Below are 71,834 nucleotides of genomic sequence, written 5' to 3' on the forward strand. Positions count from 1 at the left end.
TCTGTATGATACTGTAATGTTGAATGTATTCTATACATGTAATGGTGGATACATTATACATTTGCCAAAACTCACAGAGTGTACAATACAAAGTATACTCTAATGTAAACTATGGATTTTAGTTAATAATAATGTATCATTAGTGGCTTATAAATTGTAACAAATGTTTAATACTAATGTCAAGTATTAATAGTAGGAGAAACCGTTTGTGTATTTGTGCAGGATGGGGGGTGGCGAGGGTATATGGGAACTTGCAATTTCCAATCAATTTTTCTGTAAACCTGAAACCGCTTTAAAAAATAAATTCTGTTAATTAAAAATAAAACTAACAAAACTGCTGTTTGAGGGGAGGGACCAGTGAAGCAAGGACTTGGAGAGCTAAGGTTCTAGAGAGAAATTAGTAATGGATTGGGGCAAATGCCAAATTCTCACTGTTTTTTCCCTTCACACTGCCAATTCTTTTTTTTTTTTTTTAGATTATTTATTTATTTATTTGACAGAGAGCTAGAGTACAAGCAAGCAGAGAAGCAAGCAGAGAGAGAGGAGGGGAAGCAGGCTCCCCGATGAGCAGAGAGCCCGATGTGGGGCTCGATCCCAGGATCCTGGGATCATGACCCGAGCCGAAGGCAGAGGCTTCAACCCACTGAGCCACCCAGGTGCCCCCACACTGCCAATTCTTAATGACATGTTTAGAAGCTTAGCAGAAAGCAATGGCCTAGAGCTTTCATTGGTCTGTTGGAGTTGGGGAAACAAACTTTGGAGTTCTTTGCTACCAAAATACTCAGAACTGGAAGGGACAAAATCCTAGGTAAAAGGGAACTGCTAGGAAGAGAGCCCAAACTTTTATTTATTTTTTTTATTTTTTAAAGATTTTATTTATTTATTTGACAGAGAGAGATCACAAGTAGGCAGAGAGGCTGGCAGAGAGAGAGAGAGAGGGAAGCAGGTTCCCTGCTGAACAGAGAACCCAATGCGGGGCTCAATCCCAGGACCCCAGGATCATGACCTGAGCCAAAGGCAGAGGCTTTAACCCACTGAGCCACCCAGGCACCCGAGCCCAACCTTTTCTACCACATTTTCCCTCCAGATGTTTTCTGATTTTTAATATGTACTTAAAGGTGATGACCCCAATAGAAAATGGATATGAAGAACCTAAAGAATCTAAATTGAACCTTTGAAGTCTCATGGTATCCCAGAGAAACAACAATTGGAGTTTCAGTGTCTGCCATGGTGGAAGGATCCTGACTGATACCCTAGGTTTTCATTTGAGAGCCTCCCCACCTCCCACACCAAGGGACAGTTCAAACCAAAAATACACCAGATCTTATAAGAATTGAAATCTGGCCTCTAATTACCTCAATCCCTAATTGGACAAAAGTGAATTTCCCCCTATTTAACTACCTGTCTGAATAAAATTAAATTTATTTTTAGGAAGATAATAGAATCTAGAGCCTCTATAATTTTTTTTCATACACAGTACAAAATAATCAATAAAAAATTAACAGGTATGTCAGAGTCAACCAAGTGAGACAAAAAGGGTAATAGACCCCAGATCCATATGTGCTCTGGATACTAGAATTATTAAATATGGACTTTAAAATATTTGCAAATAGTATCATTAAAGAAGCAGGTGAAAAATGCAAATATCACCAAGACCTGAAATCTATAAGAAGAACTATAAAGATGATCTCTAAATAACAAAAATTAACTAAGTCAATAGATAATTTAGCAGTAAATTGTACAAGTTTAAAAAAAACACAAAAATTCGATGAGCAGATTAGGGAATTGAAAGATAGTTCAAATAGAAAATATCTGGATTAAAGCATGAAGAGGAAAAGGGAAAACAGATGGACAATACAGAAAAGGCTGTAAGGGATGTTGCGAAAAGGTCTTACACACATGTAATTAGCATCCCAGAAAATAAGAAGAGAAAACAAACAAACAAACAAACAGGGCCAGTACATACCTGAAGAAATAAAATGAAAGGAAATCAATAAAACCAGAAGTTGATTCTTAAAGAGAGTAATAAAATAAAGAAGCTTCTGACCAGGCTAACTGAAAAGAAGAGAAAGGACACAAATTACTAATATCAAAATGAAAGAAGAGACATCACTACAATTCCATATACATTAAAAGATTAATAAAGGAGTACTATGGACAGTTTTATGCCTACACATTTAACAATGTAGATAGAATGGACCTATTCCACAAAAGACGCACTGTGGCCAAAATTCATGGAAGAGGAAATAGACAATCTGAATAAATCTATATCTCTTAAAGAAATGGAATTGATAACTAATAACCTCTCAAAGCAGGAAGCACAAGGCCCAGATGGATTCATTGCTGATTTCTGCCAAACATTAAAGGAAGAAATCATACCAATTATCTATATTTTTCAGAATATTGAAGCAGAGGGTATATGTCTTAACTGATTCTGTAAGCCCAGAATTACCCTAATACAAAAATCAGGCAAAGAGATTATAAAAGAAGAAAACTATAGACTAATATCATGAATATAGATGTAAAAATCCTCAACAAAATATTAGCAAATTGAATCCAGTTTTGTATAAAAATAATTATATACACAACCAATTATATACACAACCATTTAGCCCTAGGTATGCAAGACTGGTTCAACATTTGGAAGTCACTTAATGTAACCCATCACATCAATAGGCTACAGAAGAAAAATTGCATGTTCATTTCAATAGGTGCAGAAAAAGCATCTGACACCCATTTATAACAACTTCCAGTAAAAGAGCAACTTCTTACCTTGATAAAGAACACTGTCCAAAAAACCCCTAAAGCTAACATCATAATTAATGGCAACAAACTGAAATTTGCCCACTAAGATCAAGAACAAGGCAAAGATATCTTATTATTATGTTTCAGCATCATACTGGAAGTCCTATAAAATGCAGTAAGGCATGAAAAGGAAATAAAAAGTATACAGATTGGGAAGGAAGAAATAAAACCATCTTTGTTCATAGATGACATGATAGTTTCTATAGAAAATCTTAAAGAATCAACAACCAAACTCCTGGAACTACTACGCAGTTGTAGCAAAGTTACAGGATACAAGGTCAATATACAAAAGTCAATTGCTTTCCTACACACCAGCAATTAACAAGTAGAATTTGAAATTAAAAACACAATACCATTTACAGTATAACCAAAAAACGAAATGCAAAGATATAAGCTAAAAAAAAATACATCAAATATATGGGGAAAACAAAAATGTTATAAATGAAATTGAAGATCTAGATAAATGGAGAGATATTTCATGTTCATGGATAGGAAGACTCAATATTATAAGTGTGCAGTTTTTCCCAAGATGCCAGATTTTCTGTTGAGCTATAGGATCAATGCAATCTCAGTAAAAACTAGCGAGTTATTTTATGGATATCAAAAAACTAACACTTAAGTTTATACAGAGAAGGAAAGATCCAGAAGAGCCAATGATACTGAAAAAGAAGGACAAAGTTGGAAGATTGACACTATCTAGCTTCAAGACCTACTATAACTCTTTAGTAATCAAGATAGTGTGTTACTGGAGAAAGAAAGGACAAATAGACCAATAGAACAAAATAGAGAGCCTAGAAATAGATTTAAAAATGTATAGTCAACCAATCTCTGATAAAGAGCAAAGGCAATACAATGGACAAAATACAGTCCTTTCTCAAATGGTGCTGGAACAATTGGATGTCCAGTTGTTAAAAAAATTAGGTGCAGAACTTACACATTTCACATAGATTAACTCAACATGGATCACAGACTTAAATGTAAATTGTAAAACTATAAAATCCCTGGAAGATAGCATAGGAGAAAATCCAGATAATTTTGGATTTGGTGGTGGTGTTTTAGATACAACATCAAAGGTATGAACTAGGGAAGAAATAATTGATAGGTTGAATTTATTCAACATTAAAAAATTCTGCTCTGCAGAAGATATTGTCAAGAGGATGAAAAGGTTAGTCACAGACTGGAAGAAAATATTTGCAAAAAGCATGTTTGATGAGGGACTGTTATCCAAAATACACAAGAATTCTTAAAACTCAACAATAAGAAAATAATCTTAAAAATGAGCCAAGATCTTAATAGACACTTAACTAAAGAGGATAGATAGATGGCAAAAAGCACATGAGATATTCCACATCATATGTTAACATGGAGATGTAAATTAAACAACAATGGGAAGCTACTCCATACCTATTAAAATAGCCAAATTCAAGAGTCTTGAAATCACCAAATGTTGGCAAGGATATGGAATAACCGGAATTCTTATTGCTCTTGGGAATGCACAATGGTACAGACACTTTGGAAGATGGTTTGGCAGTGTCATACAAAACTAAACATACTCTTATCATATGATCCAGGAATTACACTCCTTGGTTTTTACCTAAAGGAGAAAAAAACTTATGTCCACAAAAACCTGCACACAAATGTTTACAGCATCTACATTCATAATTGCCAAAATGTGGAGGCAACCACAATGTCCTTTAGTAGGTGAGTGGATAAACTGTGGTACACCCAGACAATGGAAACTTCCTCAGTGCTAAAAAAAAAAAATAAAAGGATGATCTAGCAGACCATGAAAAGAGATGGAAGACCTGTAAATGCATTTTACTATGTAAATGGCAATCTGAAAGGCATTTTACCATGTAATTCCAACTATGTGACATTCTGGAAAGGCAGAACTATGGAGACAGTAAAAAGACCAGTAGTTGTTAAGGATTAGGGAAGAGAGGGAGGGATAAAGAGGTGGCACACTCAAGATTTTTAGAGCAGTAAGACTATTCTGTATGATAGCCTAATAGTGGATACATGCCATTATACCTTTGTCCAAATTCATAGAATGTACACCAAGAGTGAGCTCTAATGCAAACTATGAACTTGGGATGATAATGCTATGGTTGGCTTTGAGCCTCTGATTTCATTATGTTTTCTGCTTTTTGTTTCCTTTGTTTTTGTTGTTCTCTTTATTTTTTTCCCCTATCTTTTTTGGGTTATTTGTTTTTTTCTTAGTATTCCATTTATATTTCTTTGTTGCAGTTTTGACCTTTTCTTTGTATATTCTTGGTTATTATGGGGATTAAAATAGACATAGCTAACTTTTCACTGTTTAGTGGGAATCAATGCTTTACCATTTAGAGTATAGAAACGTTACCACTGTAGTGGTCCCTTTATCCTCTCCTCTTCATGTTGCCATTATCCTATATATCACATCTACACACATAGAGAACCTCCTAAAAATGTCCTATTTTGTTTTCAACTGTCAAGCATATCTCCCAGAACTCAACAGGAGAATGAGAGTCTATCATATTAAGCACCTCTCAATATCATTCTCCCGTAAGGGGCTTTCCCACATCACTCTGGACCCCTGTTTCTTCTTGCAGCCTCTCTCCTGGCATCACATACCAGGAAGCCTGGATTTCACATTGCTATGACACAGGCGCTACTCTTGGACCTTTTACTAAACTGTTAGGACCTCTGGCTTGGAGTTATTAAAGGTGTGATTCCTGCTTGTGAAACAATCATAAGCTGTGTTAAAGGGTTTTTTTCCCCCTTTGGAGACAGCAATAATCAGATCAGACACAAATGTTCACAAGTGGCTCCATGTGGATATCTACATTGTGTTGTCCCCACAGGATGCTTGCACCTGAAAATCATCCTGGTCTTTGGAAAGGAGAAAGTGAGAAACCAATATTAGAGTGACTTCCTCTCATATATATGCCTACTTCTATTAATAGTACCCTGTGAAGCTCTGATATGCTACAGACCTTCCTGTCTTAGAAACGTCTCTCTTTGTACACACACATGCATAGATGAACACACATATCCATTTCATTACTGAACAATACAGATGACATGCATGTTTTCTCTTGGCCTTGTAGGTAGTAGAGTGTATGCTTATCATGTGAGCACTAATTAAAGTGACCAAACCATTTATCATGGGAAGCAGGATATTTTTGAAAGTGAAAGGGGATGCTATTACTAATGCCAAGACCACTGAACCTCATGACGTGCATCATAAACACCACTGCAGCTGGGGTAAGTGACCAACCATGATCTGAACCACAGCAAGGAGAAATCCGTGACAATAGTCTTAATCTCAGAGGATCCTAAGAGTGTAAGAGCAATCCCCAGAGATGAAGTAATTCAGTCATTCAGAACCTTGTCCCTGAACTAGAAGAGGTTTCCTTGAGCACGTCTCATCTTATTCACAATCACCCTGCAAAGGAGATATTATTATTCCCACAACATAGATAAAGGAATGGAGGCTTGCAGAGGGAATACAAAATGTCCAAGATCTCCACAGCCAGAACTTCATAGAACTAATATAATACTAGGACTTCGCCTTTCCTGATTCCAGACACAGCCTGGAAGCTATACGAAGTTGTAGGTCGCATGCAAACATCAGTGGCCTTGGATCAGGGCTCAAGTTCCAGCTCCTGGTACTCTACCAGTTGTGCGACCTTAGCTGACCTGTGTGATTACTTAGAGTAGCATTGTGAGAATAGTAGCTTCTGACAAGCAGTGCTTGCCATGTGCCTGGCTCTAAGGGGCTTTCCTGTTGTTATCACATTCCCACCTCACACTAACCCCATCGCATTTTGCGAATGAGGGAAATAGTCTGAAAGATCCTGGAAAAGTGCCCACTGCATGGGAAACAATAAATGTAAGTTTCCCTTCACTCCTTACTACAGGTCAGAGCACAGTTCAGGTCCTGAACTATTTTGGGTTTCATTATATTGCTCTGGGAGATTTTTAAAAGTGATCTCTTCTAATGAATAGGTCTCCTTCTTCTGTTTTTCTAAAGGCTCAAGGGTTACTTACTATATGGTTATTATTATTATAATGTCCAGAATCCCTCCCACTTTCTTGAAACCAATTTTGTGCCATGCCCTGGTTGTGGCCATGCATGAGAAACAGCAGGTGGTGCCAGATGACAGATGGTGTGGGAGCCCGTTCCCCGGTGGGAGGGGGCGCGAGCGAGGGAGCAGGCAGGCAGCTGCCAGGAGCTCTTCCCCTCTCGCTTGCGCCTCGCTCTCAGAAACTCCCAATCCAGACACAGGCAAGGCGCTGTCCTTTCAGCACCACAAGCTCGGGCTGAGGAGGGAGGACTCCTGGCCGTCCTCCTCCTCTTCAAATTGGCTTGAATCTGCTCTGACCCCCCAAGAGTGCATCACAGTAAGTAGGCATTTGTTTTTGTTATAACCACTCCTCAATATCCTCCGACCCTTTACCATCCCTTTCATCTCCACAACAATCCTATTCTGTCTAATAATTTTCCACCAGCAAGATTGACAAGAGAAATTCAGTGGTCTGGTTTTCTAGGGGTGGGGTGGGAGCACCGTTTGACTTCCAAGGAAGCTTGAGAGAAATAAATGTGATTTGTTTATTTAGTTGGCAATCTTGCAATACGGGGGTTGCTAACTTTCCATGGAAGCAAAAAAAAAAAAAAAAAAAAATGGCCCTTTGCTATTGAGGAAATGGAGGCATTCCATGGCTGAATAACAGGAGCATGTTCAAGCCAGCCTTTTTTTGTTTTAGGAACTTGTATCTCCTGTACAACCTATGTATCATGTGAAATGGTACAGTACACATGGAGACACTGAATGTATTTATTGTGGTGTAGGGAGATTGCTGAAGAAAAGCCAACATAATAAAAAAGCAAAGTGGTAAGGTGTGGTGGTAAGGTGAAATTTATCATACTGCAGGGTGACCCAGAATAATAGGATTTAATTTTGGAGTAAGAGTAAGCTTTTCACTGAGATTATATGACTGTATTAGTTCTAGTGTCTTGGATTTTTTTTTTTAAAGCTTGCATATTGTTTGTATAAGTCTGGGATTTCCTTGAGTTTTCCTGAATTTGGGGGCTGTTGAACCTCATGGGCAGGTGGGATATTTTGATGATTAGAGAAGTTTTTCTGGATAATGAGAATCATGTCATGAAATCTAGCAGAAGATAGATAGATTACTGATCTCTACACTGAAAGCCGAGTGGGCCTGTTTAGGACACTGCTGTTTTCTCTGTCGTCAGCCAGCCCTCTCTTTCCCTGCTTCACCTCCCACTATAACTAGAACCCCACTGTTTTCCTTAGGTCTGGGAAGAAAGGCATAAGGATGGTGAAGCTGAACAGTAACCCCAGTGAGAAGGGAACGAAGCCGCCTTCGGTTGAGGATGGCTTCCAGACCGTCCCTCTCATCACTCCCTTGGAGGTTAACCACTTACAGCTGCCTGCTCCGGAAAAGGTAAAGCAGTTGCTCTTCTCCCCATCAGTCCCTCATGTTTCCCCCATCTCAGGAAATAAAGCAGCAAAAAATTCCACCTCTCCAAACCCTTTCATTCCCTCAGCCAAATATGTCTCCTTTCTTGTAAAATGTATTCATTCCTTTCAGACACATGACATCTCTTGTGTTATTTCAGGTTTGTGGTGTTTACTCATTTTTTTGTTCACATATATATATTTTGAAGTTTTATCACAGCATATGAATATTAACAAGCTTGTGGATGGTGACAGAGAACATTGTCTTGATTATCAGGTGGAGGTATTTCAAAAATTCACTGGTATAGATTTGAGGACAGAGAATTGGATACAGTCCAACAAGCATTTAGTCTGCACCTGCTAAGCCCTATCTCTGTGCTACAAGTTGGTTATGAAAAGGCAAATTACAAAATCCCTATCTAGTGCAATGCTTAATATAATGCATCAGGATAAATGCTATACCTGAGAATTTCACAGGTTATGAGAGCGCAGGGGTGGAAACAATTAAATTCTCTAGGGGTAGGAGGGGACTAGAAGGACAGGTTAGGTAAACTGCAGAAGAGAACATTTGAATTTGGCTTGTAAAGGTGAGTAAAAAGCTTCCAGATAGACCATAGGAGGAAAAGACATTTAAGACATATGCAAAGCATGGAGAGCTTTTGAGAAATAGCATGACTAGTGTAGAACGTCTTTGGGGAGGCGTGGCTGGCAATGAATGAGTGGCTGATGGCACATCTCCTGACATGGGAGTAGTCCATGAAGAATGGAGGTGGGCACTGATACAAAGGTGGGCACTGATACAAAAGTTATCCCATGGGCAGAGCTGGGAGAAACATTATTGTTTAAGATCCAGTTGAAAGAACTTGGGGTTTTATATGTGAGCTTTTGCACACTGTAAGAGATAGATTTGGAGGTAAATGATGGAGTTCCCTGGCTGAAGAGCAAACAATGGATCATTCCATCGGTTTGATTTTCTCATTGGCATCTCCAGGAGGGCATTGTGTGTCTTAACCAATTGGATCTATCCAATGAACAGAAGAGGAGCCAAAGCTAGATAAAGGGACTGGCTGATTGGCTGGGGGTTGAGTCATCTGTTTTGAAAGTGCAGAGGCTGTCAATATGAGAATGTGCATGGGGGTGGCAGAAATAAAGAATCCTTGAGCCATCCTGTGAGACTGATAGGGCTTTTAAAAATAAAATGTGAACAGACACTTAACACTAAAGAAATGTGAAAGAACAGTATTAATTAGGTATCTGCTACATGGTAGCAGAGCCTCAGTTTGAGGCTGCATATTAGAAATCACCTGGGGAAGGCTTTGAAAATCTTGAAATCTAAGCTGCACCCCAGAAAAATTATATGAGAAGCTCTGGGGGCGAGGACCAGGCATCAGTATTAATTAATTTCCCCCAGGTGACTCATGCCTACAGCCAAAGTTGAGAACTGCTGCCCTAGGTGCACATTTCCCTATGGAGTCAGGGATCATGCACTCCAATTTATAGGTGAAAAGGTGAAGGATCAGAGAAATTTGGTTAGTTACTCCAGCTGACAGAAGGAGTAAGGGGCAATGCTAGAATTTGAACCTAGATATAATGGAAATTGGAAAGGAACAAGGGGATATTTTCTTGAAGTCTTGTGAGGCTTTAGGAAGATTCTTCACCCTTCTGCCAACTGCTACCACCTGGAAGATCTGCATGTCCCTAAAATGGATGCAAGGAAAAGGGATTGTGGTGAGATCACCCTTCTCACCATCCCTAGACACAAGGCAAGTCATCCTCATACCATGGCCTCTGTCTCTCTTCATTCTCCCATTCCACCTTTTTGCCTTCAAGGGCTTCCTTCTCTTCTTTAGAGAGGAAAAGACACAATAACCATGGGGTTCTTAGTCCAGATGAACAAAAAGTGTGTCCCAAAACCTGAAAGACAAACAAACGGGGGACCTGCATGCATGGCAAGGGGAAGCAATGCATCCCAAAAGATGCAATTCCCTACAGTGGCACATCCTCACAGGGGCACATTACAGGCTCTTTCTGATGTTCATGACCAAGTCTTCCTACCAGGCACCTCCATTTCCTCCTTTGTGAAGGGGGGATCATCCTTACCTCACAATGGTCAGAACAAAGTTAGATACAGGCTCATATGTAAAGTGCCTGGCACAAAAATAAGCATAAAAGAATAATAATGACCATTTTCAAGTGCTTCCTAAATACTAGATTCTGTTCTAAGACAAATGTACATGCGTGCATGTACCCCCAAAGGGTGTGCATGTGTACACACACACACACACACACACACACACTTTTCTTTCACCCTGTCAATAGTTAATAGGACTCAATAAAGAAGTTGCTATTTTAATCCAATTTTTAAAGATGACAAAAGTCAGAAATGGAATGGTAACTTCCCAAAGCATATAGTAAGCATTCTGGCGATGTCTAGAGAACCCAGAACCCAGGCAGTGTTGTTCCAGAGACTTCCACTTCAGCAGGAGCAAGGAAGCCAGCTGGCCTGGGCGTCCACAGACTTGGGCTTTAGCTCAAATTCAGTTGTCAGCCCACAGTGTGACTCGTGTAACTTGTTTTTCCTCCCTCAGGCCTCTGTCTACTCTTCTCTGAGTAGGAAACGGTAGTAGCAGTTTTCTGTGCTAGTATTTTGATTTTCTAATATTTACAAGAGTAGACAAGTTTTCCCCTGACATTAGAACAGATGTGTTAGAAGTGAATTGTACTCAAGAAGCCAAACGGGTCCTCCAAATGTTTAGCTAACAACACAGACTCTGAAGCTACCTCTCTGGGAGGGCGCCCATCTCGGCCCCCCTCTTACTATTTTACCTTGGCTGATGACTTGAAGCAAGTTTCCTATACGGCCTCAGCCTCCTCGTTGTGAAGTGGGGATGATAATATTGGGACGCAGGTCACAGGACTGTATGGAAGGGTTTGTGAGTCCTGACACACTCTTTGGTTAGGTTCCAGTCAGATGGTAAATGTTTGAAGCCGAAATGTTCATTAGAAAGAAGCATATTTGACCCCACTATTAAATCATGTGAAGTTTTTTTGAAAATGTAAAATACAGAGTGTGCTTGGTGTGTGATACTGGTAATAATCTTTGGATTTGCACACTAAATGCACTTTAGTATAGAGTCTGTGAGTTTCAGGGTTGGGGGGGAAGCTTTTGGAGGCCAAATGGAGAAATGAGCATGTCTGAAGCCCTTGCGCTGGGCTTGGAGTGGACCACACAAGGCATTCATATCTGTTGCTTCACTTAATCTTCTCAATGGTCCTATGAGGGGGATTTTTGTGCTCCCATTTCACTGGTGGAGAAATTGAGGCTCACATCAATAGAGTGGCTTGCCCAAGTGCACCTGAAACCCTAATTTTCCCTCTGCACTGTGCTGCCCTCAATGACAAGAAGCCTCCCATCTCCAAGAGTGCTTCCTTCAGCTTAACATCCCTCATCCATGGCCATGTTCCTCCTTAGTCTTCCTGGGCCAGCTGGTGGGGGTTGGGTGTGACCCTCCAGAGAGAACATCCTAGCCTCCAATGCTTCCGCCCTGCCTAGTACCGGAAGGATTGCTGCCTGTGTCAGGAGAGAGATGGGCTAGCTTCCCACCTTGTCTAGCACTCTGATCAAATCCTCCACACTGCACAATGCCAAGGTTGAGAAACCCTGCCTTAGAGTTTCTTACACCTGGTTCATGCTTCTTCCTCCTTGCACATGCCATTCCCTATACCCAGAATGGCCTTTTCACCTCTTGCCTGTCTGTTAAGTCAGTACTCATCTTCCTAAACCCAGCTGAGAAGGCAGCTCTCCTGGGCGCCTTCAGTAGCTACCCATAATTATAGCTATGGTTTTACTTATCCCCATGGAAGGTATCTATTTACCCTCTCACTCACTCACTCATCCGGCACAACTTGTGAGGCATCTTCTATGTGCCAGGCACTGTGCCAGGCTATGGATACCCAGGCATAAAAAGCCAGGCCTCGCCACTGCTTTCATGGGCCAGTCCAGTGGGGAAGAGGGACTCCAAACAAGCCATCATACAAACAGACGCACAGAGACACAAGCTAAAAGAAGGGCTATTAGGGAAAGATTACAGAGTGGTGATGTGAGAGAGGATAGGACTCGAGAGACCTAACTGTGATGGAGGCTGATCAGCGATGTCGTCCTGAGGAAGGAGCCTCGCCTGACACCTGGAGGTTGGGTGGTCAAAGGAGTAAGGGCCGAGTGTATAGTATGTGGCCAGGCATTGGGGGAGTTGGAGGAATAGGCAGAGCTGGGCACACTGAGTGAGGGGGAGAGATTTGGGAGGGGAGGGGAGGTGAGCAGCAGTTCAGGGGGGCTAAGTGTATTTTTTTTTTTTTGGAGGGGTTTAAAGCAGGAGAGTAATGGGATCAGATTTGTATTTAAGGAAGATTCTTCTGGCTGCTGTGGGCCACCCTAGGGATGAGGGACTCACGCTGGGTCTCCTCTTCCTCATTCTTCCTAAGGTACCCCCCTCACAGCACCAGTGTAGTTTCCCTAAGACAGAGGTGACTGGTTCCTTGTAGCATGCGACCATGAGAGAAAAGAGTGGGAGGCAGGAGGTCAGCTGGAAGGCCACTGCCATGTTCATGAAGGAGGGTGGGGGAAGCTAGGGTAATGGCAGTGGGAATGAGGAGGTGGTGCATTTAGGCTGATTTGGTGTCCGGTTGGCACTGAGGAGAATTGCCCACTAGGCTTGAGGGCCCTGCTCGGCCTCATTGTGCATCCTGGAATGCAATGAGCAGTGGGAAGTACTGACTGAGCGAGACCCCCCATCCCTTACCTAGCCTAAAGCAGGCTTGGTTTCTCCACTTGACAGATGCAGGAAGAGACTTGAACCTAAGCAGTTGGGCGACTCTTTCAAACCATGAATGCAAGCTCTTGAGAAGCTGAAACATCAGTCAGCAGATACCAAATTCTGGGACATGCCCATGGGGCCCCGTTGCCTTTGGTGTGTCTAAGTGAGCACATTTAACCCGGATGTCCTCACAACCGACCTGTGAGGTTGCAACCATTATTGCCATTTTATGGATGCAGAGACTAATGCAGAGAGGTGAAATGCTGTCTTAGGACGCCAAAAAGAAAACGGTGCATCCCAGATCTACACACAGGTGTGCTGGGAGATGCCAACTTATGGGTGGCAGGTCTGCAGAAAGCAAGCCGCAAACGGACACAGCCCCACCTGGGCAACCCCCAGATGAATCATGTATTCGACAAGCCAGCAACCTTAGTAATCTACTGATTCCTAAGTCTTTGCATGTCCTGGATGAGGTTGGCCCACCAGCTTGTGGGAGGAAAAAAATGCAGTTATTTGGAGATCCAGTAATGAGGTTTGATACACTCTGTATTTTGCATGGTAAGATACATGAGCTTTGCCATCCTTGAGGCCCAGGTTCAGATGTCAGCTAAGCTATTTTCTTACTGTGTGGCTTTAGGCAAGTCACTTAGCATCTCTGGTTTTTGTTTTTGTTTTGTTTTTTTTTACAACTGTAAAATGAGTGTAATATCTACATACTAGGCTTATTGTGAGGAAAAAGTATGAAAATTGTCTAATGGCACACAAATGGTGCTTTAAAAAAAAAAAGATTTTATTTATTTATTTGACAGACAGAGATCACAAGTAGGCAGAGCAGCATGCAGAGAGAGAGGAGGAAGCAGGCTCCATGCTGAGCAGAGAGAGCGATGTGGGGCTTAATCCCAGGACCCTGGGGTCATGACCTAAGCTGAAGGCAGAGGCTTTAACCCACTGAGCAACCCAGAAGCCCCACAAATGGTACTTTATTGATATAATTTTTTATCTTTCACTGGATATCCAGAATATATGTCCTAAAGTTCATGTTTTCAAAAGATGACTGTAAAAATGAAACATGCTATAAATGGGGTTTCCAAGGTGATGGCACATGGGATCCAGCAATGTGGACCTGGACATATGTGGCCAAAGGAGATGCCTCTTCTGTCACTGAGTCTGTCCTGCGTGTCTTCTTGGCTTCTCTGGTGGCTTTATCAGGGGGTTCTTTTTCTCCCTGAAGCACAGGATCAGAGAATCATCAGCCATTCCCTAGGGAGCAGCAAAAATGCTTGTCTCTGCACATTTGAGGTTCACAGAGCCCCCTTGTTCCACTCTTCAGACACTGTCAAGAGACAAATTATAAACCACCATGAACTGGAGCAAAGGTTCCAACCAGGCAATTCCAACGAATAGGTATAAAAATGACCACGAAGCATATTTAAAATTCTTTCTAATTTTAGAAATATAATTTTAAACAAAACATAACTTTTTACCTATTAGATTGGCAAACAAAAAAGCCCACCCTGAAAACCAAAAAATGAAACAAAAAACCCCGACTCCACAACATTTGATAACGCCCAGTGTTGCCAGCACTGAGGCAGAGCAGATCTAATACACTGTTGTTGGTTATATAATTTGGTGCAATGTTTTGCAGAGGGTGTTTTGACATTGTTTATAAAATTTAAACTATATGTACCATTTGATTGGGAAGTTATCTTATGGGTATATTCTTTCAAGTATGCAAAGGCTTATGAATAAAAAAGAAAACCTGTGAACAACTGGAATGTTCCATGCGACTGGGCCGGTTAGATGAACCCTAGCACATGGGTGTGGAATACTAAGTGGTTGCTAGGAGAACGAAGCGTTCCTGCTTGTGCTAATGTGGGAGGAGCCACAGACACAACAGCTCCGTTAAAACAGCTCTAAAGAACATGGCACGGAGTCATCCCATTTGTGGAAACACATCTGTGTGTATGTTTTGTTCTTATCATTCATAAAACAATTTTGGACAGACATACAAGAAACCATTAAACGTTGAGGGAGTAGGGATAGAGGTTGGAGGGTGCACTGTTTGAAGACTTCCATTCCATATTTTTCATACTTTATTTTTATCATGAGCATGTATCAAATTTTCTACTTTAAAAAAACCATCCCCCTCCCCATTCTCACAGATGGTGAGACAGGCTTGGAGCACGGAAGGGACTTGCTCACACTCACACACGGAGCAAACTGGTATCCTTGCACATAGAGGAAGGCATTATAGCAGTGCACTTTGAATTTGAACACGAACTCTACCACCTACTTGCTGTGTGACCCTGGGAAGGTTTATTAAGCCCCCTGTTCCTCTGTTTCCTCGCTGCTAAAATGAAAACAATAATCTCTTCCTGTAAGAACTGTTTTATGGGTGAAATGAGAAAATACATGTCGAGTTGCTCACCCCAGTGTCCAGCACAAAGTAGATGCCAGAGCAAGGCTGTTGTTATTACTGTTGTTGCTTGTTACCATTGTCAGCAGTTTGGTCCCAGAATCAGGATCACTTTGCAGAGCACAGGGCTGGCCCTAGGCCTCGAGGAGTGCTGAGCAGTGTAGTGGGCTGAGCCTTTGGACCACAGAGGACAGGCCCAGAGACAGATCTGCAGATCTCTACTCTAAAGATGCCAGCCCCGGTGGCTAGTTTCCTTTCACGGCAGGAGCTGGAGCCCGCCCCATACCCCCAACCCTAGAGAGGACCATATGGAGAGTCCCTCATCTCCCCGGGTGCTATACCCTGCCATCGGGTCGGACAGTCATGGACATAGTGGACTGACTGGTGCATTTGAGGCCATATCGGCCCACCTTCTCTTCTGCCTCTGAAAAAATAAAAGTCCAGCAAGGAAAAGAAACCTGATCCTGTGGAAAGAGCCCCAGACTGGGAGTGAGCAGGCCCTTACTAGAGTCTTGCTTCTGATCCAGGCTTGCTCTGTGACCTGTAGCAAATTCCTTCCCCTCTCTAGGCTCCGTTTTCCCCATCTGAGGGTTGATCGGGTTGGACAACTCTACCACTAACGTCTTCTGAGCCCTGTGTTCTGGGCCCTTGCCAAGCTTTGAGGGCCCAAAGAAAGAGACTCAAACCCAAAAAGATGGAGCATGGGTTGAGTGGTGAGCAGGGGAAACGGGAGAATTTCTCAACTAAGTATTCAAGCCCCATCTGGTCAATTTCACCTTGTCTCTTTACAGATAGGATTTATTCATTCAACAGGATGTATGGATTCCCTCTTATGTACCAAGTGCCACAAGATCAGAGTTTGAGTGTGGTGATTCTTGAATGGTGACGTTCCTAGTGGGTGGCACTTGGATCTGAACCAGAAGCTTCAATTCAAGATTTGGCTTTGTTTCTTAGTGGCCTTGTGAGGTTATGAGGTCTTTTCTGCTCTCCAAGCTCAGGTTCCCCATCTGTAGAATGGGGATAATCATTCCTAATTCAGAGTGATTGAGAGGGTTTCCTGTGATATAGGATGTAAAGCTTTTGGCACAATGGTAGTGGGTACCTATTTTATTTTAAATTTTTTATTTGGGGGGACAGAGAGAGAGAGAGAGGAGGGGCAGAGGGAGAGAATCTCAGGAAGACTCCCTGCTGAGACAGAGCCCAACTCAGGACTGGATCCCAGGACCCTCAGATCATGACCTGAATGGAAATCAAGAGTCAGATGCTTACCCGATTGAGCCACCTAAGCTTTCCTGGGTACCCATTTTAAAACAATGATAAGAAAGAGCAGGGTAATCTTGACTTTGAACCATCAGTTGAGCTACTTCGCAGTCATTTGGCCATCGGCAAGGGATTGAATTCTCTGAGGCTAAGTTGTCTCATTTGAAAAATGGGAATCATAATGATTTTAAAGGAGAAACATGAAGATCAGAGAGAAGGTTGTGAGGAGAGTTATGAGAAGTAACAGTATACTCTCAGTAGGGCCCTTAGAACAGTGCCTGGTACATAGTAGGTGCTCATCAGATTCACTGTCCTGCTCTGAACTTCTCCCTTCGCAGCAGGGATGAGCCGCATGGTACAGCTTAGATCTATTTTTGGCCTGCGCAAGTCCAGCTCATAAAAATACAATCTTGCTCCTTGTCAGCACTTCTGCACTTTTATTTATTGTTCTTGCCAATCCCAGGGCCTCTCCATGTGGGAACCTCTTTATTATTGATAATCCTGGGAAGTAGTATTTTAAATTTTTATGATCTGTACATTGCGCCATCTGAACCACCATGTATTATCTGGCCTTGCCAGGGAAGGGGGACTATATCCAGACGAGGGGTCCTTTTGGGATGAATAATTCATCCCATTTTCACAATGCCAATTATGTTAAATTATGTTCTTCATATCAGCCGCTGACAGGACAATGGGGACCGATGGATAAATATGAAAACAAATTTATCTCTTTCCCAAATCCGCAATGGTATTTGAGAATCTGGAGGTTCATTTTTCCAAATATTTGTAAAACCCCACTTTAAATGATAAAAAGAGTAGAAAGGATTTTTCCTCTTCTCTCTCCACTCCCCCCCAACCCTTCTGTCATTAATCAAGAGCTCAGGGCTTCATTTTTCCCCACTTTTTTTTCAGCTGCAGAGAATAGAGCCTTTCTTTGCAAATGTCTCTTCTCTTCTCTCTTTCTTTGCTTATGTAAGCTGATTCCTCCAAGGTACAATTAATGATTGGCTAACATTTTTTATGCTTTCCCTTTCACAGAGCTAAAAAAAAAAAAGCAATTATTTCCATATCTTCTTTTATAGAAGGGAAATGTTTCTGGCTCCCCTCCATCGGAACAGAACACCAAATTTTGTGACACGCCCAGTTGCTGGTCGATTCCAGTAACTCTGGAGGATTGTGTTTCTCCTGCTCTCTACATCTTTCCAGTGTATCCTACTGTGGCCAGAGGCTTCTCCATTACCTATAATAGGCATCTGGAAAGCCACTCTCTGGTTTATAATCCTTCTTTGGATTTTCACTGCTTTCAGGTTAATGCTCAAGATGCTTGGTGTGGCATTCGGAGCCTCTGTTTACCCCTCACTCCACCTGCCCTGGGCTCTGGCCACTCAAAACCACTCCCTGTGGCTCTTCCACGTGTCAGCCTCCTGAGTGTCTTCTGAACGTATGCTGGTATATGCTGTTCCCTTGGTCTAGAAAACCCTTCTCCCTAAATTTGGGGAGGCAAGAATGGAAACAAGAAGCTGGCCAGAGAAACCACTCAGGGAGAGAGGACAACGCTCTGGACTAGGGTGGTGGCTGTGTGACTGGACAGATATGTTGATTTGAGAGAAGTTTTTGAGAAGCAGAGCTGGTACTGAAATGGATTTGGAGGGTGACGGAAAGGGAGGAGTCATGGGAGAATTCCTGTAATTTTATTTGACATAAGCACTGGCATGGGTAATGCTGCTATTTTGGGGGGATGACTTGGGGAAGAAATGTTGAGGGGCAGGTGGATCTAGGATCACAAGGACTTTGCTGTGGACATGGTTTATTTAGGAGGGTTGGTCCAAGGGAAAATGTCCATTAGGGTAATCTGAGTGCTGGATGAAATCTGAATTAAGTTCTAAGGATAAAGATGGACTTGGAAGTAATACAAGTGTGGACATTCAGAGAGTATGTAGGAGGGAAGTGTGCCCATGACCTCACCCTGAGCAATTCTAACATTGAGAAGTCAAGAAGAAGGGGAGGATCTTGAAAGGGAAACTGAGGAGAGCTGGTCAGTGAACAGGAAGAGAACCAAGAAAGATACAGCCATGGATGCAAGGGAGAAGAGCATTTCAAGGGATAGGGAGCAAACAGGCCTGCTGCTGAGAGGTCAAAGAAGAGACCAGAGGATTGTCAACTTGTTCTGGGCAAATGGGCAAAGACCTGCTTTTGATGTGGCGATGGGGTTCTAATGAGCTAACCCTTCCTTAGGGGAGAAGTTAAAATATTAAGTTTTGACCTGGGTTGCTTTTGGGAGAAATGTGGCTTAGCTAAAGAGAAAAGAAGACTGGGGACCAGCATGGGTCAGGTACCCACCTGACCTGTGGCCTGTGTTTGAACTTGGTGGTTTGAGGAATGGGGCTCAAAGCAAAAGAACTATTTTCATTAGAAAGTCACTCAGAGCACAAGCAGCCTGTCATAGGGGTTCAGGGCAAAGCAGAAGGTGGATTCGAAGGAGAGCTATGACTCCCAACTCTGCCTAAACTCAGTGGCTGCCCATTGCCCATTGCCCATTACTGCAAATGGTAAATGAGATATATATATATATAGATATATATATATATATAATTATAAATGTTACACATTATTTATTCATTTTAAATATTATATGTAAGTAACATAAAGTAATATATAAATTATTCTATACATATTTTGAATTTGATATAAATGAAATCATATAATATACAAAGAAATTTCATGTCAGATTTTGTTCAAAGTAATGTCTGTAAGATTCACCCATATGTGTGGCATGCCATATTTTTATGAATACATATTTTTATGAATACATATTTTTATGAATAAACCACAATTTATGCATTCTCCTATTAATGGATATTTGGATTGTTCTCAACTCAGGGATGTTATGAAAAGAGTGGCCATGAACATTTTATTTGGTGGACATTTTTTTTTCTCATGCCAAAAAACATCTACTGCTTTTGTTATGCTTATTTAGTATTTGGCCATCTTACTAAATTCTAATAGCTTTTCCGTTCATTTTTCTTGGAACACATTTTTATTAGATAGAACTTTTTACCTCAAGTAACTTTTTACCTCAAGTAAAACCTAATCCAAATTGGATTAAGGCCCAAAGGGTATATATAGTCCCCTGTAACTGCGAGTTCAATGTGAACTTCAAGAGAGGTGTGATCCAGAGGGCAGTGCATCATCAAGGCCCATCTCAATCTCTCTAGGTTTCTCTTGGCTCTGCCCTTTTTCATATGCTACCTTTGTCTTCATCTTGACTCCTTATTGTGACAACAATCTCTACAGAAGTTTTGGAACTGAAGTCCTTACCACACCAGCCAGAGTAAGAGCATGTTCTTTGAAGAACACCCATAAGGAGCAAGGAGGCTTCTTTACCCTGGTCAATATTACCTGGTATCTCATTGGTTCAAATTTTGAGCCAATCAAATTTTATTATCAAAAATATAGTAGGTCCACGGGATACCTGGGTGGCTCAGTTGGTTGGATGACTGCCTTCGGCTCAGGTCATGATCCTGGAGTCCCGGGATTGAGTCCCGCGTCGGGCTCCCAGCTCCATGGGGAATCTGCTTCTCTCTCTGACCTTCTCCTCGTTCATGCTCTCTCTCACTGTCTCTCTCTCAAGTAAATAAATAAAATCTTAAAAAAAAAAAAAAAGATAGTAGGTCCTGATTGGCTTAACCTAATTAGGGACCATTCCTATCATGAAGGCATTATACCCCCAAAACCACATGGTTGCTACACAAAGTGGCAGTGGTGAGTTCCCAAAAGGAATATCTGGGGACTTTTGATCTAAATGGATGCTAGGGAACCAACCACAAAATGTTTAATATGATATTTAGAATGGTATTGCCTATAATGATGACAGTATATATTTAAAGTTCTGTCACCTGTCTCAAAATAATCATCTGTGCATAGGGTCTTTTACATTTATGTGAGATGATGAAAATGGTTTTGAACTTTTTGAAAAAATGTTTATAGAAACTGAGGGGCAGAGGAAAGGACTAAGAAGCAAATGCTTCTTAACATTTGCTGTGTGATATCATGCCCAAGATCTGATGGCTAAGGATCTAGCCCCAAAGGGATCAACCCAAGAGATGGTCAGTAGTTGAGATGGACTTGGCAGTGTGGGAAAGAGTATCAGTTTTCTATCATTGTACAAAAAATTTCCAAAAATGTGATGGCTTAAAACAACACGAATATATTGGCTTGCAGTTTTTGCAGGTCAGAAGTCCAGGCACAGGGTAGCTGTATTCTCTGCTTGTGGTATCACAGGTCTGAAGTCAAAGTATTGACCAGGCTGCCTTCTGGTCTGGCCCTCAGGGTCCTCTTCCAAGTCTGCTGAGGTTGTTGGCAGTGTTCAGTTACTTATGGCTGGGGGACTGAAATCCCCATCTTCTTGAGTGAGCTGGCTGTCAGCTGTGGTCACTGTCAGCATCTCGAGTCTGCCTTCCAGCTGCATGGTCTTCTTGTAACAAGTCAGCTTATTTCTTCAAGGCCAGTAGGAGAATCTCTCTCCTGTCTGTTATGATGGAGGTTTTTTTTTTTTAAATATTTTATTTATTTTTTGAGAGAGAGAGAGAGAAAGAGTGAACGAGAGTACAAGTGAGGGAGAGAGAGAGAGAAGCAGGTTTCCTACCAAGCATGGAGCCTGATGTGGAACTTGATCCCAGGACCCTGAGATCATGACCTGAGCTGAAGGCAGATGCTTAACTGACTGAGCCACCCAGGCGCCCGTCACTCAGTGAACTTCTATTCCTCTACCACTCCCTACTTCCCCCCACACCCCAGACAAGGAGGTCAGGAGCATGACTGAACAGCATTGTTCTTGAGAAGCCCTTTTGTTGCTCTTGATGGGCTGGATAGGGAGGACCTGCAGGCTGACTAATACAGGCCAGGCTCCATTCCACACTTGCTTTGAACTTCCCTAAAAGAATATTGAGCAGCACCCAGAAGCAGTGAGAAAACAAACATTTGTTATTGAATGAATGGTTTGAGTGCTTCTATTAACTCATTTAAACCTTACAACAACCCAATGAGATATTGATGGTTATTGCCCCACTTTATAGATGAGAAAACAAAGACACAGAAGGCTTAGTAGTGGAGCTAGTGTTGAAACCCAGCACAGAGCTTACACCTTCCTACAGTACCAACAGAATCAGTGCCTGACCCACAGCATAGAATTAAGTGAGATGTGCATATCAAATGTTCAGTACCTGCCATACGGCAAATTTGCAAGGCATGAGAATTATTTTTATTACCTGTGCCAAGGAAGCTTCTGTTTTCCTATTTCTCAGAACAGGAGGTAGAAAGAAAATAAAAATAACTAACAACCCACTCCACCTCCCAAAAGACCCTCACCCTTATTTGGCTGCCCTACGTTCCCATTTGAAGGAGCCAGGGCTCAGTTCCATTGTTTGGAGGAGAAGATTACAAAGAGGGGCAGGACACAAGAGCAGAAATGACATCTGCAAATTTTGGGTTCTAGATGATGGGGAGGAAGAGAAGTGTTAGATGGGCTGGTCCCTGAGCCCCCTTAACCAACATATGTAAGTGCCACACTGGAATGCTCAGTAATAGCAGTACTTTCCCACATCCTTTCCTTTTCGGGCTACATTTAGTCAATGGCACGCCTCATAGACTTAAAGAACATTCTTTATAGCAGAATTTTTTGCTTGAGTCAGTCCACTTGACTGCTGTCTCCAGGAAAATGTGGTGGGAATTTTCAGTGAAGATTCAGTTAATTTAAGCTCCAATGAGAAGTAAGGATGATCATAGTTAGAAGACAGCTTCCTTTTATCTGGGTGATCTTGGACAAATGACTTAGTATCTCTGAGCTTTAGTTTCCTTGTCAGAAGAATGGAAATGGTAGTGGTATATAGATAAAGGCATATGAAATGCTTGATCTAGTTCTAGCACATAATAAATAATTCCAAAATATTACCCATTATCATCTCACTTAACACTCAAAACAATCTTGCTAAATAGGGATGATGATTATGATTATTGCCCATATTTTACAGGTGAGACCTTGAGTCTCAGATAGCTTCTGTGTTCCCCCTGACACTGTGGCACTGGCCATGGTTATTGATTGTCTGTCAGATTCTTTTCTCTTCCACTTTGCCTACACAGTGGGATGGAATTCCATAAATGTCTTGGCAGGTTGACAGCATATCTTGATAAGATATTAACCACCTCTGCAAAATATGCAGACTTTAGAAAAACAAGACGATACAGGAGATTCCAAGACCTTGATGTTTTCCTCTGTACAAGTCCCTAAGTTAAATTGGAATTAAGTGTATGTATAAAGATGGTCTACAAGATGTCCATCATAACTTGTTTACATAACCCAGACTGTGTAAAAATTCTATAAATGTTCAACAACAGAGGCTCATCGGTTTCATTGTAGCATATGCGTACAGCGAGATATTATGGTACATCAAAAAGCAAAATACAATTGTGTATTTGTCTCTATAAAAATATGTTAGTATATTGTATGTTTAAAGTAGGTTATAATTCATGAAGTATGAATCTATTGCATGAAGAGGAAATATATGTTTATATGAATAGCACATGTATATCTAATAGATGCATATATATGCATATAAAAACATCTGGAAAGGTGTGAACCGAATTATCTCCTATGGCTGTCTCTGTTGGAATAGGAAGTATGGGTAATTCAAATTTTCTGCTTTCTTGTGTGTTTGAGAAGGAGATTCTTTACTTTCTGATCTTTATGGAATGTGTAACAATTCTAGCTACTGAGAAAAAGAAAAGAAAAAAGAAGTGTTTCAAGTCTCCATTTGTGCTAACACTGGTTGAACATTTCAGGTGATTGTGAAGACAAGAACAGAGTATCAGCCTGAACAGAAGAACAAAGGGAAGTTCCGGGTGCCGAAAATCGCTGAATTTACGGTCAGTTTCTTTACACAAATTGTAAAGATAAGGCTGGCTTCAGCCAGCTCAAGACTCCTTGTGCTAGTAGAGCAGGTGCTACTGGCGAGTGGGAAATTACATAAGACTATTTCTGGAGGATTTCTTGAGGTCACACTATCTGGCTCACTAAGTCTAATCAAACAACAAAACCTTGCCTCATGAGGACTACTTATGTTCTCTTCTGCTCTGGAATGCTCGGAGAATTTGAAAATTGATAAATGTGCTTCCTTCCTTCTTCCCCCCCTGTCCCCATCTCTCTACATTTCCATCACAATCTCCTGGAAATATGATGGAAATCTATTTTTAAAAACCCTCAAACTTTGGTCAGTGGATGTTTATAACAAAATACAAAAAAGACAAAGGGCAAAAAAAAGCTGGCTTCTTGGTGGGAAAAACCCAAATGGTTGACCTTTTGTTTCTTGGTGGAGGGGTTACTAGGAAGATTGATAAATATATATCATTGTGATAAGTCTCATGAAGGAGTCCTGAGATATTCTCTGCAAGGATGAGGATAGAAACTTCAGGGGAGTACAGTGGAGTAGTCACTTAGATAGCTGAGAAGAGCACAGCTTGTGCAAAGGCCCTGAAGCTGGTCCCAACTCCGAATAGGTATAAGTGCAGTGAGGTTAGGCTCTTAGAAGGGGGTAGGGAGTACCAGATATGAGACAGGAGAAGTGGGAAGACAGCAGACAATTCTAGGCTGTGTAGACTATATGGGGGAATTTGAGCTTTGTGCTAGAAGTATAAAGGAAGCCACCGAAGGACTTGAAGAAGAGAAGATACATGATTTAATTGGGTTTCAAATAAAGCACGCTGGCTTTTATGTGGTCCATGGACTGTAGATGGCAAGTGGGAATTTGGGGAGCTATTAGGCTATTGCAGTTATCCCAAGAGAAAGAGATGGTGGCTGAAACAAGAATGTTGAGCAGACAGAGAGACACGGGAAGACCTAAAAGATATTTAAGAGGCAAAATCAGCCATGATTTTACTAGATCAAGTGGTTCCTTAGATCGATATTGGAGCAGTCTGACTGGGTATGAGCCCTATTTCCACCTTATACCAGCCAAGCGGCCACCACAAAGCCACAAACCTCATGTATCAGATGGAGGTAATAGTAGGGTCACTGTGAGGGTCAAGGGCAGAAGACATGCAGGGTACTGTGATCTGTACATGGTAAGTACAAATGAACAGTAGCTCTTCAGTGTCAGCTATGACTGGAGGCTTTGAAAGTGAAAACAGCTCTTGGTCGGAGTACGTACGCGGATAAACATGTTGGTCTCTTCCCGTCGCTCCCTGTCTCCCTGCTAAATCTGGGTTAAGCAGTTGGCCGTGTGAGCCCGAGAGGGAGTGTGGCCCCTCTCTATGCATCCCTTGGAGTGTAGGAGTTCCCTGGATGCTGACGCCTGCTTTGAGGGCAGGGGCTGCCCTTATTTTTGTACTTCAGTGTCTGGCTCACAGATTAGGTCCTGTGAATATGGACCCAGCCTGAACTGCACACCTGCAAGAATGAGCTCAGAGATTCAGCGGGAGAGCTGGGGCACCTTGGTGCATAAAGTATATGCACTGGGCCAGAGAGTAAGCTGACCTGTGCTCCTGGCAACGGAGACCATTAGAAATACGCCCAGATTCAGGTACAGGAATGTTTACTGCTGTTTTTTTTTTTTTTTTTTTTAAGATTTTAATTATTTATTTGACAGAGAGAGATCACAAATAGGCAGAGAGGCAGGCAGAGAGAGAGGGGGAAGCAGGATCCCTGCTGAGCAGAGAGCCCGATGCGGGGCTCAATCCCAGGACCCCGGGATCATGATTTGAGCCGAAGGCAGAGGCTTAACCCACTGAGCCATCCAGGTGTCCCTGCAGGGCTATTTCTAAAATCAAAATATTGGAAATAATGCTACATTTTCAACAACTTCCTCATGATTTTGTAAATAAGACCACAGCCATATGATGGACTATTTTCGCAGTTTGTCAAGGTTTCCTTTCTCTCAGAAAGTATTTCCTTTACTCTGAATTATGGGCTTCTCTGATATTTTCATCTTCTTTTTACTTTCTGGTACTTTCCAAATTAGATATGAGCATGCATGATTTTGATAATCAGAAAAAAGGTAGAATTATTTTTAAAAATTTATGTTTTTTACCAAATAACATGTTTCAAGCTTCTGATGGAATTATTCCTTATTTATCAGTTGCTTTGCAATGATGGTTATGAAGACACACAAAAATTTGGGCAAATACTTCACAAGGAAAGTTGAGTGAAGAAAGCAGGGATTCAAATTGTGTGTTTTCCAGGATTGGAACTATGCAAAAAACCACAAGTAAACAGAGGAAAAAGGACATGGCAGAAATGCATCAACATATGCCATCTGGGGACGCCTGGGTGGCTCAGTTGGTTAAGTGTCTGCCTTCGGCTCAGGGCATGATCCCAGAGTCCTGGGATGAGTCCCCCCATCAGGCTTCTTGCTCAACTGGGAATCTGCTTCTCCTTTTGCATGTTGCTCCCCCTGCTTGTGCTTTCTCTCTCTCTCTGTCTCTCTGACAAATAAATAAAATCTTAAAAACAAAACAAAAACAAAACATATGTGACTGCATTACAGCAGCGGTGTTGGATGATTTTTTTCTCTTCTTTGACCACTTTTGGTGATGTTGCTGTTTAATTATATAAATATTTATATTTATATGATTATACATATATTTAATTATATAAAATATATTTAATAAGTATATTTATATTTCTATGAAATAAATCATATAAATATTTAATCATATTTAATCATATCTAATGCCCACAAACCCTTGTAGGCATTTAAAGAGACTGATGGTAATCCTCCATTTCTCAAAGGGGAGCCATGGCTCGGAGCAGTGATGTGATCTGCTTCTCTAGCCAGCAAGTAGCCAGGCCAGCACTCAGAGAGGAGCCAGATCAGCCTTTCTGTTCAGCCGTGCACCTGCTGTAGCCTGTCACTCCCCATTCACCAGAACAGAAGTGAGTCAATTAAGAGAAAAGGAGGGATGCCTTCAGGCCTGGGGCTGCTGAAGCCCCCCATGCAGCTTGACTCCATTTGTCCTGGGGGTCAAGAAGGAAGGGTGTGGTGTTGTGTTTGGGGACAGCAGTCCCTTGTCAGAACTGGCTGTCAGGGCTGAGCAGGGGGCCCTGCCACTCAGAACGAAATGGGAGGAACAGAGCAAATCCGTTTGTTTACATAAAGCTGTAAGCATTCATTAGCCTTTTTTTGCTTTCTTAAAGAGAGCTGCCTCTGGGTTGTGTGGAGGATCTATCTGTTGGGATGAGCGTGGCTTTGGGGGATAATCTGAAGGTGTAAAGTGTTGGCTGCAACAAGGCTTGGGGGGCCCAGATGGGCTGTTTTGAAGACAGAATTTATAGGACTTGCTCCTGGTGGGAAAAGGAGGGGACAGTTAGAATACTCCTTGGTGTTTGGCTTGGCTGGCTGGGTAAGGGGATGCTGTCCACCGAAGTAGGAACTGGGGGCCTAGGTTGGGGACATGCATTGAGTGCAAGGTGCCTGGGGCATATGGGCCATGGATGGTGGCTGGGTCACCCTTGTGTGTAAATGGCTGGGGCTCAGGATGAAGCTCTGTGCTGGAGACCCCGGGGGCTAGAAGTCAGAGAATTCCCAGTTAGCGTTAGAAAGTGTGATGCTGCGAAATAATGGCCGGTCTGCCTTGTTCATGGCGGAGGGAACCTTGGGGAGGGCGAAGAAGTATCCGTCCCCCATTCCAAGAAGCTCACAGGGGTGGAAAAACTCATTACCTCACATTTCAGAGCCGACCTGGACAGAACAGCTCCAAGCCTGCAAGAGAGAACGAGAGGAGAGAACGGTGGGGCGGGGGGAGATGAATTGAGAAAGACTGGCTACAGAACTGACTGGATTTTTTGTCTTTTCTAAAACCAAGAAGGCTCTTGTGAGAAGTCACAGACTTGAGAAACTGTCCACCAGGCTACTTAAGAAGACAGTAACATGAAGAGAGGCACTCCTCCTTCTTTCTTGTCTTAGGAGCTGCATGTTACTCTAAAGCGGATTTTGCCAAGAAAGGTGCTCTGCAGGGCACTGGTCCGTGCAGGACGCTGGTCTGCATGGGGTGCTGGTGCATTCATTATAAGGCAATTTTTCACTGTTTATCTATCTGCTGTGATCTACTCATTTCTTTGTCTTCCTGCTCTGCTCCTGACCTGTGATTGCTGCCTTATGTATGTTATCTCACTGAATGATCCCAGCACACGGGGCTGGGGGGCTCATTGCCCACTTGCAGGTGAGGGATATAGACTCCGAGAGGCTGGTCTTTCCCCCAAGTTCCACACCAGGAGGCTATGTGGCTGGTCTGGGCTCCCAGACCCTACGCAGGAAGTCAGGAGTCTGGAAAGGCTGCTTGCAGTCGAATGGGAACGGGGCTACCGATGAGCAGCTCTTTGGGGATGGTACCCAGCCAGCTTCCCTGCCAGTTGCTCCTTTCCTCCTTCTCTTCTGTCTGGCCAGGGATGGGGCCTTGGCTCTCTGTCTCGGGCCTCTGCTCCACTAGCATCCCCTCCCAAGCTAACATGGGAAAAGACTTGGGGCAGTGCCAGAACCAGCCTCGCCAGGCTCTGTTGCCTCATCTGACAGCTGGCAGACTCCAGGCCCCTATCCCTCCTGAAAGACTCCGATTACTGTACCTTCTTCTCTGTTCGCCCATCCTCTCATCGCCCAGCCTCATCCTGGATCCCTCTGCCTCCTTTGTCAGACTCTAGTCCATTCTTCTCACCACCGCAGAGGAGGATTCTTCCTAAAGCGAATATCCTATAAGGGCTTTGCCACCTTTAAAACCCTTCCACAGCACCTCCCCCCCTCACCTGCCTCTCCCCAAAGTATTCTGACTGCCCAAAGCACTTCCTTACGACACTGTCCACGGTCTAACTCCCTGGTTTTGTTCATGCTGTCCCTTCCTGCTGGAATGCCTTTCCTGTCTTCACCACTGCACATATTCCCTACTCACCCCTCAACACCCAACCCAAATGGCTCCTGTCCTTTGCGGTCTTGCCAGCTGGCCCCATGGTCTGTCCCTCCTCCTTGGTTTCCTGCACCTGTTGTACGAGCCTCCATTCTAGCACCGGCTACACAGTATTGACGTCATCAACCTACCGACTGATGTGGGACTGGGATGGTGTCTTTCTTGTCTTTGCACCCCAAGAGCCTAGCCAGTGCCCGACTACCTTAGGAACCAAAAGATGACTTTAATAACTGAACGAACAGGTGAATGAGTAAACAAAAAAACCCCCCTGGCTGACCGAGAAACTCTGCATTTAAATAACACTGGAGCTCTGGCTGCCTCGTTTTCAATATCTTTATTTAAAATCAGTGCCTTATCTCTGTTCCTAAGCTTCTTGACGATGACACATTCTCATAAATGTCTTCTTCTTGATGCCACATTCTGAGGGAGGTGAGACCGCGTTTATACGTTTGCCATTTGCTTCTGCCAGCGTTTCATCAAAACCCCAGGGGCTGTTTTCCTTGGGTGGGATTCTAATCTTTGTTGACAGCAGCAAATGGAGATAAGACATTTTACTTTATTATCTGTTGTCTTGGTTTTTATTGCTCTCCTATTTTAATTTTTTATTCTGAGGAACATTCTAGGTGAGTTATTAAAAACGTTGCCTGCTGGGTTAAGAGCAGAGTCATTATCTGGCATGGAAGGAAAAAATTTGCATCTGAGAACTTGGTGGAGAAAGGTCCTTCTCATATTTGATGTTTATTATTGCATTTCTGGCTAGGGTTTTATTGAAAATCAGAATAAAGATGCTGGCCTATATTTTTGTCTGGGTGCTTTCTCTAGGCCTGATAGAGGTACTGTTAGAGTAACTTCCAGAAATATATATATTGTTATAAACTGATCATTGAAAAGCAAATGTGGCTTTTTTTTTTTTTTTTTTTTTAAACAAAAACCCCCATGGTGCTGTCTCAGAAGGAATGTACTCAGGGTTTCAGCGAAGGCCTGGGTGACTGGGTGGCTCAAGGACCACTCCACAGCTCAGTAACTGAAGCTGCTTTTAATTGCTGACTTTTCATGCTTGTTTATTCAAACAGACGCTGGTGAGTAAACACTGCAATAAAGCAAGTGACTTGTTAATATGTTGGATATATAAGAAGGTTGCTAGAGTTTAGTGAATACTCTTCTTTCCTATGGGACTTCTCAGCGGAAGCTGGAGCTGGCTTACACACTCTTCTGGGGGCCAGTTATCAAAAGTCTACAAGCCAGTAGTTAAGCCGTTGCAAGCTTGTAGCCAAACATAGTGGGAGTATTTACACCATGGAAATGGGCAAACATAGACAGATTTTCACCCCCACCCCCGAAGCAATAGGAAAGGAAATATGGAAGAAGGGGAATACATTGGTTGGGGATTTTTGTGAACTAAAGCAGCTGTAAAATGAGATAGTGATATCTACATTATAAGCCTGGTATGAGGGCTGAAATAGCAGAAACTAACACTGTCCCATGAGAGCTCAGTAAATGTAGCTGCTTCTTATACTTACACAGTAGTTACATTTCCGGGGAGTTGGTCATCTGACCGGATGGAATGCATCTACCTAGATCAGGCATCAGTGGGAAGCTTGCCTCATGCCATCTCCGTGAGCCCTCCGTCTCAACTGACATTGCCATGGCACACCTGTCCCTCCTTACTCACCCTTTCCACTGTGCTAGCTTTTGACCTTCCATCTCCATCCCACCCCTTCCACCCACTGTGAGCAACATCAGATTGGATCGTTGATCTTGCCTCCCCACTTCCTACAGGCAACACCATGAGGTCCTTACTATGGCATTGCAGGCTTGTCGAAAGGTGTCCTTGTTGCTAGTTCCAGTCCCTGTGCCACTGACCTCCTACATCCTCGGAACTTCAGCCTTCTCTTACTTCTATAAAGCCACTATACCTTTTCCCACCTTCTGGTCTTTGCCTGCACAGTCTTCCTTCTTCTCTATTCCATGTTCTCTGATGACCCAGCTCAACTATCACTTACAGAAACCAGTCCTCAATTCCCCAAGTCATTTCTCATCTGAGAGTCTCAAGATCCCAGCATTACCCATGGTCCCTGTAGCTGTCTCTGCTTGGCAGAGTTCTCCGGCAACCTGGTTGGGTTGTTGACAGTAACACTGAAAGCAGGGCTTCATAATGTTTTCTTGAATCCCATGTGGGGGTAGTAAGAGGAAGATGTTTGGAGAAAGTAAAGCAGTATTTACAATTATTTGTAATTAATTAATAACTTTCATCTTATTGAACATCTGTATGTATCAGGTAGTTTGCTATTCAATTTCCATCTCATCTTTACTTTAACTCATGAAGGAGGCACCTTTTTTGATATACAGAGGAGAAAACTGGGGAGCAGAGAGGTTAGTTAAGGTACCTCAGATCACACAGCCAACAAGGGGCAGAATCAGGCTTTTCTGACCCAGAGTGGTGTGGGTGACTATGGATGTTTTTGAGTGTATGTGTGAGTGTGTGTATGTGCTCTTTTGTCATAAGATATCTTCCAAATTGGGAAACCCTGCACATTTGGGGAATTGGCTAAATTACACTAAACTGAAAAGTGGTTGTTAGAATTCTAAATTTTGGGGCCTTTCCTTGCTATTTGCCAAGAATTAGGCTAATTTTGCTTTGGCTCTTTCCTTCTTTCTTTTCTTTGAATACACTATTTGGCCAAGCCCTGAAATGCATTGATCCAAAAAAGAAAAAAAAAGGAGAAGCAAAATTTCCCAAGGGAGAAATGCCATTTTCCTCCCTGATTGCCATGTGGCTGGTCTCGTGGTCCAATCTCACAGTGGGAGGGTTGATCTCCTGACTTTCTCGCTCTCTGGGCCTCCGCTGCTGCAATGCGTGATTATATTAAATGTGATTTTTAAAAAAATTTATGATGTTTAAGCTCCTGAAACTGTCAGAGGCAGACAGGTCCTAACAAAGTGACTGTATGTGCAGCTTGTGTGTCACCACCATGTTCTATAATTATAAGAAAACCAGTTGCCATAGCAACTGCCATAGAGGCCTAGCTTCCTCCTGGAGATGCTGACAAGCTCCTCAGCTCCATGATCCGAGAAATTGGGAGGGAATTTGGTTCTCTGAGAACATTCAACTCTCACTTGGATGTTAATCGTGAGCTCACTCTGATTCTCCACAACTTGAACTCAGTCGTGTTATGCAATCTGACAGATGCAAGTTCGAATCTGATTCTAGAACTCACTGGCTGTTGGACCTTGGGCAAGTCACCTCACCTCCATGAGCCTCAGTTTCCTCTTTTGCAAAATGGGGATGCTAATGTCCACTTCGGAGGATTGTTGTAATGGTTATGTTTGTGGTGTACCTGTCAGGGTCCCCTGATATAAATTAGATATGTTCCCCTTAACGGCTTCACTGTGTATAAGTACCGCGCGCTAACCGATTGCGCCACTGGAGCTCCAACGGCTTCACTGTGAACAAATGAAAAATTAAAAATGCTGACTTAGAAAGGGTGGTTGTTCTAATAATAGTGGAATTACAGTAATAATAAGAATTTTGGTAACATTTATGGTTAGAAAACCAAATTCATAAATAAAACACTCTAGGATGAATCATGTATATGAGGGATAGAAAGAAAGAGGGATGGAAAGAGAGAATAGAGAGAGGAAAGATAAATGAATATACACCTAGGAGAAACTGACTTGAATGAAGAGTCTTCCGATTTTCTTTTTTAAACTACATTTCCTTGAAGCTAAGAAAAAGATCTCTAGTCTCCAAAAAATCTCTAACTTATGTTGGGAAATCTAGCTTCTATCTCAGTCTCTGGACCTCAGTTTTCCCATCTGTAAAATGAAGCAGTCGGGTGGGATTGTTCACAAGGGCTCTCCTGTCTTTGATTTTCTTACTGTGGTTCTCAACCAGGGATGATTTTGCAATGAGGGGACATTTGGCAATGTATGGAGACATTCATAGTCATCACAGCTGTGGCGTGTGTGTGCGTACTACTGACATTTAGTAGTTAGAGGGCAGAGATGCTGCCAAACATCCTGTAATGTCCTAGATGATCTCTACAGTGAAAAATTATCCTGCCCCAAACGTCGTGGGTGCCAAGTCTGAGAAACACTGGTCTAGGACTTACCACCATGTTTTTTGTTCTAGAAACAGGAATCATGCCCCTGTCACCTCACTGAGATGTGTCAGATTTGTTGAATATTCAGTTTCTTATCCTAGCTATCTCCTGGAGATTTGAGGCCCTAGAAAAATTAGTTAAGGTAAAGACCAAAGACTTCACAAGATCCCAGGGGCTTAAGAAAAACTGGGATGGCCTTGGGAGGTGGGGAAAATGTGGTCATGTGAATTTTCTTTTACCTGGTTACTGCATAACTCTAAGCAGAACAAATATGATTGTTTCATGGGCAAACAAGGTGCAATTTTGGACCCATAATTAGCTTTATTGTTATTTCTCTATAGAGAATAAAAATAACTCTTTGTATATATTTCAACTGCACCCTCATTTCTAGCTTCAGCCTTTGATTTTGACATTTCAAGTCACAGCTAGTGTGTGTCTCTTCTCAGAGTCATTGTGATCCCTCCTTACTTGTGCTTAAAATCATTTTGAGGGTTCCACTGGCCTTCAGGGTGAAATCTGAACCCCTTTGTTCATTGTACCTGGTCCTCAGAAACTGTGTTTTGCTCATCTCTTCCTTCCTGCAACCAAACTCCTCCTGCCAACCCATATTACTCATGGAATCCTGGGCACACTCTGCCCTATCTCCTCCACTCTTCAGTTTAGCTGTTTCTTGCAACCTGGATACTTTTCTCTCCCCCATGGTCTAGTGCACACCTGTTCATCTCATTGGTCTGGCTTAAACATCACCTCCTGGATGAAGCCAGTCCTGGTAGCCCGTCCTCTCTTCCCTGTTGTCAGTTGTGGAACTGACCGTTTCCTCTGGGATCTTCCTCACTGGACAGAGTTTGTCAACTTGACCTCCTTTGTGCAGGTATTCCCTTACTTGGGATTTTCCATGGCCCTGTGAAAGCCTGGGCTCTTGGAGACAGATGACACCCTTGGCTGAGTTCTGCATCACCTAGAGCTATTAATCATGGGGTTTTGAAAACCATGGGTGGTCAGTAAGTTTTCTTTTTAAGCAAGAGTAACACATTTACATGTGCAAAATTCCCACAGTATAGAAAGGCATAAACTGAGGAATGTCTCCATTTCTCTCTTTTCGTAATCCTTCTCACCTCAAAAACCCATCATCGATGTCTATGCTGTCCAAATTAGAAGCCTCTAGCCAGATGTGGCTATACTCATTTAAATTTATCAAAATGAAATAAAATTCAAAATTTAATTCCTCAGTCACACAAGCTGCATTTTGAGTGCTCAACAGCCACAGGAGTCCAGTGACTACCATAGTGGATAGCTCAGATTTACAGTATGTTTCCATCATTGCAGAAAGCTCCATTGGATGGCCCAGGAGAGTTTATGTTCCCTTCTAGAGACATTTTCTACACGTCAGCATATATAGAATTATATACGCATGTATACATTTGATATCCTTTTTGTTTTCTCAGATGGGACCATTTCATATATATTCTTCTGTACCTTGCTTTTTTCTCTTAATAATATAGCTTAGAGATCCTTCTATATCAGTACATTGAGATCTTTTGTGTTCTCGTTAATGACTGTAGAATGAGGGTTTTCATAATCTTACTCAATCAGTCTCTTATTATTCTAACTTTCAGTCGTTTGTCATTAAAAACCCTGCTGCAGTGAACTTCCTTGTGTGTGTATCTACACACACACACACACACACACACACACACACACGAGCACACACACACTCCCATCCATCTTTCATATATTTTACAAGTATATTTGTAGGCTATGAGAATTTTCATCTTATAAGCTTTGCCAAAGAGCCTGTGAATCTTCAATTTTTAATAGATTGGACCAAATTATCTACCAAAATTTTTCCAACCAATCTATACTTCCTCCATCATGGCTACAAGTGTGTTCTTCCCCACATTGCTAGTTTTAACAGTCTTTAAAAGCTTTACCAATTGGATATAGAGAAAATGCCACCTCTTCTTTGTTTAAGTGTGTATGTCTTTCATTATCAGTGAGATGGAGCCCCTTTCTGTGTAGCAGTTGACTGTGTGACCTTTGCTTCCTTACCCTATTTGGTTGGACCACTTGCTTTTCCTTCCTACAGATTTGTGTGGCCTCTTCCCAAAACTAAGAACTTAGTCATTCTCATTTATTTGGTGCTTTCTTAGTTGTCTTTTGCCTTTTGGTTTTGTTTATGGTGTAACTTCTTTTTTAAGCTTGCGGGATTTCCTACATTTGCTTTAACTTAGATTAATCACCAACTCCAGAAGGCATAAATGAAAATATTGATACATTTAACTCTATAAAAATCAAGGCCTTCTCCCACCCTAAACTCATGTTTTCTTCTAGTACTTTTATGATTTTATTTTCTATATTAAAATTTTGGTCCATTTGAAATTTGCACTGTAAGTAAGTGCAAATTACTGTGAGTAAGGTAGGAATCCAACTTTCTTTGTAAATGGCAATTTGCCATTTTTTCCACATTCATTAGTTAATCCTTCCACTCTCTGACTTGACATACCCCCATTTTTAGATAGTGCATTCCCATTTGTATTTGAGTTTATTTCTGACATCAGGAGTCTAAAAACAATCTTCAAAGATTGTTTCTTTGATCTGACAATTATTTGATGTAAAAAATTGAGACAATACCAAATTGTCACAATTACATGATTTTGTTATTTATTATTATTTATTTATTATTTTTAAGTAGGCTTCACACCCAGCATGGAGCTCCATGTGGGGCTTGAACTCACAACCCTGAGATCAAGACCTGAGTTGAAATCAAGAGTCAGATGCTTAACCAACTGAGCCACCCAGGCCCCTCTTAACTACAAACTTTTATAATACATCTTATAATCTGTGTAAATTGTTCTTTTCTTAATCCTTCGACTTTTCAGAAACCCCTTACCCATTCTAGGATGTGTGCTTTTCCAGATAAATATATTTTTTAGGTTCTAAAAACTCATGCTACTTTTTCATTTGGGTTATAAGAATTCATATATTAATTTGAGGAGAAGCTTCATCTTTAAAATACAGAGTCTATGTAGACACAAATTTAACTTTGCATCTGCTGAAGTCTTTTTTAGAGGTTCTAGTTGAACTTTAAAATCATCTTTATAGTTCTTATTAAATTTATTCCAAAATATTTACCTATTTTTTGTTGATATTTGTAAGAGGGACCTTTTCTTCCATTATATTTTATAACTGGTCATTATTTACACTTAACAAAAATGGTTTTGAATTTTATACCTTTACTTGTCACTACTTAGTTACTAACGTATCTTACTATTTTTAATAATTTTTTGAAAAAATAATCCTTTGGGTTCTGTACATATATAATCCTTTGGGTTCTGTACAGATGATATTGGCATATCTATGCCAATATCAATATCATATATCAATATATATGCCAATATCATCTGTCAATAATGCTGATATTGTTCCCCTTTCTGATATTTAGTTCTCTTGTGTTACTTCTTTGAAGATTGTTTTTAGACTCCTAATGTCATTTTCTTGTCTAATTGCATGGCTCAATACTTTCAAGTCTGCTATTTCTAACATTTGGCCATTTACACTTTAAAAAAATTTTATTTTAGAGAGATGGAGGAGGCACAGAGAGAGAGAGAGGGAGAAAGAGTCTTAAGAAGACTCCCCACTGAGTGCAGAGCCTGATATGAGGCTCAGTCTCACAACTCTGAGATCATGGCCTGAGCTGAAACCAAGAGTCAGACACTTAACCAACTGTGCCACCCACGTGTGCCTTTGTCACTTACATTTTGATGGTTTTTTTTTTCTCCCTAAATGTCTTTTCTGCATGTATGGTTTGTCTTCTTTGACCTGGCATTATGAAAAATTATATGAGTAGATTTTTAACTATATAGCCATTCGTACATGTTCATGTTTGGTCATGGTGTACTACTGGATTCTATTTGATAATATATTCTTTGGAAATTTTGCTTTAGTCATTTTGTGAATTTGTGTTGAGTAATTTTGTGTGTATGCTGTCTTTGTCAGTGTGGTACTATTATGTGCCTTTGTAAAGAAAATGTATATGCCTTTTTCTTTCTCGATGCTCTAGAAAATTTCAAGGAATAGAGAAATACCGTTTCTTTCAGTTTTTTTTTTTCCCCTAAGAATGAACACATAAATTCATCTGGCTTAGTGTTATTGGGAGGGTGTGGGTAGTTATCAGTATATATGTGAAGAACTAATAAGCAAATTTCATTTGTACCCAGCTTCCTCTCTAAAGCCTTGAAAGCTTATCTTACCTTTTGAAATGCGTTCATTGTCATTCTCTTGATTGTAATTCCCTTCAGCAATATTTCTCTAAGTGGCCCCATTCAGTCAATAAATATTTACAGAATAGACACCATGACCCAGGCCTTGGGGTAGGTGGTGTGGGTGATTCATGGAGGTACCAGACTTGGCGCACGATCTAATATTCCCAGCATCCAACTGAAACCTCCATTTCTGTGCATTTATTTGATTTTAAAGCAACATCATTTATCATTGAATATTAATAGAGCTCAGGGCTCTGTATTTACAGTTTCCCCTTTAGGCATACAAGAATTATTTTTGGCAACAGCTCACTCCATCACACGGCAAATTGTCTTTCCTCTTCTTGGGCTGGAGCGTGCTGTCTTCCGTCTCTGACTCGGGTCTTCCGAGCAGGGCCATGCTGATTGTCCACAGGTAGAGCTCCTGGTGTTACCTCTCTTTACTTCTCTGAGCTAAGCTTTTTTTTTTTTTTTTTTTAAATCAAACCTGTAAAATGGAGATACCAAACTTGTTTGGTGATACATGGATGGGAAAACATTGGTAGTGTCAAAATGCAATGGACACCCAGTAAACCTGAATTTATCTCCTTATTTTGGTATTTCCCCAAATACCCTGCTCAGTACTAGACTATGAAGAAGGTACTCATGGAATATGTGTTCAGGTCTAGATTATTTTTAGAGTCCTTGACTGGTCTTCCTACCTCCCAATTTTACTACCTCCAATTCAATTTCCATCCAAAATGCCAGAGTAATATTTAGTGCTTGAATGGAACCACATCAGTAAACACTGGAGAGTAAACATAGGTTAGCTCTCTGGTTCTCCCAGTAAACTCTAGTCTGACACTGGGCTCCTTCTTGAGCTTGTTTACCTTTCAAGCTTCCTTGTTCACCATCACGTACCGTCCACACCCCCATATCTCTGCACTGGCTGTTCTCTCTGCCCGCATCACCTTTCCCCACATCCTTCCAGGCTGGCTCAAGAACCCTCTTGCCTGGTGCGGTCTTCATCACAGCTTGTCTTCTAAGGGGCTCTCCTGAGGGTGGAGACCAGGTGTCTGTCATCTCTGCGTCCCATGTGCCTGGCCCTGGGTCTGCTGTGGACTGGGTGTTCTGCCAGTATCTGTTGTCAGGTGTGTGATTAGTCTTTGGGTTACATAGTAAAATATGAATGAGGTTTTCTCCGTTTCAGTTCTCAGAGGAGCCCTGGGGAAATAGTTCTTTAAAACACGAAAATGAGGCCAGGAAAATCAATTGCATTTCTCGGATGCAGGAGATGACGGAAATGCGTGACTTTCCTGAGCCTCCAGGGCACAGCACTATAATGGGGAGTCGGAGGCACCTTTCATTTAACGTGGATTTCAAGCAGGGCCCAGGCTGGAACTCACCAAACCATTCAGCCACCCACTGCTCATGAAATTCAGATGCAGGCTTGCTTGAAAAGCCCCGAGATGCCTTGCATAGCTCCTTTCTTCTTTTTAAGTAATAATGAGCCGGCTGGGCAGCCTTGCCAATGATTTTACAGTTAAACGCCTACGCTCCAAGATACCTCCTTCAATAAGTGGATGGGGCGAAAAGGTCAGTGAAGAGACAGGAGGGTGAATATTGACAGAGTGTCTTCTGGGTTCCAGGCACTGGGCTTGCTGTCTTTATCATATCCTGGACCTTCCTAACTGCCCTGTGATGGGGACATCACTGTAATCACTCCCTTTGTACAGAGGACAAAACAGAGGGTGAGAGAGAGGTGACTTGTCCAAGGCCACACAAGTCAGATAGGAGCCATTTGTGTATCTTCGGAGCAGTCAGTTTTCTTGTCTTTCTCCGTTCTGTCTTCCCCTCCTTCCTTCCTTCTTTCCCCCTCCTGCCTTCCTCCCTCCCCCCCTTCCTTCCTATCTATCGTCTGGACTCTGAATGTTCTAACAGATCCAGTTCCTTTCTTTTGTCAGGCTCTAGTAAACACTGAGCCCATTTTTGCCCCCTGCTCTGAGTACAGGCACTGTTACAACACCTGCTTCCAATTTATGCCCATCTTTGTTTCTTCCACTTACTTCATTACTATTTTCCTCATCTGTGAAATGCAGATAATCATCGTAATCCCTAGCACAGAGGACTGTTGTGTGAAGACGCAACATTATCTGGAGAAACCAGATAATGTCCTCAAAGCAGAACTTGGCACATTGGGAACATTCAGTGAATAGTAGTGATTACTAAATCATGTAACTCAGAAATTGCCCTAAATCATTTCTGGAAAAAGATGGGGAGGGTGTAATAAAAATCAGACGAATGAAACTAGTAAGGTGCCTTTATTTACTCAGCACAGATTTTATTGAACACCTACTGCAGTGAAGCCCTGGCCCGGTACAAGGGCTGCCAAGATGAATCCTTGAGGCTGGAGACCCTCGAGGAACAGACAGCACAGGACCAATATCCAACCGGTTTGCTTAGCCATGGAACCTGTCACTGTGAACATCCCACACTCTATATCTTCTGCCCTGCTTGATTTCCGTGTCTAGGAAGCTGCCTTGACCTAAACCTCACTCCCAACACTTTGGTTTTCTGCAGTCCGGCAAAGAACTGCATTGAGGAAATGACACTGGCCCTTCACTCTGGGTCACGATGCCCGACTCCTCCAACCAGGACTGCTGGGAGGAGTCGGGCCGGGGTCGCCATTGGATAAGCCACAAACAGGGGCCCAGATTGCAATCTCCTTAGCGAACTCAGCAGTGGGAGGATAATTTCTTTAGGCTCCAAGCCCTTGCTTTAGTGTTCTATAGAGAGGTCTTTCTGCAGCCCTGCAGGCTGGCTGTGCGCTCAACCTTGTGTATCTGCTGGGTGATTTGCTTGCCTTTGTAGAGTCAGAGCAATTTTTAAGGGACATGCGTTTCCATTATTTGGTGTCAGGGAGAGTGGGCGAAATGCAAGGGTCTGATTCCTACCCCGAGAACACCGTGCAAAAGTTAATTAAGGCTCTGACTCACCAGACCATTTTGATGAAATTAAGAGGTTCAGCTAAGCGTTGGCTATTTCAGTGACAGGAAGTCAAGCACTTGGCTCTGTAGGCGACTGCTTAAGGAATGTATTTCAGTAATAATGACAGTAATGATATCCAACATTGCTGGGCACTTTACATCCAGTGTCTTTGGGAGTCCTTCCAATGTGTCTGGTAGGTAGTGTCATGATTTTCCATTTTTGCAGATAGGAGATAGAGGCTCAGAGAGGTGGCACTACTTGCTTAAGGTCACACAGCCAGAAAATGGTGGAGCAGAGACTAAATCCCAGGCCAGTCTGGTGTCAGAGCCTGGCTCCTTCTCCTGCCTCCCACTGCTCCCTTTTTAAACCCCTGCATCCCAGTCCCTGCAGAGCCAAAACTGAATTGCTATGTCCCTTGCACCCTGATCCTTTGGAAGCCTTTTGTTTTCTTCATAATAAATTAAAATCGTGATCACGGCAGCAGTAGATCAACATCGTGTCCTATCCGCCCAAAGCCCATTTGCCTGCATGTTGGGACAGATTTGTAGCTGCAATCACTCCTTGTGGAAGCAGCAAGGTTTGTGTGACATCTTAATTTACTGAGCTTCCCCGGGTGCCCAAGAGCCCTGGCAAGATTTGCGAGGGTCTCCTTGTCTGGACCATACTTACAAAATGCAGGTGAGTGACAAGGTTGCAGGAAAAGCTCCAGGGCTCCCCTTGTTCAGCAGCCCAAGCAGGAAAAAGGCCCAGGTGTGCTGAGCAAATGTTAGAAGGCCTTGACCTAGCCTTGCTGTGGGACGCTGGGAAGTGCCCTAGCTTGACCTCAGTAAGACAGGGACAATAACAACTTCATCAAACAGTTGTGTGGACTCGATCAAGCAACGGGTGCAAAATCCTGTGCCTGGCTCACAGCAGAGGCTTGATAAATGTTAGGTCCTTCTTATCCACACTTGCAAATTCCCTTCCTTCCCTGGGGTAGAAGGTGCTGGGCCTCTCTGGAGAGGTTTTGTGGACACATGCTCCGGACCCCTTGAATCCCCCCCACCTGTCCTGTGCAGTAATCAGTCTTTTCCTTCATAGGACTAATTGGGAGCAAGCCCTGTTTTCAACCTTTGCTGCTATCTGACCCTGAACCAGTGACTTTTTGAAACCTTATTTCCTGTAAAATAAGATTTAAAAGACTAATTTTATAAGGGCACATTTAAAAGGCATAATAAAAGAAAACAGTTTTGTGTCTGCTGCCCCCAATTTGAACACTGGGAAATTTCACTTCAAGTTCAGGACCTCTGTGTTTTCTTGAAAAAGCAGAAGATCAGCTGTGATAGGCCCTCCTTCCTGTCCTATGCCACTTTCCTGGGGCCGAGCAGCTGCTGTCCCTGGTGGGATGTGCTCCCTCCAGTGCCCTTGCCCTCTTCCCACATTTATGTTGCTTGTCGGTTCTGTGCTCACACCTAGTGGGAGACTAGGAAACGTTGACTCCCTGCCCCTGGATACATCGTTTAGATCAAGTTGCATTTGTTTATGTCTCTCTTCTACATTTGTATTTATCAGCTTAGAAAGACACAACCTTGTGAAGTAGGGCCTCAGCCTCTCCATCCTATAAAAACATCACCGTCTTAACATACTCTGGTCCAAAACAAACCATGGTTTGAACTTCTGAAACGCAAAATACTTTGGGAGGCCAGAGATTTGTCTCCCACAGAAGCTGGGCCGTCAGACCCTCATTTCTTCTTTCTGAGGATTATGCCAACAGCAAATTACATTGAGAAATAAGCTACTGCTTTGGAATGTTCCAATTTAAATTGTGCTTTTTCTTTTTCAAGCCTCCCACAGTTATTAATGAATTCCTGGCTTGAGCTGGGTCGACACTTGGGCACATTCTTCCTTCTGTGGGGGAATTCCCCTTCCTGGGTTCCGAAACAGAGTGTCGAATCATTGTTCATATAAAGTTTGGGGCCACAGAGGTTTCCTTTTTCTTTCAAAAGGCAATTTACTGAGCGGGATTCATTTGGGGCCCTAGAGAATAGGCTTCTTTAATGGGTTTTTGGGGGCTTCCACAGGGAGCTGATCTAACAATGTAATAATTCCATCTTTTTGGTTTAGGGATGGAGAGAACCTTTGTCTTCCACTCTACTAGCGGCCACTCCAGAGGAAGTAGTGTGAGTGGAAGGTACACAAGCCTCTGGGGTCAACCTTGGTTCAAATTCTGCTTCTTAATTCATTATTTGAGTTTAACTAGGCAAGCGACTTACCTTCTTCGGGTCTTACGTTCCTCATTTATAAAACAGGAAAACTGAGAAGACCTACAATATAGGGTTGATTTTAAAAAGTTATCAAGAAGAAATAAAGTCAAAACAGCCAACTGTATTTAAATACTCTTACTGCCCATCTTAAATCTTTCCAATGAAATCATCTTGGATGTGGAAGCACGGCCCTGAAGCACAGCCAACTCCCTCTCCAGGAACTGACTCCAGTGAAGGAATTAAACAGAGCATGGGAGTGAACAAAACACGCGCTTATTCTCCAGACCTCTCCTGTCCCACCAGGGTTAGCATTTCTACCCCAGAGGTACTATGACAGAAATTGTTCTGCTCTCCACTGAACATGCACTGCTCCAGAGCAAAGCTGGGCTGATGATCTGTATGATCGCATGGTACCTTTAAGTGCTCCTGGGAGCTAGGGAATCACTCCCATCTTTAGGCAGAGAACCTGAGGCTTAGAGATGCCATAGAACTTACCCAAAGCCATGCAGAAAGCAGGGGGAGGAGCTGGAAGTGAAGAGGGATGTCTGTTTTGAGTCTGCACGGGCCTCTGGGTGGCCCCTACTACTAGTGATGGGGACACTAGTGATGGCTGTCTTCAGTCTTGTCTGGATAGTTCATAAAACCCAAACAATTCTTTTCCTTCTGATTAGGCCGAACAGACCCATGAAGACATCAGGGGTCTTTGTTTTGGTCATTCTGAAAATCTCTCATTCACAGGTATGTCCTTGAGTTCAAGGAATCTAAAATAGGAGAATGAATCCATTAATATTCAATGAATGCGGTTTGTATGGCATGGGGAAAAAAAAAATCATTCAAAGCATGGAACTGTGGGACAGTCAAAGGAAATCAGATTTTAAACCTGGACACATCTTTATTTTGAGCCCAGGCGTTGGGCTCAGTATTTCTGCACAGTGATCTCATTTTATCCTCACCCTTGTGCTTCGAAGTAGTTATTATGATCCCAATTTCCAGATGAGAAAGCTGAGGCCTGGGAAATCTAAATGGGACCACCACTGCCTTTCTCCCTCTTTATCAGGACGGAATAGACTGATGATAAAGTGTTCCTCCTGAGGCCACACTAAAACCTCCTTGGCTGACTTGGGAATATTTGGGTCTCGAGGATGGACTCAGCTCCTAGGTGTGACCTAAATGTGAAACTGGGGAGCATCCTGACTGGGCCATGTGACTGTGGAGTCAGCTTACGTACCCACATGTGTACTTCACCGAGAGCTGGGAAGACAAATATTTCAGTGCCAGAATCCTTCCACTCTTTTCTTCTGAGGCTCCCTGCCAAGGACGTCTGTAGGGAAGGAGGCAAAGTACCCCTGGAGTGAGCCGACATCCTGAGAGACAGCTTCTTCTGTGAGCAAAGTGGGCTTGAGGCTATGGGTGGGAGGTCTCGGACAGTCTCTGGCTTCTCATCATGGCCTGTGCACCCTCACCCCAAGGAGGGAGCTTGTACTGCGTTTTGAGAAAAGGGCCATCCAAAGCACAATCGCCACCACCAGAGGGAGGAACACGAAAGCTGGAAGATAGGAGAGAGTGTGTTTGTTCCCAAATCCCAAGGTCAAATCCTAGGGTCAGGCTCACCCAGTGATGACCTGGGTCAAGAGGCCACAAGGAGAGGAGGTATATACTCAAAAAGAGATGGCACAGGCTCCTCCTGGTCAGGAAGAAGAAGACCTTTACCCCATCCTGATCCACGAGGCAAGAAGTAAAGAAGCAATATTCAGGGGGCTTGAGCTGGAGAGGCAGGAGCCTGGAACCCGGTGCCTGTCTTTAAGGGGTCCATAGTAAAGCATGGGCATTCCTGCCAAGCTCTGAGAAATGAGGTCCACAGTGCTTCTCCTTTAGGAGAACCAGAAAAGGGGACAGTGAGGGGAGCTGTACTGGAAGTCTCTGAGACCATCCCCAGGCTGATGATTCACAAGCAGGAATCCCAGGACCCAGTATAGAGCTGTACTCAGCACTATGCTTAATTACAGTGAAAAGGAGACAAGGCACAGTAAGCAAAGGAGAAAGGATCCAGTAAAGCACAGACTTCCAGTCTCCTCTGCTCATGGAGTCACGCTGGATGTAGCTCCTCCAGCAACGAGTTGTGACTCGTTTGTGAATGGCGTCTACCAGGCAAATCCCAGGGTTCTTACTGGAAGCTAGTCATGTAGGCACCCCGTCCCCTGCATGTACCTATATTCCAGACTCCCAGAAGGAAGTCAGGTGGTCAGCATCACCCATGCTCTCTGTGTAGGATAGGCACAGTGAGCCTACTCTTACTGGTTCTGGAATGAGCCAGTTCCCAGGCACCAGCCAAGTGCCTGCCTTGCAAGTAGACCTTCCAGAGGTAGAGGTCTCAGACTTGGGGCTTTGACTCTTTTTTGGGCATCTCTTTCCCAAGACTCCTCCAGGTGGGGAGGCGCACATGTCTGTGTGTCTATGAGTCTGTGTGGGGCGGGAGGGGAGAGGAGGTAGAAGATGCGGGTACAGATTCCTTCCTTCTCCTGGACAAAGGCAGCAAATTGAGGAGAGGAGCTGAAATGACGCCTCCCCCAAACACAGCTGCTTCCTGTCCCAGGACCCTCTGCTATGGGGCCACTGTGGCATTGGTAGGCCTGGTTTCTCACCCTTGCAAGGTTTATAAGAAGACGTGGGGTGGCTTATCTGCCTCTGAATCCCCACTGGCATTCCTAGGGGTGCCATGCATTGGAACATGAAGGGTGAGTTCCAAACCAATTTTGCTGACCAAACCAATTTTGCTGACCCGATTCTCTCTTTCTCTCTTTCTCTCTTTTAAAATCGACTCTTCTGCCAAGAAAGGGGATTGAGGAATGAAAGTAGCTAATGGAACTGCTATTTGGGCTGCAGGGCCAGCGTCTCCATGGAGATGGGGCTGCAGGCTGAGTCTAGACAAGGGTTGGCTGGGATGCCGGGAGATGGCTGTGTGTCTCCGACTGTGGCTATGAGGTGCATGGAGGACCCCCTGGCTGGACGAGACCTGCCCTACTCTGCTTGGGCCGGCTCCAGGTGTAGCTGAAGCAAATGGGTGTGAGTCCTTCACAGATCCCTCCTGTGTTCTCTGTGGCAGGACCAGGACAAGAACTAAGGCAGGTCACAGAGGCATGGCCCCTGCCCCTGGAAAGTTCCTGGTCTAGTGGGGTAGGCTGATGGGGCAAGCAGTTGTGACAACACAGAGTGCTAAGTGACCATGCCTAGAACCCAGCACCTGGAGGCTTCAGAGTGGCCTCACTCCTGAGGGAAAGGTCTAGGAAAGTTTCCTGTATGTCCAGGGGGAAGGCAGTGGAAAGGCATGTCAGTAGCAGGAAGCCTAAAACTTTCAGGAACTAATGAGAGAGAAAGGGACTCTGTGTGTGTGTGTGTGTGTGTGTGTGTGTGTGTCTTTGTATGTCTGTGTGTTGGTGCATAGGTTTCCATGTGTGTCTATGTGTGTGTGTCTACATGTGTCAGTATGTTGGTCTGTGTGAGTGTGTGTGTGTGGGTCTGTGTGTGTGAGTGAGGGTTTCTGGGGCAAGGTCAGCAGAGGGTTCCTGGGACAGGTGAGCAGAGGCCAGATGATGAAGACAGTACAGTGCTAAGGAAAGACAATGTGTTTTGGATCCAAACAGATCTGGCTTCTAGGTCTTGCTTCACTACTGATGGGCTGGAAAACTCTGGAAACTTACCCAGTACCTACCTGCAACCTTCAGGTTCATTGTCTAGAAAGCAGGAATAGCAGCCATACCCACTTTCTGGGATACTGGATAGGACTGAGTCAGCTAATATTTGTAAAGTGCCGAGTATCTGTCAGTCAAGGATGTGAGCTCCTTGCTCTCTTCTCTTGGAGGCCAGGCAAAGAGTTTTGGTCTTTGCCTTGATCTAATTATAGTTTGTTGGACTTATGTGGAAATGCTGGTTTCTGGGTGTCAGAGAAGTCTGAAGGACCCTAAGTTCTGGGCCCCTACATCAGCTCAGTGTCCTCAGACGATCCTGATGCTCAAAATCATCGTCACACTGTGTCTGGGCATGAGGTCAGCCCTGCCATGGGCCGAGATGGGACCTACAGGTGCTCCCACGAAGTGTGCTGGGGAATAATTTAAGAATATCCCTTTGGAGGCCAGCAGAGATGACAGGGAGATGGACGGGGAGGGGAAGGCAGGAGAAGCCAGAGAAAAGTTTATCCCCATTATCCCCCTTTCTGTGTCATTAGTAAGAATCACTGGTGGGACCCTCAGGCCCTTGGAAGCCCAAAGTTAGACAGCGCTGCTCCTGAGGGGCTGTCCGTCCAGGAGCACAGGTCACTGGAGATGGCAACACAGTCTAATAGCCGATGGTCCTCGTGCTGCAGAAACAGCTGGACCAAACTCAGCTCTGAGGATGCACAATTATAAAAATAACAGCGATGGCCATGAGCAGTAATAGTTCAGCACTTTCACCTTTATGTGGCACTTTGGCCTTTTGCATTATTCATCTTAGTTGCACCTCGTGACATTTTTGTGTACATCAGTGTAATGACTCTGAGCCATTGGCAGATGGTAAAGTGGAGGTCTGTCCGGGGCTGAGAGGGGCCAGACTTGGTATGTGGGGATACTTCCTCTGTGATCGTAGAGAGCTGGATGGGCCACGAATGGGTAAAATGGGAAGAAGCGGAAGGAATCAGAATTTATGCGGGGATGCACATGGATAAGAATAAATAGAAAGTGTGTAAAAACAGACTCGAGACGATGGCAGGATTGTAATGGGTGTTTTCCTCTTGGATTTCCAATGTTGTTCTTATTATAATGGTGCAGCGCACTCTGGATAAAAATAAACTCTAACACAGCTATAGATCTATCAGCAGGGTAACATATGGTGAGGCAGCTGTATTTCTGAGTTAGACCTGAGCTTAAATTATCACTCGGCCTTCATACATGTCAAGTCATGGCCATCTGTAAAATGGGCACATGGTTAGTACCTTCCACACGGAATTTCAAGGACATGAAGTGATGTGACCCATGAATGTGCTCCATAGGTGCCAACTAAGGTCATTACCATGGGCGGGGCCTAGCCTGAAGGCTTCATGCATTGTCACGTTCTGTCTTAGTAGCCATCCGTGTCTCCCTCATTTTAGAGATAGGTCAGGGATTCCAAAGGCCAAGCAGCTCACCAGGTCACATAGCAAGTTAGTGATGGAGCTGGGTTTTCGTTCTAGACATTCTGGCTCGAAAGCTCTACTCTATTAAATGCTTGGTGCTAGGGCCAGGGCCAGCAAATGCAGGATGTCATTGAGGCAGGGTTTATGGAGAATTTGCCGTCCCCTTGCACTTGCCACTCAAGCCCTATTGTCAGGATCTTTGGGACCGAGCCAGGAGCAAGGCACCCGGTGGCCTAATTCTGTCTCTGGAGGTTCCAGCTGTCACATACAAAAGATGAATGTCTGTTGGGTAGCTCTGTTTTTATCTTCCCACAAAGTTTAATTTCCCCGATGCGAGTGGTTCGATTGCTTTGAGGTTTCCAGGGTTTGCATTCTTCATAAAAAGGCTGGTTTCCTGGGCACTGTGATGCCGCGAGGCTGCAGTACACGAATGTGAATGAAATTCACATTTCTTGCCATAATGAGGGTCCTAGATCAGTGTCTCTGCTCGGCAGACAGTGGGAAGCTTTTGTTCTTCTCCTCTGTCTTCCTAACTCCTGGGATTTCCACATCCAGGTGACATAGCCCCTTGAATAAGTTAATAGTACAGATTGTCTTCTTTCATTGCATTATTGCAAGCAAAGGCAGCAGCAGCACAGGGAAATGTTTACCAAAATTCTGCTTAAGGTAGTGGTCAGCGTGGAGAACTTTGGAATCAGATATTCCAAAGTTTCCCTCAAGCTCTGCTGCCTCGATTACCAGGAAGCCTTGGGCAGGCTACTCGGTGTCTCTACACTTTTGTTTGCATAGCTGTAAAATGGAGGTCATAACTGGGTTTGCAGGTTTCCCATGAAAGATTTAAAAAAGATGATACGTAAAATGTGCTGGACACAGTACTCTGTACGTTCCGGAACAGTCAGTAAATGACGGCTACTTTTGGCTGAGCCCACGCACCAGGACAACACCGGGCACTTTCGCAGACAATATCTCAATGAATCCTCACAGCAGTCCTGTAGGGTGGGAGTTTTGCCCCCATTTAACAGATAAGGAAATGGGCTCAGAGAGGGGAAGCATCCTGCCCAAAGTCACACAGCTCATCGGAGGCAGACGCAGGCTGAGTGCCCTTTTGGAATGGGGTCACCACTGCTGCGCAGAACTTCATGGGCAGTGCCCAGAATGGCGGGGCCCAGTCCTCCCAGCCATCAGAGAGAAGCTCTCATCTTTGATGGCCACAGGAGACAGACCAGGAGTTCAGTCCAGAGGCAACTAATAATTCTTCCAGCGCCAGACGAACTTCTCCGATGACTTTATGCAGTGATTTTATCCAGTTAACCTGCAAGGCAGTGAAACCGTTATGAAGGGCCCTGAAAATTCGCTACTGGTAGTGCTTTGTGCCAAAGAGGAGAAAGAGGGTGAGGAGCAGGGAGTGTGCAATTTGCATTAGCATCCCCTCTACCCAGTGCCAGCCCAGGAGCAGAAGCTGGGACCACAGAGGCAAACGAGATACGGCCCCTGTCCCATGACACACATGACAGGATGAAGAATCCTGGTATGGGGCCAAGTGCTAAGTGGTGGAGGAAAGAAAGTGTGATGAGAGCACAGTAGGCAAGGGAAGCCTCGCCAGGGAAGGCAACATGCTGTGAGCTGGGTTTTGAAGCATGTCTAAGAGTTCACTGAGAGAGGAAAGGGGGCATAAGAGGAACATATGTTGAGAAAAATGGCAGTCTTCCAGAGGGGTTGGGGCTTTGGGAGTACATGCGCCTCTGTGGCAGTCATGGTGCCGGGCATGGAGTAGGTGATGAGAAACCCTCGCTGCCCAAGGCACTCCCTGGGGAAGGGAGGGTTCAGGGGTATGAAGAGGTCACCACAACAGAAGGAATGCCTTCAGGTGGCCAGCGCAGGTCCTGGTACAGGGCCGGGCAGGGAAGGCATAGCAGGCTGGACCAGAAGGCTGAGGACCATTCTCTGTGATGAGGGAGGACACATGGGAATTCCAGGTTGAGATGCACGAGTGCAGGAGGGCTCAGTGGGCTGCGCGTGTCTGGAGGGGACCATGCGAGCCAGGGAATGGCAGCCTGCATGGCTGGAGGTGGCAGAGACAGGCCAGGCTGAGCAGGACATTACCTGAAATATGGGATCGATGTTGTGGGAAGTCGCTCTCCTGAGCAGGACAAAGGTGACCTTGGTCTCAAAGCCCTATGGCATCTTGTCTCACTATTCTCTCCCCTTGTCCCCAGTCTCAGCTCCCCTGCTCCTTCCAGACCCCCTAGGACCCAGCTACTCCCTTAGTGGGTCTCTGGGCTGGTGCCTCATCCTGGATGGCTCTGGCCAGAGTTTTCTTATGTGGGGCTCCCCGGACCACCCTATCCCTGCTATGTGCCATTCCAGATCCCACATGGGGCTTAGTTTAGAATTATTTCTTTAGAATTATTTCTGCCATAAGGTCCTGAGGTGACGACTGTCAGGCAGCATCTGGCTCGTGATAGGCTCTCCATCAGTCCGTGCTGAGTGGTTGCGCGGATGAACGTGTTGGGGGGTAGGAGGCGCCAGGAGACGGGGAGCGGGGACCATCCCTAGCAGGGAGGACTGCACCTCTCAGGAAACCCGAACCTAGCACAGGACCATGTTGTTACATCAGGAAGAGAAGCCGAGGGTCGTAGGACCTCTCTGAGGTTATGCAAACTGAGTCTGTCATTATGGATGTGCAGCCAAGCTTCCCCATGTAAGGCGCTCTTTGGGGGAAGTGGGAGCTTCTCGCTGGGGTCCTCTCTGGGGACCCTTCCAACAACCAAAGCTGTGCACTAGAATCCAGACCAGCCCAAAAGTCCCCCGTCGTCCCCAGGGTCAGCTCCTTGCTCCTCCCCTCTCACATCACCCTGCTCACCTCCTAGGCGCTTCTCAAACCATGCACCCCTTCCACCCTCATGGCCCCATGTCCAGCCTCTGCATTTGGGGCACGCCCTGGTGCCTCAGCCTCCCCACTGGCCTCTCTCCCTCCAGCCATGCCCCTGCAAATCTGCCTCCACCTTGCATCCAAGACATCTCTTCAATACAGAGTTTGTATCCTATCACTTCCCTCCTTAAAACCTTCAGGGGCTCCCTGTTTCCCTGGAGATAAAGTCCAAGTTGTAGCCTGGTCTTTCCTTGCCACCTGCCCATTTCCCCAGACCTCTCTCTCCCTCACTCATACCCTCTGGGCCAGCCATCTCAAACCAGATGATGTTTCCAGAACAGCCCCAGCTTCCTGTCCACGGTAGACACGACTTCTCTGCCCAGAACCTTCTTCCTTCCCTATTCTGTTTTCTTCCCCGAAGTCACTTCCAACATTACCTCCCCCAGGAGACCTTCTGTGGTCCCCTACTGACCTTAGGCCCAGCAGTCCCCTGAGCTGATGCCCTCAGTCATGGTGTTATCCCTGGTGAGCATGTACACATATCCATCTGTCCAGCTCCCCCTCACCCTATAGGCCGTGAGGCTCCAGGGAGGGCCTGGGCTTGACTCACAGCCCTGTATTCTCTGACCTCCACGGGGTCTTAGGGAATGACTGGCCTCTAGCTGCAGAAGTCATCAAGATTCAGGACAGGGAGACAAAGCCTCCTTCCCTTGAAATGGCCTCTGCTCGGCCTCGTTCCTGGTCTCTTTAGCTTGGCTCAGCAAAATCCCTCAGTGGCTGCACTCCCAGCACCCTTCTCAGCATCGGACTCTGGTCTCTGCCAATGGTACAGGGCACCCTGCCCACCGTCTATGTGTCACAGTCTTCTCAACCCTGTGGGCATATGACAGCCACCTTGGGGCTTGTACCCTACCATTGGAGGTTCTACTGCAGTGGGTCTGGGGCAGGTCCAGAGCACTAGGATTGTTTAAAATGCTGTCCAGGTGACTCTAAGAATGTGTAGCCAGCTTGAGAACCACTCACGCCTAGTCATCCTTGAGTAGAGGTCCTTGTCTTTTGTTGGATGTTACAATCACCCAGAGAGTTCATAAGACTGCCCAGGCCCCGGACCTACCATCCCTGACCTAGTAAATGAGAATCCACTGGGCAATAGCAATCTTGGCATCAGCATTGAATCCTACAGAATCTTCCCTCCCTCCCTGTCTCCTTCCCTCCCTCTCTCCCTTTCTTTGTTCCAGAAGCATTTACTGGGCTTACCTATCAAGCTCTGGGAGCACTGAGGTGGATCAGACCCTACCCCTCCTCAGTGGGGGCTCAACAGGGCTTAACTCAGAGCTGTTAGGAAGGGAACCCCCCCCCCCCTCCACTGCTCCCTAAAGGGAATGTGTCCCATGGACAGGTGTACGGGGCCCTGCCCTGGCTCCCAGGGCCGCCTCCTCTTCACCAACCGCTGCTTTCCCGGGGACGCCCATGCTGGGTCAGCCCAGAGACTGGGTCTCTGCTTCGTCCGATCACATTAGAATGGGAGCTTTCTGGGGGGCTTCCCTGGACCCTGTGCGAGGCTGGCTGTAGTGGCAGACTGGGGGCTGCGGGTCTCTGTTCTCTCCTTGGCGCATGCGAGTTCTGCAGCCATCCTTTGTCTGCGGCTGCACCTGTAAGTGTGTCTGTGTCTCGGTCCTAATCACGGCTCTGGGGAGGGCATGCCAGCAGGACTTCAAGGTCCTTTTGATGGAAAGTATCAACCTGGGTTCTGGGCATTTTTAAAAAAATGCAGATAATATTCACATATCAAATTAACTGAAGTGAAAACTTGAGTGCCATTTATTGCATTCACAACATTGTGCAAGTACCACTTCTACCTAGTTCCAGAACATTGCCCTTGCCCCAAAAGGAGACTCTATTCTCTTTCCCCTTACTCCCAGCCCCTGGCAACTACCACTCTGCATTCTCTCTAAGAACTGACCTATTCTGGATGTTTCTATAAATGGAGTCATAGAATATGTGGCCTTCTATGTCTGGCGTCTCCCACTTAGCGTTTTTGCAGGGTCCATCGGCCTTTGTAGTATCTACTAGTACTTCGTTCCTTTTCACAGATAAATAATATTCTATTATATGGCTGGACAGTGTGTTGACTCATTTATTAGTCCATGGACATTTGTATTGTTTCTGCCCTTTGTTATGGGGAAATCTGGGCATTTACAATTCTTTACATCTATACTCCAAACATCTACTGACTGGTATTCCTAGGTCCTTAGCATTAGCCTGTGGGCTATGGTGGTCCCCTTTCCTGTACTAATCAAATACTGTCTTCAGTTCCTAAGGGAGTGTAGGCATATGTGGGTCATTTCCTGCTCCAGCTTCCGGCCTCCACTGACATCTCCAACTCTCTCCACATCCTACCTGGGTGATTCCAGTCCCGTCTCTGCACTGTCTCACCCCACCCTACCCGCACCCCAATCTTGGGCAGGAGGCTGGTGCGTGTGCAACAGACTGCAGCCGAGGATTTGGTGTGCAAATGAAGGGGGCGGACAGCCCACTGTGCTGACAGGAGTTTAGATGTGAATTTTGCGTGTCGCCATCTGAAAGGAAAAACTGCTTTTTCTCCATCCTTCCACAATACTTACGATATCAAACGTGCAAGGTTTTCCCTGCATCAGGTAATTCTCCAATTCTCAATGGACGGTGACTAGATGTTCTATAATTTAGCTCACCCCTGACACTAGCTGCTGGAGCTAGCTCACACCTCACAGGGAAGGGGTCCGTCCCACAGGCTGCCCCAATTCAGATGCCAGTCGCAAGTCCCGGCTGCATCTGTGCTCCTGACCAACTGGCCAGTCACTGGCGATTCCTGCCCCTCCCCCTCAGTTTTAATAGTTTGCTAGAACAGCTCATAGAACTCAGGAAAGTGCTTTACTAGTCTTACTGATTTATTACAAAGGATACAAATGAATAGCACCCTGAGGGGATACGCAGGGAGAAGTGTGGACGGGTCCTGGGCACTGGGGCTTCTGTCCCCGTGTAGCATAATGAGGTAAGCCACACTCCTGGCATATGGACATGTTCTTGTTCACCAATCTGGAAATTCTCTAAATCCCTTCAGTTAAGATTTTTATGGAGGCTTGATTACATAGGCATGATTGATGAAATCACTGGCCATTAGTGATTGAACTCAATCTCTCCCCTCCCTGTGGGTGCGGGGGTGGGGTGGAAAGCTCCAACCCTCTAATCCCATGACTGGCCTCCCAGCCCCTGCGACTGGCCCCCCTCCTTAGAGGCTTTCCAAAAGTCACATTATTAACGTAAACTCAAGTATGGTTGGAAGGGGCTCCTTATGAATAATAAAAAACGCTTCTTTCGTCTTTATGGATCTGGGCTATTTCAAGAACCGGGCACAAAACCCAAATATTAGAGCAAAAGATGCTTCTAGTGCTCCTATTATTTAGGAAATTATAAGGGTTTTAGGAGCTCTGTGCCAGGAATTGGGAACAAGACCCAAATATATATTTTCTTCTATCATAATAGCAGCCTGTCCTAAAACTTCATACCCATGGCACAAGGTATTTCTAATGGAGGGGGTCTGCCCATCACGTTTGGATGGACACCACCCATTTCCATCTTCTTCTTGTCCTTTTCAAATGCCTCCCACCCAGTATTTAAAGCTGCCAGCAAACAACTCTGTTCATTTGGAGCAACATAAACTTCCGTGTTTTCTGGTCCTTATAAACCACAACCTGGGGTGGGAAGGAGATGGGATGTGGACACCCAAGGTTGATTTTATTTTTCTTCTGAAACAAAAGAAACCTCCTCTCCACGAGGAGAATTCTGCCATGTTTCTGGGCCAACTGTCTCAAACAGCTACCTGCTTTTCAAAAATAGCATGAAAAAAAAATCTGCATGTAACACTAGGTGCCCCACGCTATGGGGATTACCCTACCTCTTAGTACACGGGGAGTGGGATGGGGCCGGTGCAAGCCTGGACACGCCTTTGAAATTAACCATCTACTCCTTTCTGGTGAATCCTGTCTATTGAGTCTTGTATTATTTTTTTAAAGTTTGCTCGCAGGTAATGGTTAGGAGCTGGGCTTTCACTGTGAGCAATTTGGGGACCATTAGATGCTTCTGAGCAGGCAAGAGACATGCCCTGACTTAGATGTTGAAAGGACCTCCCTGGTTGCTGCAGGCACCACATCATAGAGGGCAAGAAGGTTGCTAGTCAGAAGCTGCTTGGGGACCGCAGGTGAGAGGTGCCGGTGACTCGGCCGGGCTGGAGACAACCAGGAGGTCAGAAGCCATCAGACTCTGGGATATTTTCAAAGACAGAAGCCATAGCTTCTGTGGAGACCTGGATGTAGAATATGGGAAAAAGAGTTGAGGATGACTTTCAAGGGGTGCCTGGGTCGCTCAGAAGGTTAAGCCTCTACCTTCCACTCAGGTCATGATCCCAGGGTCCTGGGGTCGAGTTCTGCATCAGGTCCTTGCTCAGCAGGGAGCCTGCTTCTCCCTCTCTGTCTTCCTCTCCCCCTACTCCAGCCCGCTCTCTCTCCCTCTCTCAAATAAACAAAATTTTTTTTTTTTTTTTAAAAGGATGACTCCAAGATGTTTGGCCTGAGTGACTATAAAGGTGGACTTGGAGGAAAATGTAGGCGGAACAGATGTGGGACGGTGAGGAGCAGGGGATTAGTTCAGTTGATGTTTCTAAGGTGCCTACTGCATGTCCCAGTGGAGGTGAAAGGGGCAGGTGTATCTGAGGTTGGACTCCAGTAGTGCTGAGGAGGGCAGTGGTGATGGAGGGCAGAAGCACCAGAAGTGACAGGTGGATTAGTGATGCCCCCCGAACACATTCCTTCACCCCCCTGCTTCAGGCTGTGCACCTGAGCACAAACACACTTAACAGAAAACGTGAAAAGCAAACCAGGAAAAGTAAATGAGGGGGGAAATCACACCTTGGGGCCAAGAAGGAGGCTCAGAAAGAATCTAGTAGAAGAGGGAAACTGAGGCCCAAAGAGTACAGGTGGTTTGTTCCAGGTCATACCATGAATAAGTGACAGAGTGAGGCAGAGACAGTCTTCGGGCCGCAGGCTGCTGCTGCTCTTTCTGACACACCGTGTGGCCCACCAGCTCCAGGATTTGAAGGCTGCCTGTGTGCCGGGCTGAAGACAGGTAGGGCCGAGGCTGAATGACTGTCAGCGTTGTTTCCCTCCTAGGTCACCATTCTCGTCAGCCTGGCCCTTGCTTTCCTCGCCTGCATCGTGTTCCTGGTGGTTTACAAAGCCTTCACCTATGACCACAGCTGCCCAGAGGGATTTGTCTATAAGGTAAGGGGCTTCTGGCAGGTGAGTGGCCCCAGGTGACCACCAACCTCAATTAGAGGGTTTATCAACGTCTTCTTTTCACTGGCCTCCAAACTCGGGCAACCTCCCTGTGGACTATTGAGAATGTGGTATGTGTCTGGCAAGCGGTTTCATGAAGGATTTCGTTTCTTTCCAGTAGGCAGTAAAGTTCTTCTTCCCAGATGTTGCTCTCCACAGTCTGGAGTAGGAGGGGGTCCTGCTTCAGGCTGGAGGTCAGCAGTCTGGGAGAGCTCGCTTCCACCCGAGAGGGGCTGGTCCAGCCAGAAAGCTCTGCCTTGGCACCTGTCTTCCTGGTTTGATGTCCGATTCCCAGTTCCTGTGGCAGGAGTGGTTCATTTACTGAGCACCTATTAAAAGTCACAGCCTTTTCTAGATATTTTCATAAACATTATCTCAACCAAGCTGTACACGCATTCTGAAAAAAAGGTTTTATTGCCCCCATTTAGCATATGAGGAAACAGGGGAAGAACGTTTGGATAAGAGAGTTTTCCAAATCAGCACATTACATTGTCAAGTGAGGGAGTCAAATGGGGGCTGTTGTGTCTTGGAAACACGCATCCTTCAGTTCTGTATGTGGCTTCCTCAGACTCCATTCCTGGTAGTTAAAAGCTGAGGTTCTCAAAGAAGCAACAACTCTCAAGAGGGGACAGCTGAATGGATGATGATGTGTTCACACAAGGGATTTCTGGGCAGCTGTGAAAATGGGTGAGGAAGGTCTCTAGAACCAGGCCTGGATTATCCTCCAGGTTAATAATGAAGAGGAAAAAACCGCTGCCTTTGTGTGAGGAAAGGGCTCGGAGGGGGAGGGATATTTGTTTCTATTTTCAGGAAAAATTCTAGAAGGATCAATGAAAAAACTAGGAAAATTGATACTCAGTGGGGGTGGGGGAGGAAGGAAAAGAGTAGGGGAGATGGGGAAGAAGAGCAGGGCTTCTCTGGAGACCTCTCGCTATCCATTTGTCCTTGGTATCTGTAAATGCCTGGCATATCTAAAAAGTAAATAACCACAAGTCATTCCTGAAAATTAAAAACAAGCTTGACAAAGAACCTAGCTCTGTATCAATTTGGGGATGTCGACGTACAAAGAAAATAAATATTCCAAATGAGCAGAGTGCATTGACAGTTCACCCACAGTAGAATATATTCTAAGGATATAGAAAGAGGAATCTGAAAGTTGATTCAACAATCTGTCGGTCATAATATTCTTGTTATTTTGTGACCATTTGATGTATGTTGTAGGATAACGCATATAGACAATTCTATCAATGTTTGTTGGGAACCAAAGATTTTGATCTGAGGAGTTACAAATGAAAAAAAACAACAAAAAACCCTAAAACAAAAACAGCCAGAGGCTGCCGCAATGACGCAGAGAAGCAGCTGGAGATGAATGAGCTGGATCAAGAGGTCTGGGGGGATGGGAGGGATGGGGGGTCAGGAGTGCCCTCTACAGCCTCATACTCACTGAGCAGAGGACCGTGGATTAGTATCAACCTCAGGTTTCTTTCTTTTTTGTAAATGGAGGGATAATTGACATATAACATGTTAGTTTCAAGAATCAATGTGATGATTTGATTATTTGCATATATGTTTAAATCTAGTCTAGGTAACATCCATCACCACATGGTTACAAAAAAAATTTTTTTTCTTATGATAAGAATTCTTAAGATCAACTCTCTTAGCAATGTTTAAATATACAATACAGTGTTCTTAACTACAGTCACCATTGTCCATGACATCCCCAGAGCTTATTTATTTTACCTCTGGAAGTCTGTGCCTTTTAACCACTTCCACCATCTTCACCCCCACACCCCCCACCTCTAGCAACCACCAGTCTAGCCTCGGGTTTATTTTTTCTGGTTTTGAGCAGGCAGCAGCTTTGAGGTGGTGATGGTGATGATGTTGGGGAAAGAGCGCCGAGGGCCAGGCCCAGGCCAGGTGACATCCCCTACCCTCTGGTTCAGAGCCTCTTGTGGCTGAAGCCCCTAGACGAAGTGGCCATGGGGCAGGGTGGGTTGGAAGCAGTCCGCTGAGCTCCCCCTGACTCTGTCTCTCTCATCCTCAGCACAAGCGCTGCATCCCGGCCTCCCTGGATGCTTACTACTCATCCCAGGACCCCAACTCCAGAAGCCGCTTCTACACGGTCATCAGCCACTACAGTGTGGCCAAGCAGAGCACCGCTCGGGCCATCGGGCCGTGGCTGTCGGCGGCTGCTGTCATCCATGAGCCCAAGCCGCCCAAGACCCAGGGCCATTAGAGGCCCACCCCCAGCCAGAATGGGGGGCTCAGCGGGGGGGTCCCCTGATGGCTAAGCCAAGCTCCAGTTACAAGACACCACTGTACTCCTGGGATATGGGGGCGGGGGCGGGGCCGGGGTGGGTGGGGGGGATCTCACCGAAATTATCGTGCACTGGAGTTGTCTGAATTGATATTTCTTTTCGTCCTTTGGTATTGTTGATTCGTCCCCAAGTCAGGATTATGTACAAAGGCATGTTTCGTGTTGACTGTTCCCATGTAAGATATTTTCGAAGCCACTGCTTATTACTTGTTAGGAAAATTTAAAAACAGAAAAGGAAACAAAATGAACAAAGAAGGACTAAACTGGCTGCATTGGGAAGATGTTGGTGGGCCGTGAAGAGCACAGACTCTGGGCTGCTTCGCTGAGAAGCTGTAGCCTCCGTGGGGGGTTTGGAAGGTACAGGAAATGTGAGTGATGCAGGCTGGGGCTATGTGGTTAGCCTCGGCTCTGCAGGAGGGGAAGACAGGCAGTCTGGACTGGTCTCGTTGGAGAAGAGGGCTGATCTCGGCATTGTTAGGTCTGGGATTCACAAAACCTAAAGTCAAGAGCACCCACCATGGGTGCATTTTGCTAAGCCAGCCCAGATCACCATACGGGAATCTGAGCTGGGGCTTGGGCCAGCCCCTGCGGCCTGGGGAGGAACAGGTGCAGTCAAACGCTGAGCAGCAGGCAGACTTTCTCAGTCTTTCTCTTGCGTGGCTAGATCAACACCGGGTACTGCCTATGTTTAAGAGACAGCAGGGTAGGATGGGGGAGAAGGAAGAAGAGGCCGCAGGACAAAGCAAGGCACGGGACAGGCGTATTGCATGTGGCCAAGCACAGGCACCACATTTTAAAAGTCTTGTTTGCTTGGTGTTTCCCAAAGTGCTAATAGCCATTGGAGGAGTAGTGATAAGGGTCATAGCCGGGAACCTCAGGTAACAGCTAGGGAGACTTTAAGACTGGATCTGCAACAATGCCAAGTCACCCATAAAGGAAGCTGAAAAATGTGACCGTCTTTTGCCCACCTGTTGGACTGACAGCCGTCCGACAAGCACCCAAAGTCCCTGATCTAGTTCTAGAAGCTGACTAGGGAGCAGCGTCTGGCATTAACCAGGCCTCTCGCTGTGGTGGGATGCCACCTCCCCCGCAACAGTCACTCCCACATGGTTCTTCGGCAAAGGTTTCTGGGAGCCCCCCCCCCCCCGCCCGGCGAGATGTGGCTCCAGGCTTGCATGGACAGAACTGGCTGGGAGAGTTGGTTATTTGAGATGTAGTACTGTTTCCCCATGAAGCCCGACAGCCCGGATAACAAGACATTCTCTCCTGGCTTGCTATGTTGCCGCAATCATTGTACACAACAGCTGGGTAATAAGACTAGCATAGCTCAAACTATCTTGCCAAATGCTATCATCTGACTTTCCTCCTCCCACCCCATCACCTCGAGTCACCTGTAAATTCATTTGTCATCCGAAGCGGAATAACAAATTGTCCCTAGCAAAACCGCTGAGCGCTTTATAATTTTGTGGTGTATTTTTGTCAGTAGGTAGCAGAGGCTAAGTATTTTTTGGTGTAATTCTTGAACTTTTCTGACAGGAAACAAATAAAGATAGATGTGTCCGAAATTCTTGACCTTCCTTTGCAACCTTCCTCACCTTTTGCTCAGTGAGCTTGGTGGGAAGCTGCCGGGGTCAGAAATCTGTCCCCGAGGTGAGAGTGGGCTCTGGGGGCAGAGTGTCTTGTGAGGCTGTGGCTGGAAGTGGGCTGTGGGGGGACCTCCATCTTCAGGCAGGTGGTCCCAGAAATGATACACCTGGCCACAAGGCCATGTCCCCCTGAGTATCTGCTGAGCACCCATGGAGCGCCAGGCTGTGCTGGGCACGGAGCATTCAGTGATGAACAAGGCATAGTCACCACCCTACATCTGGAGATGGAGTTGGACATGGACACAGATGCTGGCAAAAGAAGAGTCTGAGGATGCCACCGGTGTGACAAAATTGGCTGTTAGCCAATAGCTTGAGGAGGAAGGTGATGAGTCATCAGTGGGGTCCTCTTCACAAGTAGATTTGAGGTTTATTATAACCATGGTAGGGGGTCATTATTGACTCCCATTTCACAGATAAGGAGACTGAGGCCCAGAGGGATGGAGAGGTGCCCTAGGGCCATAGCAGATGAGCTGGGATTTGGACCCAGGTCCTTTGGGAAGGTCCTTTGGAAGTTCCTTTGCCCCGCCCACCCCCCAGCCTTCTTCTCTAAGACCCTGAGCCACCTTGTCATGGTTATAGTTCATTCCCCCCAAAAGTCAAGTCATTGTTACCATAAAAGCAAACTAGTTCACTCTCAGCCAAAACTCAGTATCAATGGTTAATATTAAGAATAGCAAACATGCGGGACGCCCAGCTGGCTCAGTTGGTAGAGCATGCAACTCTTGATCTTGGGATTGTGATTTGGATCCCCCGTGACCACCCCCCTCCTCAACCCGGCCCAAAAAAGAATAGCAAACATGTGAATACCCCTTGCTCTGTGCCAGGTACTACATGGGTCATATAACCCTCCATCAGCTCCATGACGTAAGCACCCTCATCATCAATGTCACTGTCGGCACACTGTCATCCTCACCCCCACTTTGGCATGGAGGAACGGAGGCACGGAGCAGTGTGGCCGCCTGCCCAAGGTCACGTGGTTGGGAAGTGGCTGAGCCACGCTCCCGACCCACAGGTTTTAGGACTAGTGTTCTAACCACAGAGCCATTCAGCAGTAACCGCTTACCCCTGCATTTTGCTTGGTAGCTTATGGTTTGCGTTTACAGCGCTTCTCAAACCCAGATGACAGGATGTTTGAGGGAAAGGCTGGGATTGACTCTGGGCAGAGCTGGAGGCTGAGGCTCCAAGTTCATTGCTACACTGAGGACTGGGGCCATTCATGCACGCCTGGTGGGAAGAAGGAAGCTAGCAGGACTCCTGCCCTTTGGGGCAGCCCATGCTGCTGAGTGCTGGTGTGAGACGATCTTACCCGCACCCACAGAGCCCTGGAATTCAGTCTCTCTTCAGGGCAGGGTGAAGCCAGGGCAGGGATCTGGGCGGGCAGCCCGCTCGTGGAGGCAGGCTGATCCATATGGCCAACGTGTAAACACCCACTATTTTTTTCAATTACACAAAGTCAACTAAAGACTTAATGAACACATGTTCAAACATTCTGTCATAAATGGATTTGCCACTCCATTGCCTCAAAAAATAAACCAAAGCCATCTTTTCTGTGGAAGGAACAGGCTATGGGTATGTGACTGGAAAGGAGGGAGACGATGGGGACTAGGTGTTGGGTGACAGATACTTCTGTTTTTAGGGGCAACCCCCTGGCCGTATGCTATGTTTGGTGGGGTCATACCTTTCTCAGCAGAAAAAAAAAAAAAAAAAAAAAAAAAAAAAAGGATACTAACTCTTCTCATAAGACCCAAGGAGTGGGTGATTAGTCTTAGAAGAGTTTAACCAGAGAGGGTTTGGTCAGGGAAAACTGCTCTGGTTTGGGGGGAATGGGGTTTTGCAGGGGCACCGCTGGCTGAAGGAGAGTCAGGGGGAAATCATGACATAAACAGCACCTTGGTTCATGGGAAAAGCTCAGTCTTTTGGCTTTTGCACGCTTTTTAACCTACTCACCGACACGGGGGACCGCTCTCTTGAGAGGCTTTCAGATGACGGGGAGAGAAGACAGACAGAAAGTGTGCAGGAGAGGTGGAGGGGAGGGCGTGACAGGGTGGCTGTGAGCCACGGGTCCATGGAGGAACGAGCTTTAGAACTGGACCTTGAAGGACGGCTTGTGTTTTTGATGGAGGGAATTCAGGAGGGTGGAGAGAAGATGCCACAAAGCAGACCGCACTCCCAGGTAAGGGGACCAGCATGACAGAAGTGTGGAGGAGACAGGCCCAGGGCTGCTCCTCACACAGGCTCTGGGAGGTCCCCTCCAAACCAGAGCTGGATGCAGAGATGACACGCCCAGGTTGCAGCTGCTGCCTGCCCTGCGGCTCCCCAGCCAGGCTGGGGGGAGGGGAGGCTGAGGCCTGAAGAGACCATTGCTGCACCTCGGGGAGAGGCCGTGGTGGCAATCCCAGCAGTCAATCAGGCCCGGGGGTCTTTAGAGAGATGTACATTCTTCTTGGAAAATCGAAAAACTACCTGCCGAAACTGCTGTTGATCAATTTCTTCTGCTCCCCTCACCCTGACATGGGGTTCTAACTGACTGGGGAGTCATGTGGAGGAAGAGAAAGAAGAAGAAAATAAATCCCTGATCATTTTTCCAAGAAGCACACACCACCGCCTCTTTAGAAAAATAGTGCTCCTGAACGATTGAGGGGAAAAGACTGGTTTCCATGGCAACATCAATGTCATTCCCCATAGATCAGCCTCAAATCTGGCACAGCGGGGGGGTTTATCGGATTCTGTCCTTTCGTCAGCGATGATCTGCTTCTGAGAACCCAGACCCAGAGTTCATTAGTCAAAGTTGTACTCAAAGGCGGTCTTGCCGTCTCTGGACACTCTCTGTCTCTCTCTCATCTCTCTGTCTTTGTCTTTCTCTGTCTCTGCCTCTCTGTCTCCTTCCAAGGGAAGGATGTCCAGAGGCTGTGGACTGAATTGATGTAGTTTATATTTCAGTTTGACGCCCCAGGTGAGTGCTGGGCTGGGTGTGGGGGACAGAGCGGGGTACAGAGTCCCTAGGAGGGGCACAGCCTCCCTGTGCCGTCCTTCCTGGACCTAGGGCCTCAGCTAACTCCATTTCTCCCTCCTAGCTTCAGCCTCTCCGTATTTAAAATGGGGACAATAATTGTACCTACCATTTTTTTTTTTTTTGCCAGAATTCGAAGAAATAATACTTAAAGATTTACCTATGGGTGGTATTCAACAAATTATAGCCACCATATCTTGAACAACTCCCTTCCTCAGACTCAGTTTCCTCATTTGTCAATTGGAATTATTTATTTAAAAACAAAACAAAAACAAAAACCCTCCCCTCACAAGACTGCTGTGGTTTAAAATAAGGCAGTACTGTGACGTGCCCATGACCCAGAAAGTGGTCACCAACCACCTGCTCTTAGGAAGCCCAAGGGCCCCGCCCTTTTTGTTCCAGGCATCCCTTAGCTCGTCACCACAGGTGCCCTAACACAGACCACATGTCCCCATTCTCCTCATGTCTTCCAACAGGTTTTCATTTGTAAATTTAGTCACACAGATACATCATTTTTCTTTTTTTACAAATATATCATTTTTAAATGATAACATTCATTTAGGCCATTTTGATCCAACTCCTTACATGTATTTTTTAAATAGGACTGAACTACCGGCTTTATTCTGATTTCACCAATTTTCTACTGAAATTCTTTTTCTGTTCCAGGATCTGTTCCAGGACGGCACATTGCATTGGTTGTCTCCTTAGTCTCCTTCGATTTGTGGCAGTTCCTTGGTCTTTCCTTGTCTTTCACAACCTTGACACTTAGGAAGAGAGCAGGTCAGATGTTTGGAAGATTGTCCCTTGGTGTGGGTTTGTCAGATGTTTTCCACAGTTACACTGAGAATATGGCTTTTCGGGAAGAATTGCCCAGATGTGACTGCTGTTCTCAGAGCCTCAGGTCAGAAGGGGCATAACACTGATGTTAACCATGATCTTCATGTTAAGTGGTATTGGTTTGCCAGCCTTTCTCCATTGCAATGTTACTATTTTTCCCTTGGTAATTAGTAAAAGTTTGGGATAGATACTTTGAAAATGCATAAATATCCTGTTTCTCCTTAAACTTGCACAGACTAATTTTAGCATTCATCAGTAGATCTTGCCTGTAGCAATTATTAACGGTAGTGTTCTAATAGTCATTTTCTATTTTCCCCATTTCTTCTACATTTAATAATTGGGTTCTTTAGTAAAGAAGGGTTGTCCCTTCTCATTTATTTGCTGATTCAATCATTTATATTAGTATGGACTACATCTTAATATAGTATATAATAGTATATTTATTTATACTTATAATCAAATACTATAATATTTATTTGGTTGCTCAAATTGTTTCAGCTTTTGTCATTGGAAGTGCTTTCGGGTTAGCTCCTGTGTTCTTTTACACATTTCACTTTTTGGGTGGGATTGGGGGCACTTCCTTATTTTCTGGCACCTTAGCATGTCCCAGGCCGATCTTGTATTCCCTTTACCAGACCTGGAATCAACCATGCTTCCAAGGAGTCCTGGTTCCCTTTTGAGGAATGGTATTTAGAAACCAAGATCTGGGTGTTAGGTGTGTGTATTTCCTGAAAGATGTCATTACTGCCAGACCCTCTCAGTGGGCATAGTTAGGAAGCTATAAATTTATATGTACTCATATGTATATCTCTCTGTCTCTTTTTGTCTGTCTGTCTGTCATCTATCTACCATCTACTTATCTTCTGTCCATCTATAAAAATCCAACAGACACGAATTTATTTTGATACCTCTGTTTCCAGTGCAAAACCAAAAGTTTCATGCTAGCATCCCTTCTTTGCTTGCTTGTAACTTCTGTCTCTGACAGTGGAAAATATGACTCCATTATCTACCATATGTTTACTGAACGTATTTGTCTCTAGTACAGGTGAAGTCATGTCAGGTACATGCATTTTTTTGACATTTAGAATTTCTAACATCACCAGAGACAATTTTCAAATCATTTACTTTGTGTTTTAGAGTATATCCCTTTCCTTTGTGCTTAATTTGCAAAGACTCACAGACAGAACCCTTTGTTTTCTGAAGGTTAGCACTTTAGAAGGTCAATGCCTTGTGTTATATTTAAACTGACTTTCCCAAGGCCTCACCCCTGAGAGTCAAAATGGGATCTTATAAACAACAATACCTTCAATGTTATAAACACATGCTTCCATCCACTCATGGAGGATTCAGCTTCTTGTGAAGACCTTTATCCCCGGCCCAGATGGAGCCTCATGTGTGCTAGAGGACAGACGTGAAACTGCTGGGCTCTGCGGAGCTCCACAGGTGCCCTAGATGTTCTCAGACACTGATGGGCAGAGCCGCAGATCCCCTAGAGCTGGTGTGGGTGTGTTTCTGAAGGCTCTGGTGGAATAAGGGAAGACGGTGTTCTCTGCCCTTTGAACTTTACCCTATTATCAGGGGCCCACTGCAGGACGGCTTGTGCCTCCCGACAGAGTTTTAACCAAAATAGCTCTCTTTATTCTTTAATTGTATCCTCAGCACTCCTACCTCCTCTGTGCCCTGGTGTGAGTCCACGAGGTCTACCCTAAAAGACAAATGGGAGTAGTGTGCTTGGGTGCTAGGGAAATGGCCAGCATCCTAGCTGCTCCTGTCCACATTCATGGCCAGCTGTGAATCGTTTGTGTCACTCTCTGTCCTGGGACCCACTGCAGCCAAGGCATCTCTCCTGACACCCGTTCTCCATACTCCCTCTACATCTTGATTTGACTTTGTTGGTGACAAACATTGCTCACTCTCTAAAACGTCTCATGATCCCCTCCCAGAGCATAGAGTTATCATCAGGAGGGCCTTGGCTGGTGAGGGGTCCTCTTTCCCAGCCCCCATCATATCCAAGTTGACTACATACTAGTTTTCACCCTTCAAATGTAAGTGGGAGGGATGTGTGTCACTTCTGGGTTGTCACTTTCAAAAAGGTGATGGGGCTTCTCTACTCTCTTTCCACCCACTCCTCCCCACTCTGCAATGTCTTGAAGCCGAGGACTCCCAGAACTTGGGGTAATGGAAGGAGCCTGGATTCCTGAATCTCCATGTGGAGGACAATCACCTGCTTACGTTGGGTTGTTCCCTAGGAAAACCAACTTTTATGGTGCTGTTAACGAAAGTTTAGGTTTTATTTGTTATGGCAGAAAGAAATGCCCAGACCAATACACAAATGAAATTCATTTTCCCTCTGGACACCATTAACTTCTTTGGGGGTGACTGCAACAGTGACTAGACCTAACTCTGGGCTGGACTCATTACACCAGATCGATGATCCCTCAGGTGAGCTCTCTACAGAAAGCTCCCCAGCCTCCAAGCTTTCTTACCCATCAGGCACATTCTAGTTCATGCTTCAGGAAGCAGACATGACTTGTTCTGTGAAATCTTCCTCTCTCTCTCCAAACTGGGTTGGATCCTCCACTGCTGTGCCCCCAAATCCTGTATCACAGAGGTACATGGTCTACTTTTATCATCAGGTTCCTTTTCTATGGACTCCTGGTTAAACTGATGGATGAAACACGTCTCCATGTCAATGACTCCTACATGTCCATCCCCCATCCTGGTCTTCCCTCTGAGAGTCATACCCACGTGTGTGGTAGTTCTAGCATACACCCATGTGTGACGCATGTATCTTTTCCTGTTAACCCTCTCGGACTGAAGACCCTTGCCTGCTTCTCAGGCTCAACATGCCCCCCAAAACCTTCATCATATTTTACATAAATATGCCTCATTTTTCATGTCCCTTAAATTGGACGATGACTTTATCAATTATTCAGCTTTCTAGACTGGGAATGTAGGGATCATTTTAGATACCTACCCTCAAGCCCCCACCAAATCTACCAGCATTTGGTCAGCTCCTAAGTTCTGCCCATTCCACTTTCAAAGTGTGACTCGATTCTGCCCCTTCCTCTGCCAGAACCTGTGTTCGTGTCTCACTCACTTCTCTCACGCACGGCCTCCCAATCTCTCTCCGTCCCTCTCAAGAGCTTGCATGGATCCTGTCATGCTCCTGCCTGCAGTCTCTCACTGGCTTCTCCTGGCCCTCAAGATTAAACCTAGCCTCTTTACTTTGCCATCAGAAGCCCCTTGAAGCCTAAAACCTGATTTCTTATACCACCTCATGTCTTCCATGGACAACCCACCCTTCCCCCCCACACTCAGTCCCGCCAACCTGGCCCTTCGCAGCACCCAAAGCCTCAAATGCCCTTTGAGCTGGGAAAATGTTTTGGAGATGAAGGTTTCATCCCACCCCCACCCCCCACCCCCGCACTCCCGCTCCCTTTTCTCATCCTCCTCACCATGGCTGGTTGAAATACGTAATTGTCTTGATGCTCGTTGTGTGGGAAAGGGATGTAGTGGGGCCTGAAGCAGAAAGTGCCTTCCTGACCTTCTTGGTTTCATTTCTAAAAATCTATACCTCAGAGGGAGGTAGTTCTAGCATACAGATGAAATGTCTTGAAGAAACACAGAGAAAGATTTTTCTTCTTCCAGAAAAGATCATCTGGGCTGAAGAGAGTAGGAGATAAAATAGACAGTTTTGTGAGTCATGGAGAGGAGAGCCGTGCCTGTCCCTCAGCCCCACTAAGCACCAAGGTGTCTCCCACCCAGGGGGCACTGAGTCCCCAGAGAGGACTGGCAATGGCGTGTCCATGTGTCCAAGAAGGTGGATGGGCTCCCAATGCCTGCACCTGCCCATCAGTAGCCCAGAAGCAGACCAAAAGAGGCCCCAGAGACAGGCACACTTGTTTCTAAGAGATGCCTAAAGTTCTAGAACCAAATTCCTCAAAGGACTGAGGTTACCTATTCTGTTGGCCCAGCAGAATGGGGGCTCAGATAGTGTTGGGTCCATGATCAAAGGAGCGAGACTGATACAAAGCAAAGGTCAAGCAAAGCTTTATTTCGCACCAAGCATCGAGAATCAAACTGACCCGCCAGGGCCATCTCTTGCAAAGAGGCGACCCCTCCCAGCCTCACAGACTAACTTTTATAGAGTAAAGGCCATGTGGTTGAGCCTGGCCACACACAGGTGGCCAACTGAATTACAATTCACCCTATAGTAGCTATTTGAACGAGCCTATCACTCTGGTCAGAATTGGCGCCCAATAGGCAGGGCCCACATTCTTGGGTGGTTAGGGAGGTGCTTTCCTGATTGGATGTCTCCACCTGGCTCGACTCATCCTTGTATTCTGGGCTCTGTTACCTCCCCCTGACCTGACACACCCTGGTATATGAGCTCTGTTATCAGGGGCTGGTCAGTCATATTTTACTGGTTTCCCAGACTTGTTTCTAAGTAAGTTCCTGGTGGGGAGGAGGGGCAAGGTCAATCTAAGTCTACTGCATAAACAACAAAATGGCTCTCTCTGGCTAAGTAGGCCCTTACATTAGGAATTGCTTTGAGTTTGGAGGAAAAAAGAGAAAGATCTTGCCCTCCTGAGTTGACAGAGTGAGGTTTACACTCTTTCTGCCCTTCCCACCACCTCCAGCCACGCTCACTCTGCAGCAGCCCCTTGGGACAGACATTCTCCTCAAGAGCCCCTCCTCTGTGTTCCCACTGCATCTCGTCTATCTTTCCAGTGTATTCCTTACTCCATAAGTGTTTTATTCACTCAGCAGAGTATGGGGCAGGTATTATCATTGTGATTTCAGTTTATAGATGAAGAATGGAGGCTCCTACAGGTCAAGGGCAGTGTTTGAACTTGCCCGGCTGCTTCAGCTCCTGGGCACTGGCCTTGGCACCCTTGTGTGGAGTCGTTGGCACCCACCCATGCCTCCTCCAGCCTCCTCATGGCTCCCTGCCCTCTGGCTTAGAGGCCCCCCAGTCCTGCTCTCCTGCAGACAGAAAGCATCTGCTGACTGTGTGGGGGCTGAACTTCCCCGCCCCCCCCCCCGCAGCTTTAAACAAACACATTTGATGAGGACGATGTGTCTCTCTATGTTGGCAATTTATTCCCTTCTATGCAAATTGTCCAACTAATTAATAAAGAAAAAAAACCGACACAATTCAGACCAGTGAGCCCTTGAAAGAGAAAACGAGGGAGCTGTCAGCACACCAATGGCATCCAACCAGATAGTCCTGGGCTTGGGTGCGAATTCCCACTGCAGTGATCCCTGCCCTTGGGAGCTCTGCCAGGCCATGCCCCCCCATCCCTTGCCTTACTTTCTTCATCCATGGAGTGACGGTGCCAATCCCTACATCACGGGGTTGCTGGGAAGGTCATTTGAGAAAGTATCCAAACGTTTAGGGAACTCTGTAATGCTATGGAGGTAGAAGTACAGGAGGAAGAGTCCTTTACATTAAATTGCAGAAAAACTTGCAAGTGGTCGCGCTTCTGCTTAAAGACTCTAGAACATAAGACCACACTTAGAAACTCATGGAGTCATGATCTCATGGTCTCTTAGACTGTGTTGTGGCTTGAAGTGTGTCTCCACCAAAAAGATAGGCTGAAATCTTAGCCCCTAGAACCTCAGAATATGATCTGGTTGAGAAATAGGAGTATTAGGGGTAATCAAATTTAAATGAGGCCATCAAAGTGGGGCCCAACAGAGTATGACTGATCCTTCTAGAAAGGGGGAATTTAGATACAGAGGCACAGACAACGGGCAAACACCTTCTGAAGGTCTAGGTTTGGAGAGAAGCCTGTACAAACCAAAGTACGCCGGAGACTACCAGCAAACCAGCAGAAGCCAGGGAGGGCCCGGGGCACATTCTCCCCCTGGGACCATGGGGCAGTGACTGCTTTGACAGCACCTTGGCCTCAGACCGGCCACCCATTTCTGTTATTTCCAGTCCCTTGGTCTGTGGAACTTGTTAACAGCAGCCCAGCAAACTAACAGAGACCCCGGAGGCGGAGTTCTTTCTAGAAGCAGCCTGCAACAACTGTTAGCCTGCGGTTGTTACAATAAATGAACACAGGTTTGAGTGAGTCTATCCAATTCAGTGTTCAGTCCACTGAAGCTTGTGCCAGGTCTCTGCCGGGAACGGGGGAGCCAGGGACCACTGAAAATGCAGACCCCCAGCTTCTAGGTGAGAGTGAAGACACCCAACACGTACGGCTCCCCAAGGATGCCCTGCATTCTTGCTGAACCCCCGCAACTGCTCGGGCAGTGCCCACGCCCCCAGGAGAGCTGCTGGGACCTCGCAGAGGGGAGGACCCGGCCTGCACCATGGCCTCCGGTGCCCAGGGACTCTCAGTGTGGTGACAGGGAGCACAGCCCCCAGATAATAACAACCATTATCAGGCCAGCGAGAATGCTCACAAGAGCCAACCCAGAGGAGGGAAAAATAGGAGCAAAACTTCATTTGGACTAGATGAGCTGGAAACAAACCCTTTCCCTCACATATTTGCTGTGAGCTCTCCAACGCCTTTGTAATCATCAGTTAGATAAAATAGCATCGGCAATTTGGGCTTGAAATCAGCAAAGGTAGTTGGCATCTAATTGGGTTTGGAAAGAAAACAGAGGAAAATCTTTTAAAGTCATGATTGCATTTTCTCTAGTGTGAGAAGTGGCGCTTTTAATGAGTTGTTCTTAGGCTTCCTCCTCAGCAACCCCGGGGGTGGGGGGGGCAGAGGCGGAGTGTGTGTGTGTGGGGGAGCCTGATGGGGCCTGCTCAAGCCAGCCCCAGGGCAGCCCCATCTTCTCCTCCTGTGCAGAGCAGGAGCTGGTGCCTGGGGGCGGGGCCAAGGGTGGGGTTGGGGCTGTGGGCAGCGGGCCCTCCCAGGGAAGATGGCCAGGGGCTTGGGACTCAGCATTTGCTTTTAGCTTGGGCTTCCGCCTGCAGCCCCTTCTTTCTGCAGTTCTGGGAAGCAAACCTCTTTTAAATAAGGCTTGGAAAAGGCGTGTGGCCCAGAGGTGCGCCTTGTGAGTCTGCCCCTCTGTGATAGGTCTGTCTGTCTTTCATCCCGACCTGCAAACAGCTTTGCTGTGGCTGATGGAAACTTTTGCAAATGAATTTCTTTTTCCAAAAGCAAAGGGACAGTTTTGTTATTTTTTTCCGCCTACTGTAATGAGATAGGGAGAAGTCAATTTGCCAGATTCCCTTCTAAGAAGGGCACTGTATTTATTTAGAAGAAGCGCCTTGAGTAAGCAGCTCAGACAGATGAAGAGTGACATCGCAAGGCAGAAGGCTTCAAAATATTTTACTCCAGGTCCCCTTAAGACAATAATTATTTAAAAAGTGTTGTTTTCCCTTGCACATTTTAAAGTTGATATGTAAATCACAAATTTAAATGGTTGCAAGAGAGGCAGTTTGCTCTTTATTGTGTGCTAAGTATATGCTTTAAATCTATTTTCTTTGGAACCTTGAAGCTGCACATTTAAGCTATTTCAGTTTTGAAAATGTCTGCCACCCTGTTCAAATGGCAAGGCTATTTATTTAAACTAGCGGCCAAATCAAACTATCAGAAAGCACCTGACTTCACTACTTAGTTCAAAAAATGGACCTTGACACAACCATCCCCCTTCTGAACTCCAGTTCTAAGTTGGATAGATAGACATAGATGAATGGAAATGGACAGATTAATAGGCAGTTGAATAAAGTCAGAAGGGGAAGCCCTATAAGGAATTTGCTCCAGTGTTTGTCACTGAAGTTCTTTGCTTTGCTAAGGGACTCTCCCTTCCTCTGCAGCTGCTCCTTCTCACATCTTTCCCTTTATTTGGGCCTGGCCACGCGGGCAAAGCGCTACAGTCATAATTAGCCTGGAGGCTGGAGGGGAAGCAAGCCTTTCTTCTGCGAGGTGCAGGATGGTGTTTGGAAAAGGGAAGATGTGGGGGGAAGGGAGAGCAGAGAACCTAGACTGCTGGCAGAAGGCCCATTTTAGAAACACGGGCTTTTGCAAACTGAAGATCTGGCAATTGATAAAAGAAAACACACCCACGTCTCTGTGTACCCCCAGGGCTCTGCTTCCGCAGTTTGAAGACTCCCAGATAGTATAAGGAGTTCGGAAAAGGGATTGATTACAATTCGCTAAGAAGTTTCCAGATTCATCGAGAGGTCTGGAGACCCCAACTCCGGGTCTAGTTTTCTGGACAGCACTCCCAGGGGTGGCTAATAAGGAGGCCAATTCACTTCATTCCCTGCACACGCTGTAGGCCAGGGGAGGGATGGAGAAACCGCAGGGGAGGACCTCCATCTCTCAGGCAGACTGTTCTGCCCCAATATTAAATAGGTCAAACATCTTCAGAGTTAATAAAAGAATAC

The 71,834-nt window shown here is 45.1% G+C and overlaps 1 protein-coding gene and 1 long non-coding RNA gene across 2 annotated transcripts; one reads left to right on the forward strand and one right to left on the reverse strand.

The window, feature by feature from the left end:
• Positions 1-7,024: 7,024 nt before the first annotated feature.
• NSG2 (neuronal vesicle trafficking associated 2) lies at positions 7,025-59,562 on the forward strand. Its single transcript, XM_059174335.1, has 5 exons — positions 7,025-7,191; positions 8,106-8,256; positions 23,598-23,681; positions 55,501-55,611; positions 57,710-59,562. The coding sequence occupies exons 2-5, from the start codon at positions 8,128-8,130 to the stop codon at positions 57,899-57,901; spliced, it is 516 nt and encodes a 171-aa protein (XP_059030318.1). The 5' UTR covers positions 7,025-7,191; positions 8,106-8,127; the 3' UTR covers positions 57,902-59,562.
• Positions 59,563-65,750: 6,188 nt separating this feature from the next.
• On the reverse strand, positions 65,751-67,375 carry LOC131831357 (uncharacterized). Its single transcript, XR_009353612.1, has 3 exons — positions 67,324-67,375; positions 66,934-67,141; positions 65,751-66,073 (listed from the first exon to the last, which is right to left on the reverse strand). It is a non-coding gene; the product is annotated as an uncharacterized LOC131831357 (long non-coding RNA).
• Between the last annotated feature and the right edge of the window lie 4,459 nt (positions 67,376-71,834).

Source organism: Mustela lutreola, chromosome 5 (genome assembly GCF_030435805.1).
Source record: "Mustela lutreola isolate mMusLut2 chromosome 5, mMusLut2.pri, whole genome shotgun sequence".
Taxonomy (NCBI): Eukaryota; Metazoa; Chordata; class Mammalia; order Carnivora; family Mustelidae; genus Mustela; species Mustela lutreola.

Excerpts from the sequence above, each read along its gene's own strand:
- NSG2 (XM_059174335.1), top strand. The coding sequence starts at position 8,128 with ATGGTGAAGCTGAACAGTAACCCCAGTGAGAAGGGAACGAAGCCGCCT. Across the intron at positions 8,257-23,597 it reads AGCTGCCTGCTCCGGAAAAG|GTGATTGTGAAGACAAGAAC; the intron begins GTAAAGCAGTTG and ends TGAACATTTCAG. Across the intron at positions 55,612-57,709 it reads CAGAGGGATTTGTCTATAAG|CACAAGCGCTGCATCCCGGC; the intron begins GTAAGGGGCTTC and ends TCTCATCCTCAG.